General features: G+C 33.5%; 3 protein-coding genes and 1 long non-coding RNA gene across 8 annotated transcripts; 1 reads left to right on the plus strand and 3 right to left on the minus strand.

Annotated features, from left to right (window-relative positions):
* Positions 1–4,823: 4,823 nt before the first annotated feature.
* LOC145114347 (glutathione S-transferase T3-like) lies at positions 4,824–5,144 on the minus strand. Its single transcript, XM_079050340.1, has one exon. The coding sequence runs from the start codon at positions 5,142–5,144 to the stop codon at positions 4,824–4,826; it is 321 nt and encodes a 106-aa protein (XP_078906466.1).
* A 6,157-nt stretch (positions 5,145–11,301) lies between these two features.
* Positions 11,302–15,188, minus strand: LOC145114533 (Protein kinase family protein). 4 transcript variants are annotated; one of them, XM_079050560.1, is made up of 9 exons: positions 15,056–15,173; positions 14,588–14,677; positions 13,745–14,139; positions 13,015–13,266; positions 12,661–12,815; positions 12,395–12,474; positions 12,148–12,283; positions 11,866–12,015; positions 11,302–11,782 (listed from the first exon to the last, which is right to left on the minus strand). In XM_079050560.1, exons 3-9 carry the CDS (start codon positions 14,127–14,129, stop codon positions 11,633–11,635), a joined length of 1,308 nt encoding a protein of 435 aa, XP_078906686.1. In that variant the 5' UTR covers positions 14,130–14,139; positions 14,588–14,677; positions 15,056–15,173; the 3' UTR covers positions 11,302–11,632. The 4 variants fall into 4 exon arrangements, with proteins under 4 accessions (XP_078906686.1, XP_078906685.1, XP_078906688.1 ...); XM_079050559.1 differs by lacking the exon at positions 14,588–14,677 and having other exon boundaries at positions 15,056–15,188; XM_079050562.1 differs by lacking the exons at positions 14,588–14,677; positions 15,056–15,173 and adding an exon at positions 14,235–14,380.
* LOC145114534 (uncharacterized) lies at positions 15,081–21,693 on the plus strand. 2 transcript variants are annotated; one of them, XR_013711068.1, is made up of 3 exons: positions 15,081–15,213; positions 20,628–20,696; positions 21,518–21,693. It is a non-coding gene; the product is annotated as an uncharacterized LOC145114534 (long non-coding RNA). The 2 variants fall into 2 exon arrangements; XR_013711069.1 differs by lacking the exon at positions 20,628–20,696 and having other exon boundaries at positions 15,101–15,213.
* Positions 21,694–26,647: 4,954 nt separating this feature from the next.
* Positions 26,648–28,213, minus strand: LOC145114348 (uncharacterized). Its single transcript, XM_079050341.1, has one exon. The coding sequence runs from the start codon at positions 28,211–28,213 to the stop codon at positions 26,648–26,650; it is 1,566 nt and encodes a 521-aa protein (XP_078906467.1).
* Positions 28,214–72,089: the final 43,876 nt, after the last annotated feature.

Below are 72,089 nucleotides of genomic sequence, written 5' to 3' on the forward strand. Positions count from 1 at the left end.
TATTTGCATGTATAATAGAGAAAACATAGATCCAATGTATTTAGGGTTGGATGTACACCTTAGGAGTGTTAGAATGCTCAAAACCCAACATAAGTGATGAACTCGTGAGATCAGATGCGATAGTGTTTTTGTTTTTAGATTCACCGGAAACAATAGCTGGAGCCACCCTTTTCTTTCCCACACTCTCCATCTCCGTCGTCATCAGAAACCTTTCCCTCTCCGTCACCAGATCTGAAAACCATCATAAGCTTTTCCCTCTCTGTCTCCAGATCTGAAGCCACGTCCGTCTATGGATCTAAAAACCCTTCTCGGATCTGTTCATCTCAAGCCCTCCACACTTTCAGTTCTTGTTCCTCCTTATTTTCTTGGTTTGTTCTTAAACGCACACACTCCAGATTTTTGGATTTGTTCTTCAACACACATATGAACTCCATGAATGAATCCAGATTTCGAATAACATCCCAAAAATGATTTATGATTTCGAGAAAAACCCATATACGAATTTTGATTTCGTATGTGTGTGTGTTTATTCCCATAAACGATTGATTTTTGTTATGGTTTTCTTAATTGATTCTAGTTAGAGAGAGATGTGGACCTTTTTTTATTATTTAATTATTAAAATAGATAAATATATATTGAATTTTAAAAAAATGAAAGAAAATTGAAAAATAAATACATGAAGGGCATTACAGTCATTTTAGTTTACCGGGGGACCAAATAAGCAACAAAACTAGCCTAAAATGACCACCAATCCAAAAAAGTCATGGTTTGGACTAAAACTCCAAAAAAATGCATATCATAGGGACCATTTTTTGCAATTTTGTCTTTAGGGTTTTATACCTTTCATTAGTGAATGTTGTTGCAATATTGAGGTAAACGAGAGTCCAACATAGCACTCCTCCAGTGACGTCGCACCCTAAAGCGTAGATCAACAACACATAATCAGATCCTCTAAGCACCAAGTCAAGATCTCCCAAAACCGTGAATAATCACAATAACTTGCGATCCAAGCTTCCCAAAACCATGGCCTTTGTGTTCGGTTTTTGCAACCCAACATAAAGATAAGAAATGGGAGAGAGGGAGAGCATGATCGAGAGAGAGAGAGAGAGAGTAGGTGGTAGACGTCGACCAAGGTGGTGGCCGAAGAAGAGAGAGAGAGAGAGAGAGAGAGAGAGAGAGAGAGAGAGAGAGACGGTGGTTGAGAGCTATATATATATATATATATATATATATATATATATATAGAGAGAGAGAGAGAGAGAGAGAGAGAGCTAGGTTTTGTGTGTGTCATTTGTTGCAAAAGTTTCACAAGCCCTTTATTTATACTTGAGGTATCCTTATCACATTGATATGTTTATCAATCTAAGATTCCTCCGAGACTTATCATTCAAACAAGTGCTTATACTTATCACTTATCAAGTTTGAATTGATTTCTTTTTAGACCCTTTTAGTTTCTATTTAATTTACATAAAATGAAAAATCAACAAACTAATCCATTTAATTCCACCGTTGACAATTTGTGTTTAATCATACTTTGTGTGTAACCTAAAAGGACCATACTATTTATAAAAGAGTTTCATAATTTTTTAGACACTATATTTTTCTAACAATCTTTCTTGCAAACGTCTCAACAACTATACTGACTCATTGTATAAATTAGTATGGGGTATGTCATCTAAGACTACTATTGTAGCCATAACAAAAAGGTGTGAAACAGACCTTTACGTAAGTGATTAAAATCCATTTGTTATTTGATATCCATATGAGCGTGTGACAAGGAACTTGTCAAACTCGGACGTCAAGATTGTGTTTCTCGAAAAATATTTGTAATGATTACAACGTATTGCACGATTGATTCACTATTAATTCAGTCTTAGCGCAGTTATGTATTTTATGTCGGCACCAAATTATTGAGGACCCACAGATATCCACTACAAATAAAATGACATTTTGTAGCATAGAAAAATGTCAGTTAAACCAAAAACGTGCCACTAAATGTCCATTTGACAATCAACGACACACACAAAAAAAAGTGTCACTAAATTCTGTTGTGGCACTTTTTGGTTGTCATTTTTGAGTTTTAATGACACTTTTCGTTATCTCATTACAATATTTTTTGATTTGAATGACATTTTTTATGTCACTATATATTTGCTAAAATGAAATTTATTTTCCTACTTTTAGCGGCACATGTTTTTTACTACAAAAAAAAATATAATAAAATATTAGGTCTGATTTTTTTTAAAATTTAAATGGAATGTAAAATAATAAAAAGGCAATTAAGATTATAAATTGAAAAAAACAATATCATTATTTAAATAAAAAATTGAACTTGTGCAACAACAATATTCTTAATATTTAAAATACAAATATATTAAAAAATTAATACGTCTAAACGTTGTGCTAGTTAGTAACACTCAAAACACAATATATTATATGATCCATTAAAATCACAATCATTCAATTTTTTCAATAAGAAATATCTCCTATAATTAATGCATTTCAAAATTAATTATGGTAATATTTCCTATAATTAATGTGTCTTATCTGTGCCCTTAAGCACATGTTATAATGTTATATATTACAACATATATTCAGTCGGGATTTATGTCTAATAACGTATTGTTGATGATATGGAGGACTTACTTTCATACATTTGGCTATAGCTGACAATGGGTCAATTTAGGTTAGGTTTGTGTTTAACATATTTATTAATTGGGTCAAATATGTCAACCCAACCCAACCTATTTAATTAAAAATGTTGAAATTTCCAACCCAACCCAACCCATTGGGTTGAAGGGTTGCCTTACTATGGCAGTGGCTAACATCTCACAAGGTGCTAGGATTAAACTTAGGGACCGATAGTTATCGAACCACCATTTCCATTAATATCCAAAACCATTTCTCCAATATCTTTAAAACGACTTGGTTTACAACTTTAAATATGACGTTTTAAATGTCCAGTACCAATTCTAGTTTCAACATTATAAACTTGGCCATACTTTTTACATTTACAATGTAATTCACCATTTTCATCGATATTAAGAAATTCAAATTCTTTGCAAACCTTTGATGTAAGTTTTCTGTGGCGTTCGACATCCACACCATCTCGGGCTTTAGTTGTATGATTGGCTTTGGATTCTTCTCATTGCTCCCTGTTAGAGGTGTAGGAGACTGTTGGACATGGACTTCTTCCGATATTTCAATGATATTCATCATTGGAAAAAAAAACGTGTCAATCTAACACGATAACAAAACAATTTAACTTGGAAACATCCTAATGTAAGAACTTGAATAAAGCATCTTACTTTTTTTCGTTCTTTGATGTCAATTTCCCCATGGAATCGAAGGTAAGCTGCGGCCAAAGAGAGTCAGAGAAGCAATATGATGTGAATTTTGAAGTTGGCTTCTTGCTTATAGCGTATAATCAAGTCGTGCATACTACTAATGGTCGTATAGATTCCCGATGAAGAGAATATCGAGGAGCAGTGAAAACCCAGACGTCAAAAAATTAAGTAAATAGAAGATATTAAGTAATCTAATGCATAATCTTTTACTTAATGTGTAATGTTTTATAAAAATGTAACATAAACTTTAGAGCATTGGCTATGTGTCTAATGTTATAACACCCAAAATTGCTACAACCACATCACGTGCCAACACAACAATAACTAAAAGTGAGGGTGGTGCACATATGTTATAACATGTTGAGAGAGAGAGAGAGAGAAGGATTTGATTGGTTGATGAAGGTGTTGCATTGTGTTGTCATTATAGAGAGAGAGAGAGAGAGAGAGAAGGATTTGATCGGTTGATAAAGGTGTTGCATTGTGTTGTCGTTATAACGAGAAGCACCATAACATGTCTTAACTAGCACCTGGAGTGGTGTTCATGGTGTTATAACACCGTTTCCTTTGCCACCTGAGCCATAACACCCCCCTTAACATGCCCATACTGCATCCTCTTAGACCATCCGTTATACCCACCACATACTAAATATGTGGTGGGTGCCACATCAGCACCATATTCTCCTACCACTAGCATGGGATACCTACCACTAACACACCACTTCACCTCATTTTTTTTATTTAAATTTAATTCAAAAATACATTAAAATCATTTTTTTACTACTAGTTTTCCATTAAATTAAAAGACCAAATTACATTAAATAAAAACTACAATAATTGAAATAAAAAAAAATAAAACTAACAATAAAAATAAAAATTACATTACTTAAAATAAAAAAAATTAAAAAAAACCATTAAAAAAGACTAAAAATTCCAACCATAAATAAAATAAACTACCCCATACGCCTACGCCGGGCTCGAACCGACTCTTTCATCGCTTGGAAAAGTTCCAAGTCTTCTCTATCGAGGTCGTCCGCTTTCATTTTCAAGATTTTCATATCCGTTTTTGTTTGGATCGTCGCTTGTGCCTCTTGAAATGATGTTTGTGCTTCAATCATTTTTTGCTCCATCCTAGTCATCACCTCGGCCTTCGTTTCTTGAAGTTGCACATATCGATCAAATTTATCGTCAAACATATCCATAACACTAGAATTCGAAGATGTTGAAGCCGCTTTTTTTGCTTTATTTCTTCCAACGGGACGACGTAAAGGTTGGTCGTTTTCAAGATCTAGCGGATCGTCGTTGATGTCGATGTGTGTTCGGCCGTCCGATTGTTGGGAGGTTCCATCGGGGTTTCTCGAACGCTTTGAACCGGAAGATTGCGAACTTCCTTCCGTTTGCTCTTTCCATTTTGGAGTGTCTTTCAATTTTAGCCACGGTTTCATATACGGAAAAGCTTTGCGTGTTGGCGTTGTTTTTTCAAAATTGCTCCATGGTCGCCTTGAAAACATCAAAATCGTTCGAGCCGCTTTTGCGTATGTTTAGGAGGTTGTTGTAGATTCCTCCAAACTCGGTGCATTTTAGTCGAATATCTCGCCATTTCGACGTAATTTGATCGGCATTTCGAGTTTCACTTTTCATTAACTCGTAGAAAATGGCTCGGACTTTCTCCCGAAAACTTCTGTAAGGCTGACTATCTCCTACAATTGGATCTTCGGAAGCCGCCACCCATGCCTCCGCTAACTTTTCTTCTTCTTCTTTTGTCCATGGGACCCTTTCTTGGGTGGTAGTTGATAACATTGTCATATGATTATATCAAAGAGAAATCACAAGGGTTCTCAGAGAAAAGCATAAAGACTACAAGGAATAAAGCGGATATAAATACTAGCTAGACAGAAACCCTAATGGGCTAAAGACAAAAAGGGCCCATAAACAAGCGGGCTAATAATATATAGACTAACATCCCCCCTCAAACTCACAATGCCGCAGCAATAAGCATTGAGAGTTTATCACATAAGAGCCGAAACCGAGAAGCCGATAAAGCCTTCGTAAAAATATCCGCAAGCTGCAAGGTTGATGAAACAAATGGAAGCGAAATGGTCCCAAGCTGCAGGTGATGAGTAAAATGACAATCAATCTCAATGTGCTTCGTCCGCTCATGAAAAACAGAATTCTTCGCAATTTGTATCGCACTTTTATTATCACAATGCAAGGGAGTAGGTTAAGAAATATAAACTCCCATATCTGCAAACAACCACCGTAACCAGATAATCTCGCATGTAGTTACAGCCATAGCACGATATTCAGCCTCCGTGGAAGATCTAGAGACAACATCCTGTTTCTTGCTCTTCCATGAAATAAGAGACTCTCCAAGAAATACACAAAATCCAGTGGTAGACTTACGATCATGACGATCACCATCCCAATCAGCATCACTATATGCACGTAACTCAAGAGAAGACGTCGAGGGAAACAAGAGAGTCTGAAACTGAGTGCCACGAAGATATCTCAGAATACGAAGAACAGCTCCCCAATGAACACAGGTAGGTGCAGTAACAAACTGACTGACAATATGAACAGGATGAGCAATATCTGGACGAGTGACTGTGAGATAAACCAAACTTCCCACCACAGTACGATAAAGATTCGGATCAGACAAAGGAACACCATCAGTAGGAGAGTATCGTGCATTGGTTTCAAGAGGGGTATCAACAGTCTGATTGTCAGAAAGTCCCGCCCGTGTAAACAAGTCAGATATATATTTAGTCTGGGAAAGAAGGTACCCTTTCTTAGAGTGAGCGACCTCAATACCCAAGAAATAACGCAGCAAGCCCAAATCCTTCATAGCAAATCGACGAGCTAGATCATGCTTCAAAGACTCAATACCACCATGGTCATCACCTGTAATAATCATGTCATCCACATATAAGGACAGAAGAATCCGTCCTGCACTCGAGCATCTAACAAACAGAGCAGAATCGTTATTACTCTGGACAAATCCAAGAGAGGTAATCACCGTGGAGAATTTCTCAAACCAAGCACGAGGGGCTTGCTTGAGCCCATACAAAGCTTTGCGAAGCCGACAAACCTCGCCCGGTCGGTGCTGAATTCCTGGAGGAGGGGTCATATAAACCTCTTCATGAAGGTCACCATTCAAAAAGGTATTCTTGACATCCATTTGAAAGATCTTCCACTGTCGAACGGATGCAACTGCAATCATAGTACGAACTGTCGTCATCTTTGCAACTGGGGCAAATGTCTCCTCGGAGTCAAAACCATACTGTTGGGAATACCCTTTTGCTACAAGTCTAGCCTTATATCATTCAATAGAGCCATCAACTTTTGTTTTTATCGTGTACACCCAACGACAAAATATCGTATGTTTCCCAGGAGGAAGAGAAACCAAATCCCATGTATGAGTCTGATGAAGAGCAGTGAGTTCTTTAGCCATAACATTCTGCCAAAGAGGATCTGAAACAACTTCTCTATATGATTCAGGTTCAGACAGATGATGGATGCTTGCTATAAATGAAGCAAACGGTCCTGAATATGTAGAGTAAGAAAAATCTGGTAGCTTGGTGGACTTGACAGGACGAGAAGATCTCCTGAGGGGTGGTGGTGGAGGTGGATCCTCAACTTCAATAATCGGAGGATCAGGCTCAGGAACAGGTGGAGTTGAGGCACCCTCTGAAGAAGTGGGTGTGTCATGTGCTGAGGGATCATGTGGCATAGATGAGTCTTGAGCCTCTATATCTTCATTAAAAGGATCAATACGCAGAAGATCAGACTTTGTTACATTGTGGGCTGTAGCAGGAATCGAGTAGAAAGGAATATGTTCCAAAAAAGTAACGTGCCGAGAAAAATATAACTTCTGACTCACAGGATCATATCAACGGTATCCTTTCTGACCAATACCATACCCCAAAAATACACAAATAGCAGATTTCGGCCCCAGCTTGTTCCTTTCAACATGAGGACGAAGAACAAAACAAGTACATCCAAAAAATCGTAAGGAAGAGTAGTCTGGTAGATGACCATATAACTTCTCAAAAGGAGATATTCCTGAATTCATTGAAGTAGGGATACGATTAATCACATACACAACAGTTAGGACTGCTTCTCCCCAAAAGGCACTAGGGACCTGCGCAGACAGGAGCAATGAGCGGGCAGTCTCAACAATATGACGATGTTTTCGTTATGCCACACCGTTTTGCTGAGGTGTGTCAGTACACGAAGACTGGTGTATGGTACCATCAGAAGCAAGTAACTAAGTGAAATCATTAGAGGTATATTCACCCCCTAAGTCACACCTGAAGCACTTAATCACAGCCGAATGTTGAGTTTTAACAAGAGCTCTAAAATTGTTGTAAATATCAAAGAAATCAGATCTGCGTTTCATAAGATAAACCCATGTATATCGAGTATAATCATCTATAAAAGATACATAATAGGTTGACCCACCCTTTGTGGATACTGGTGCAGGACCCCACACATCAGAATGAATAATATCAAAAGGAGCAGTAGAACAAGACATACTTTTATTGAAGGGTAAAGCAGAAAATTTTGCTAGTTTGCAACCACTATAATCAGAAATATCACAAGAGTTTAAATGACCCAAAACATCACTAGATGCTAAGAAATTCAACCGTGATACAGACACATGTCCCAAACGAGAATGCCAAAGATAAAACTCAGACGAAAAAGGACTCAAACGAAAAGAAGATAAATCAATGCTGGAAGCAGCAACAACAGATACTTTGAGGACCTCCAAGACATATAGTTCCCCCACCCTACGGCCGATCCCAATCACCTTCTGGGTGTGTTGATCCTGTATAACACAGACAGAATCAGAAAAGAACACCCAGTTACCAGACTTGTATAATTGACTGACTGAGGCAAGGTTCAAAGTAAGTTTGAGAATGTAATAAACATCAGGAAGAGTGATATGAGAAACAGAGACAGACACAACACCCTCAACTAGCATAGATGTATCACTAGCAGACTTAACAGAAATAGATGACACTTGCGACAAAGAAGTAAATGATGACAAATGAGGAGTCATATGATGGGTTGCACCAGAATCTAAAATCCACAAAGATGAGGGAATACCTGAAGTGCCAGATGAAGAAGGACCAGAATGAGACATAGATGCAGACATGGCAGCGGGATTAGAAGCCAAATACTGTCTAAAGCTCTCAAACACCTTGGGATCCAATGCAGATGGTGACATATGTCCAACAGATTCTGTGTCAACTGGTGGAACAGCAGCAGCAACAAACTGTGGAGGACGAGGGGTCCATGGAGGAGTACCAGAGGAACGCGACTGAAACTTTTGTTGACCAGACCTATTTTGTTGCCCTGACTGAGGTTGACCAGATTTACCCTTGTTGACTAACAATGGACACTGAGCTTTCCAATGATTCTTCTGTTTGCAGAATGCACACTCATCATAAGTGGCTCTTGAAGTTTGTCGAGATTGACTGGAGGAGACAGCAAGCACAGCATGAGCGGGAGTAGGAGTAGAGGTTGCTTTAAACCCTTTATCTGCATGGGACTTGATACGAGTCTCTTCTGCAATTAACTCATGGACAACTGAATCAACTGAAGGAAGAGGAGAGCGATGAAGAATTGTTCCACGAAGACCTTCAAAATCAGAACGCAAGGCCATCAAGAACTGAACCAAGCGTTGTTCTTCCCTCCTAGCAATGTAAGGCTCAAAATCTTTTAACTCTTTATATTCAGTAAGAGCCAATTGATCCCAGAGATCAGACATAGCAGCATAGAAATCTTGAATGCTCTGGTCATTCTGTTGAAGGGCACGAATATCATATTCCAATTGGTATTGTTTAGCAAAATTGGACTGAGTATACAGTCTCTCCAAGTGATTCCAAACTTCCTTTGTTGTGTCATACTTAGCCAACTGCATACCAATGGACTGAGTAACAGAGTTATTGATCCAAGTAATAACCTTGGAGTTATCAGTCTCCCAAGCATCAAGCAACATAGCATAATTCTCAGTTTGAGGCACTGAGGGCTTGGCCTTAGTCCCAGTGACATAGCCCCACATATTCTTCCCATGAAGGAAGTTCTTCATAACGTAACTCCAATACGTATAATTCTTTCCATCCAAACGAGTACTGATTGACTGAAGGGAATCATCCTTTCCAGTCATGTTGATAGTGAATGAATAACCACAATGACAATATAACAATCTGAGAATGAAAGGAGTAACAAACCAGCGGAAGCAATCACTTGAATAACGAATCAACAGCAATTATGAACCAACAGCAGCAACGAACCAACAGTAGCAACGAACCGACAGCAACAACGAATCAACAGTAGCAACGAATCAACACATAAAAAAAAACGAATACCAGTGATAATGAACGAAAACGGCATGCTACAGTTTGATCCGCGCCACAGATGACTGCTACAAAGACTTCTAACAACATATCAAACCTCTACTCTGATACCATGATAACATTGTCATATGATTATATCAAAGAGAAATTACAAGGGTTATCAGAGAAAAACATAAAGACTACAAGGAATAAAGCGGATATAAATACTAGCTAGACAGAAACCCTAATGGGCTAAAGACAAAAAGGGCCCATAAACAAGCGGGCTAATAATATATAGACTAACAGTAGTGGGTCGGGCCGATTTTTTTCCTTTTTTCTTTTTTGGTTGAGGTGGTGGTGAAGGTTGCGTTTCCGCAACAAAATCCGGCGAAAGTGGTGGTTGTGAGCTTGGTGGTTGTGAAATTGGTAGTTGTTGTTGTTGTTGTGACGATTGTTGTTGGAGTTGTTGGAATTGTTGAAATTGTTGGTATTGTTGTGAAATTTGTTGTTGTTGGAAAGACAGAAAATGTTGATATTGTTGTTGGAAAAGTGGTGTTTGTTGGATAGGGGAACTGGTTTGAAGTAGATTGATAAAACTGCTTTGAGGTAACTCCATAGTCGGGAATTGGCGAGGTGTTGTATCTAACGCAAAAGCGTTATCGGGTTTGCGATTTCTGTAGTTTGGAGGGGTATTTTGGTTGGGATCTATGGTTTTTGGTTGTGAAGATGTAGTGTGTAGTTTGTGTATAGAGAAAGAAAAGAATGGTGTAAAAAATAAGGAGTAAAAGTGTTGTATTTATAGGTAAATAAATTGGTTAAATTTTTTTTTAAAACAAACTAGCCGTTCAACGGCTATAGTAACGGTCAAATTGAGGGCTTCGACTTGATTGGGCGTGCGATTCCGTTGTGCCGAACACGAGCCTAAACGACAACGAGCCACTACGAAACAACGGGGTAGTGTGCACGCCCGTTGTTCGTGGCCAGCTCAACCACGAACATGCTCGTGCTTAGTATACCACTCGGCCTTACTCAATTACTCCTTTAGCCGACATTAATTTTAGGTTTGCATTTGTGTATATTGTGTGAAAAGGCTACGTAGGACCAAAGCCCAATATAATTTATTAGCATTATACTTATACTATTTTGAACGGAAATATACTTATACTTAAAGCATAAACTTTTATATAAATATAAATATCAAATAATCAAACAACATACATACAATAATTGAGTAAGTTATATTATAAAATAAAATAAAATATGTATTAAACTTAGACGGATTGAAAACAGATTGATAATTTTTACATAACCGAACTTATTTAAATAAATGAGTTAGACATGTTACCCATTTAACTTAAAGGGTTGAAAATGTTAACCCAACTAGCTAATTTTGGATTGGGTTAACGGATTGGATAGCTATTTGCCTGCTTTAAATTTGGCCTAATTTGCTTTGTACAGTAGTAACGACAATTAACTAGTAACACCGTTGGGAATTGTTCACATATTTTTGGAATATATTGGTTGTGATTTTAACATTCAGCGAATTGTCCTCACTTTTCTAAGAGTGTTGCAGTTGCACCATGTTACGAGTCCAAACTTTTAATTGCCAAACCAACTATCTTTCAACTTCAAAAGCGATAGAATTTCATTTATTTTCCTATATATATAAAAATACATTACAATACAACAAACATCGCTACAATACAAAGTTCCACCACCATATAACTATATAAGCATCCAACAATCTTTTCTTCCATTCCATTCTTCAAACAAAAATAGCCAACAAATGTTCTAAAGAACCTTGATTGCAACTGGCAAGATCACAATTAATACTATACCATATAATTTTACAAAAGTAAAAAGGTAATATGTATATATGTATGTACATATATATAGAAGAAGATTTCTACTTCAAAATTTCACCCATATCGTATCATATCCATGTTGTCAAAGCCTGATTAACCCGTTTGATTCGATCATACCATACTTAACCGAACTAAAAAGATCTTCATATCGTTTTTTCAATGATGAGCCTCTTCTACAGTTTTTCATTGCAAACTCCCATCCACCTTGTTCCCCTTTTAGCAGCTGTAAAACCTGTGCATGCATATACACCATTGTATTGTATTTCTCAAAAATGGTTAGAAAGATTCTTGAATGAGCAAAAAAAAGAAACATACCTGATTCATATCAGGCCTTCGAATGGATGATTGTTGTATACATAAAGATGCAGCCAACACCATTCGATGCAATTCTTGTTTATTGCAATTCTCAGCAATTGCAGGATCAACCAGCTCTCTCACATTGTTCTTCCTCAGCAATGGTTTCGCCTGTTTAAGGAAATCAAACAGCTTTCCTTATTAATATGTTAAAAAATCTATCATATATTATTAGGTCAATTTTTCAAAGTAGAATGTTGTAATATGAATAAATCAATGTTGCTATTTCTGAAGCATACGTACCCATAAAACAAGACTTTGTTGAGAATAATCAAGAGCTCTACGACCACTAATAAGTTCCAATAAAAGTACACCAAATGCGAAAACATCAATCTTTTCATCGACTATCCCATGCATTAAATACTCTGGAGCTAAATATCTACACAAAAAAAAAAATGATAAAAATTTAAGCTATTTATGATTATGAATAAGAACACTAGTATTAGTATATTATTAAGTATTGGGGCTTTAATAATAAAAGCATACAAACCCGAATGTTCCTTCGAATCTTGAAACTGTATGGTGAGTCCAATGTTCCGGAAGCCATTTCGCAAGCCCAAAATCACAAATCTGAGTTGAAAATGGTTTACCTTAAAAAGTTGCATATTTTTCTACTTTAGACTTATATTTTGTGATTTTCTTCCAACAATTCTATACCAATTATATAAATATGATTATTTTGATCTTATATGATCCGTTAAAGTCATAATCATTCAAAACTAATAATTAATTTAAAGAAAATGAATTAGGGCTTACTTGAGGTTCAAAGTCTTGTGTAAGCAAGATATTTGCAGCCTTGATGTCTCTATGAATGATTCTCCTTTGACATCCTTCATGAAGGTAAAGCAAACCTTCAGCTGTCCCTAAAGCAACCTTGTACCTAATACCCCAATCCAATTTCTCCTTCAAAGCTGTAACAAAAAATGTAAAAATCCAAACTTTTTAATAATCCTTTCAATTCAAGAAAACAATAAGACAAGAATTAACAACCTACTTTCAATTAATTGTGCATTATAGTATAAAGAAAATGAAAGTAGAATACAATAACAAAACATTGGTATTTCTGTTGCTCAATTGAATCCAAGACTCGAGAGAAGGAGTAAGACTAACCATGAAGCCATGAAGCTAAGCTGCCATTAGGAGACAACTCAAGAACAAGGTGTAATCCTCCTTCAACACCATAACCAATCAATTTGGCTGTATTTGGATGATTAACATGAGCCATAACTCCAAGTTCTGATAAAAAGCTTGATGTTCTTTCATCAATAGGGCCTCGTGTCAGTTGTTTAACAGCAACAAGCTGCCCATTTTTTAAAACCCCTTTGTACACCTCAGCATATCCTCCCTTCCCAATCATATTTTCTGGAGAAATGATAAAATAAAATCCTAACTAATTATTATACGATTCTCAGATAATTAGTTGTAATAAAAGCGTTTGTGCTTTTGTTGCTTAAAGTTATGATTATCACTTTTGAAGTTAATTTTACATGTGTAAGTGATTATTGCTACTTGAAATATCACATCTATACAATCACCTATACTGTCAGGGGCAGTTAGGTAATTTTACATTTGTCTTGACAATCAATTTTCTTATAGCAACTCCTTAGTCCTTACCTTATCATCTAAAGATGAAATCTTTAAAAAGTAAATAATCAAATAATCATAATCATAATCTCCAATTTACCAAACACTCAGAAAAAAAAATGATTCTTACAGCAACTCCTTACCTAATTACAAAAAAGATGAAAACTTTAGTTCTGAATAATCAAATAATCATAGAAAATTTATGATAAACCCGTTTATGATAATCTTGAAGATTAAGATGAATCAAGAAGCATACCTTTTGAGAAGTTGTTGGTGGCAGATTGCAACTGTGAGAAGGTGAAATTCTTCCAATGAGGCTTGAAGTAATTCATATCTGCCATTGGAGATGGTGGAATCATGGCCACGTGTTCTCTGAAACTGCTACTTAATTTTCTTGATAATTGCAAGCCACTACTGATTGGATGAAATGTGGGCAAACATTTCTTTGATTTGCTTTTCACAAGATGAACAAAATCAATCCATTTTGAGGTTGTTGTTGTTGTTGAGGATTTTGAATCTTTTTGATGATCTTCACTTCCGGATGTGCTTTCTTTTGAAGAAACTGTCTCTGATTCCAAACTTCTTAAATAATCCTCAAGAACACAAGTGGGTGAATAGCTGTTTACCTTCACCTTCTGCATATCTACTAATCTGCAAAATTAATCTTTTTGTATGAAAATACATGAAAACTCACAAACCCATATTACAAATTGCAAAAAAGACGAACTTTTTCCATTTTTTTATACATCAAAAAGGAGAGCTGATAGTTTGAATTGTTGGATCAAGAAGACATGACAAGACAACCCAGGAACCTTAAACATAACTTTTTTACAAAAATAATGAGAATGCTCTTATCTGTATGTCCTTTTAAACCATAACTTTAAGTCATAGTATTTTGCAAAAACTTATTATATTGTCGGGTTGTTTGGGATAGAAAATACGCAAAATGTACAAGAAAATAATTAAAGAAAGGGAAGTTTGGATTTGCTTTTAAATTGATTGTGATTTTAAAATTATCTGGACTTTAAATAATCAGATTTCAAGATGCACACGAACAGTTGTAAAATAACTAATTAATTAAATTAATACAATTGCCTACCTTCTTAGACTTAAAAGTTAGGCACTTGATTATTTTGAAATTTTGATTCTTCAAATGCAATAACCAATTTCCTCAGCACCCTACCACCCTCTAAAATATCAACAAAAAGAAAATAGATTGTGTATCAAATGGAAAAGCAAAAGGGGGTTTATAAATTTCGAAAAAAGGTAAGAGAATTCAACACAGGAATCGAGGGAAACCCATTGAAATGAAAACAGAAAACCCCATAACATACGAAAAAGAAAACAGGGAGGAGACAAGCGAACACATGCACATGCTGGTAACTTGTTTTCATGGGTATCTGTAGTACTTACTCATGAGTCATGATGCATATACATACATAAATGAATATGTACGTACATATACATATACATATAGATTTATATACATCAGCATCAAGGCTCGAATAGTTGAATTGGGGCAAAAAGAAACAGGAATAGGCAGAGGTAGAGGGTTTGACCGACATACCATAAAAGCAAAAGCTGAAGATTCGTTTACGGATGCTTTGATACTGTGAAGATGTCCGAAAACAGAGGAGGGGTGAAACCCCAGAAACTGATGAGAGAGAGAGAGAGAGTGGTGGAAATGGAGTATTGTAGAAGAACACTGATGGTTGCTGGTTGCTGGTATGTGAAGTTTTTTTTTTTTTTGGTAGGTTTGATTACATTTACAAAAAATTACTTGAACACAAATTTCATAAATGTTTTTTCCATTCAGTTATTATTTTAAAATCTGTACCTAAAAATTAATATTTTAATATATATATATATATATATATATATATATATTAACCGTTTACCTGCGCTAAACGACGGGTGCGGATAATGTCTTTCAAATATTAGTTTTTTTGTGACGATTAATTTTTTTTTAACAGTTATAATGATTTTATAGGAAAAACCTGAAAATACAACTCTTTCTTGTATTAAAAAGATATGGAAGTTATTGCTATAATAAAAAAAAATGAGTAAATGATAGTAGGTTCATATAAGAGCATCTGAAACTCACTCTCATTTTTCATTTTCTTCTTAATCTTCTCAAACTCTCTCCCGTTTATTCCCCATTTTGGGGGATATGAATAGTATTACACCAAATATGGTGTTATACTATTCATTTATCTTAAAATGGGATGAACTTTGCGTTGTCGGTTTAGTCCTTCTGTTTATATATTTATACATTTCTAGTTTATTTTTACCTACTAATTATAATTTAAATGTAATATTTAATATTTATAATATTTTGTTATATATTAAATTGTATTAATTAATTATAAATATAAAGTTTGTTTTTTGTTCATCAAATTCATATAAAAAGTTAAATACATATTGAAATTTTAATAAACAATAACGTATTTTACAAAAGCTTATAAATGTGTTATAAATATAATCTTATTTATTTAATGTTATTGTAATGAAAAAAAATATATATTATATATTTGTCAAACCCAAATTAGTAGAAGGGTGTGTTTGACAATTTATGTAAGTTGGAAGAATGGAATATACTTTTTGGGATAAAAAATGGGGTAAAAATGGAATAGGATTGGAAATGAAACATTATTACCCCATTTTTACTCTATTTTTGGAGAAAAAATGGAAGTGAGTTGGAGATGATCTTATAAAAAACATATAAATAAAAAAAGACATTCAAGTGGGAATATATATCGTTAGTCTATTAATCGTACCACCAACGCATCATTAAATTTGACTTGGCCTCATTTGTAATGTAAGCAAAATACATCATGTGATCGAACATTAAAATTAGTAAGTAATTCCCAAAATACCACATACCATACATACCATTGGCCCTAGCCCTCACATTGGGTCTAGCCCGCATATTGGGCCAGTCCACCATAATGGGACTAGCCCTGCCAAACCATTGGGCCTAGCCCGATCATATAAATGCAAAAGTCACAAAGATAGTTAGCACCTACATAACATACAATGGGCCTAGCCTAACATACAAATGGGTCTATCCCGTCATACAATGGGCCTAGCCCAACATACAAATGGGTCTAGCCCAACATACCATGCAAGATTCACAAAGACAACTAGCATAACAAAACCTAGTGGTTCGACATTGGTGCCTTCGACCTACGAGTACAGTGAGGAGACTCCCCTCAATCTGCTGACAATCAAATAACTGCTAGGACCGCTGAATCGGATAACCTCACGCCAACTAACAATAAATACAATCTTAATAAATAATTAACCTGATAACCCAAAATCTGAGGCCCACTCCACAAACTAACTTCCTAAAGGGTAAATGACCATTTTACCCTTTTCTTACTTGTTCCATGACTAAGGTCCAACCCAAATGCAGAAAAAGCCTATAATGGCAACCTAAAGCCCAAATCAAAAGCAACAAAAGCCCATTATATCCCAATAACCCGAGCCCCAAAACGATCATGAGCCTACTTCCAATAAAACCCTAAGCCTGATGATACTCGGTCTGTGGGTCACCACCCCGCATTAGGAAACGATTCGGAACAAGACGTTACAACTCTTCCCCACTTAAATTAGATTTCGTCCTCAAAATCACTCCTTACCACCCTTCTGGAAACCAACGCTCCGATCAAAACCTTCAACTGCTAAACAAAACACTAATCCCATAATTGTCGATCCAACACGATACTGCTAAAATCCTAAAATCCTATCACTTGCCTAACCTCCACACAGGTGGAACCAATCCGAAACATAATCACAAGAGTCTCGACCAAAAGCCCACTCGGTACATAACTCATAACCGGAGATCCAAGGATTCACACTTGCATTTTACCTGAAATTTTCTGATCCACAACATCCATTCACTAAACCGGGATATAAAATCCCCAACCACCACTGAGACTACCAGTTTCACACCTGGTCCAGCCACCAAGTTCCTGAGAGTTCAACCGATAAGGCTACCCTAGCCTATGCCCCACACTATGCCACTCCCTAACCACATAATCATCCTACTAAAGCTATAATATAATTCTTTGATCCAACCAGTCTCTACCAGGTCTCATCTGCATTGCCATAATCATACGTGCATCTCCCATGGGTCTCACCCAGTCTATACCAACGAACGAGCCACGCCCACGGGTCTCACCCCATCGAGAGCTACACAGGCCCAACCTCGCCTCGGACCCCAATGGTCCTCTTCCCATAACAGAGAGAGATTTTCTCCGACCCCACTGTCCGCATTGCCCAAGGCACGAGCTGATCGTCCTTCATACTCACGACCAACCCAACGATGGTCTACCTCAATCTGGTGAACGCTACGATCCCATCGCAAACTTTCAACACTTCAATACTATCTGCCAATCCAGTGAATGTTACGGCCACCCCGCAGTCTTATGACACGTCTATCCCGCCATGGTCTTACCACACCTCTACCATATCAACCACAATCATCCTGAGTCGAACCCGCATCCGACTGAATCCCAATCAAGTGTTTGGGTCATGATTCGAACCCCAAAGCCTTCATCAAACAAGAACAGGCAGCGAGGCTCTAACACAACCCTCAACTTGGATCCATCCACATGCCTGCTATCCATCACAAACAAGACGCCAACCAGCTGTTGGAAGTTTCCTAAACTCCAAACTTACACAATCTTCAATCCAGACAACCACTTGATTCGTCTTCCCTCCCGACTGGTATGTGAAACTCATCCTAGTTTCATACCCGATTCAGCTCTGGAAATCTGAACGATTCTCCCCCACTTAGATTCGTCGAAGCTCTTCAACCCACAGAATTTGATGCATTCCCAACCCATATTATCTCCTTATATCTCGAATCGCCGTCGACTTGCACATACCAATACTAGTGTTCCATTACTAGCCGATCTCGATGATCGCACAACTCTTGAATCCAGAAGAATACTTCCCGAAATCTCAGCAAGCCCGATAACCCCAATTGATTCCCATGATACAACACCAAATCCTTAAGTTCTTTATGCTGGTGAAAAAGATCATAACCCTTGCTCTGAACTGCGAATCTTCACTCCAATTTCCCATCCTCAGTAGGATCTATGAATTCTAACCATCTTCTCGCTACTACTCCTTCCCTAGCAACGGTAGTGATTGAACCCAAAGGTTCTTCCATAGACGACTATCGATCCTACCAAATCAAATGCTAACACAACTGAACTCTGACTTCATTAGAGAACTAACCAGCTAATCCGACCATAGACCTTCCAAACGATACCCCTAAATTGACCCCATCAAGGAACCGGAACAACAACCGACAAACTGAAACCCACTCAGCAAGATACGACCCACTAATGACTCTTGACATGCAAAATGGAATATAACAATTCTTGATGATATAACCCAAGCAAAAACATAGAACTAAACCAAATATAATGCTTACCCATACCGAAACAAGATTCCAAAGCAATATAAATATCGATAACTATCAAGAAGAAAGCAAAAGATTACATACCCGCATGGTGGGTTGCACCTGATCCCACATCGGCTTGGAAGGAGAACAAAGCATTTCCTTATAAGGGGTGTGGATACCTTCCTTTTCACAACACGTTTTAAATCCGTGAGGGCAACAGATCCCATAAGAACTCTGCAGTTAAGCGTGCCCGGGCGAGAACAATTCAGGGATGGGTGACCCCCCTGGGAAGTTTTCGTATCGGGAGCCCAAAGCGGACAATATTGTGATACGTGCCAGATGGGGATGTTACAAATGGTATCAAAGCTGGGGCACGGGTTGATGTGTTCGACAGGGACGTCGAAAACCCTATAATGGGGGTGAAGGTGGGTTGCACCTGATCCCACATCGGCTTGGAAGGAGAACGAAAAATTTCCTTTTAAGGGGTGTGGATACCTTCCTTGACACAACACGTTTTAAAGCCATAAGAACTCTGCAGTTAAGCGTGACCGGGCGAGAACAATTCAGGGATGGGTGTCCCTCTGGGAAGTTTTCGTGCCGTGAGTCCAAAGCGGACAATATTGTGATACGTGCCAGAAAGGGATGTTACACCTAGAAAACCTAAATTGGGGATATTGCAATTGATGATAAAATGGGATTTGATTCTATGACCTAGATGATGTTTGACAACAATAAATCCAATTAGAATGATCAAACTCATCCATGATGATAGAATCATGTATAAGCTTGAATTGAAATAGATTTAGGGACAATATGATGAAAACAATGGAATTCTTAGTATGTGAGCATTTTATGAGTATATGATACTCATAAACATGAGTTGATACTAATAACATGATTTGAATGCAAGAACATGAAGGCTTGAGGGATCTATAGTTGAATTTATGGAATAATTGGCCATAAGGGCATTTTGGAAAATCTAGGGATAAGTACATGTTGATTGACATCTAAGAGGTGAATGATATTCTTGGATATGAATTGACACTTTAGAGATGGAATTGGAACATAAACATGAAAGATCTCTTGAGCTATAGATTGGTTTAGCCTAAAGGGTAATTTGGGAAACACAGAATGGAATTGAGGATTCCATGGTTAGTTTATGTACTTACAATGAGATTAATGAAGGTTTTATGTGCTTGGCAACATTTATTTGAGTGTTCAATAAGTCAGGGACAAGCCTTGTGAGTTTTGGAATGTTCAAGTGAAAAATGGACTAGTTTACCCTTCTTTTAAACACTTGAGGATCATCATGATCTTAAGGTTTTAATGAACACTTAATGGATTAAGTGGAGTGTTTTAAGATGATAAAACACCTCCTAAACATGTGTGAGAACCTAAATAAATGGTACAAAGTGAATGGGAAAAGGGTCTTCAAGAACTATGCAAAGTAGGGTGTTATATTGAGAAAATTCGAGATTTTTGTGTGTGCAGACCTCATTCCACGACCATGGAATGGAAAGGAAAATCATTCCAGGGGCGTGGAATGCCCTAATCAATGACATGTAACTTTTTCATAACTTTTGCATACAGACTCAAGTTTACGCGCGATTTTCACCTACATTCATATTTTTGCATAAGGAATAAGATGAAACAATAAATTTTGGTAATGGAATATATGAGGAGTATTTTGGTCATTTTAATGACTTATGTCCATGTTATATAGGTGTTTTTTGAGAGTGTTTCTCTAAGGAAAGGAACTAGAAGAAGACTAGCTAGCCTATGTGCGATTGAGGTGAGTACGTGTTGGCATTTTTCCCACTTTGGGGTACATGGCAAAATGGTTTTTATTATAATGAAAATGCTTTGATGAATGAAATGTTTTGAAAAGAAAGTGTTAAATGTTTTAGGAAAGTATGTTTTGAAAGAATGCCTTGAAGGCAAGGATGTTTTAAGAGCAAAGAATGTTTTTGAAAGAAATAATGTTTTAAGAGCAAAGAACGTTTCTGAAAGAGAGAATGTTTTGATAATGCGTTTGAAATGTTTGAAGTATAGATGTTTTTACTTTTGAAATGACCATTCTGATGCTAAAGTATGAAATGTGAAAAGCATGGAAAGTAATGATAAGAAATGTAAGTAATGACAAGAATTGGAAAGTAAAGAAAGAATGAAAGTTAACCGGACCATGATGCCTCGTAAGAGGTCTAGAGGAATCTACTGGGGTGGCGCCTCCCCTTCGCGAAGTAGATGTCCTAGTTAGCACGATGCCTTGGTGGATTGATTTGTTCTTTCCACCTTGGTCTAGACTTGGGGGTACCCTAAGTATAAAACTTGGCAACGGTTTAATACCGAAATTAGCCCTTGCTAAAAGAGAAAAAATGTAGAAATATATCCTTTGAAATGAAATGAAAATAAATGAAATGATAAGATAAAAAAATGATATTTATGATGTGCATGAAAAGAGTTTTTCCTTTAAAATGTTTTATGGTCTAAAACTATGTTTTGCAAAGATGAAATTTTTTTGATGAAAATATGATAAATGATTTGGGTCACAAACCCACGTAGCTCACGAGACATTATTTTCTTACGTATCTATTTTAATGTCATGTATCTCAGGTTACAGTTAAGGAGAAATGATGATAGATGAAAGTTAGAAGTCAATAGATAGAGAATGGAGTGGAACTTCTTAAGTTCCTTATATATTGTATTGATGTAATTCTCACTTACTTGCTATAGTTTGTATGATGCTTAATGGTGACACCCAATATTTGTAAATATTTTTTTTTGTGGGACCGATTTTTGTTAAATGTGGGTTAATACCCGAAAAGAATTTCAAAACCATAGCATTTTAAAGTTTGAAAATTTTGGGATGTTATATATATATATATATATATATATATATATATATATATATATATATATATATATATATATATATATCAGTGTTGCAGAAATCGGCCTTGGCGACCGATTAATCGGTGATTAATTGTTTGGCGGCCTTGAACCGATTACAATTACGGTGCTTGGCGGAAATTGGTCAAACTCGGTCAAACTCGAGCTTGGCGGTCCTCGGCGGTCATAGGCGGGAAAATTTTTAAAAATTCAAAAATTTTAATTTTCAAATATTACACCAAAATTTTGAATTTTCAAAATTTTAAGTTTTCAAATATTCAAATATTTTACAAAAATTTTCAAAATTTTAAAATTTTAAATTTTCAAAAACTAAATTTTTTAGGAAATATTATTTTTTTAAATACTTTTATTAATAATTTAGGGTCCCCGATTAATCACTGCCTAGTCCGATTAATCGCTTATCGCCAGTCGACCGCCGAGCTACCGTCGAACGATTTTCACAACCTTGATATATATATATATATATATATATATATATATATATATATATATATATATATATATATATATATATATATATATATATATATATATATATATATATATATATATATATATCATACATACTTATAAAGCTAGCATTTTTTCTTGAATGTCATGCATTTGAAACCCCATTTTTTAACTTCCTCAAACCACATTCATTTGAAACCCCCTTTTTTAACTAATGCAACTCAAAAGTTTTCTTAATTATGATTTAACACTCAAAAGTTTTATAACTTATATTATGTTTAATTAGCATTTAGTGAAAAGTTTACTATAAAAAGGCCAATATTTTGTGTCTTTTGTGTTGTATAAAATCTTACATCTAAGAAGGATTTGAAGATATTGTGATTCAAAAGTTTTCATATAGTTGAAGCATTCACGATCCAAATATGATGATTTGAAGAAATGGGTTATGTCACATCGATGGTAATTGTAATATGATTTTTTCTTTCAACCAAAACAAATGAAGCTTTTATATTCTTTCTTTATATTCAGTTTCTCATTTAATCTTTATATGTGATTTGTGTGTATTACTCAATCTTGAATGTGACTCTCCAAACATCAATGTTTTGCTTGGAATCTCTTTATGATTTTTTTTTTTCAAGAAAAATATTTTGATTGCAGGTTAGTGAAAAATTGTCATCAAGTTTCTATGGTTGAATGGTGTTAAATGAAGAAATATGATTCATAAAATGGATATAGGTTTTTTTTTAGCAAAGTTGACGAATGTTAGTTTTTTCTTTTGATTTAAATGTATGTTTATGTAACATCTTTATTTATATATTCAACCACCCAATGCTCTTATTTATTTGATTGTAGTTTTTCTATTTTGATTATGTTTATTTTATATTATTTTTTTGTTGGGTTATCCTACACAACATATTTAAAAGACAATATTTAAAAGATAACATAATTTTGAACATTTGATATGTAATTATGATAGACTTATCATGATATGTTCTTCATATGAACGTAATTTATCCATATTACTACGACAAGAATTACGTATGACATTTACGAAAATATATATATTATATGTGATTATTTTAACAAGTATATGCACCTATGTATGTTATAAATTTATAATTAAATATCTTTATGTTTAATAATTGAAGGGATTAAAATGATGCATCAAAACCAATTATTTAGACGAATATAATAATAATAATAATAATAATAATAATAAATATACATTTCCAAGTACCGCATTCATTTGAAACTCACACTATAACTCAAGAGTTTTCTAATTTATGTATATTTATTAGTTACAACTCAAGAGTTTTTAACTTATGATTATTAATTAGTAATCACTAATAACTTTTTATTTTCCTTTCTTTTATAAGGTTGTAAAGTTTTGCTCATTAAAAACTTTAATGTATTTGAAGAGATTTGTGATTTAAATATGTAGAGTTAATATAAATGTTATAATAGATGTTTTAGTGTTTTTATGTTATTAAAAGTTATAGTGTTTATTTTTCATATTTTTTATTATTCGTTGTATATATATCTTTTTTAATACAAATGTTATAATAGATGTTTTTCTATTTTTATGTTACCAAAAGTTGCAGTTCATATTTTTGTTTATACGTTTTGTTACCCGTTATATTATCATTCATTTGATATATAATTTACACAATTTTAAACGGTTTATAAAATTATCAAATAATTGTATATATCACAATGACTTAAAAATAAAACTATAATGTTTAATAAAACTAATATGTTAACTATATGTTTGCTTTACTACTAACATTTTGTTTCAAAGTAGAAATATTAAATAATAATTTGGTAAAAGTTATTATTTTAACTATATAATTTTATTCTAGCGCAACGCGCGGGGATTTGCCTAGTATACTTATAAATGAGACATTTTTCCAAGCATCTCATGCATTTGAAACCCCCGCACAAATTTCCAAACACCTTATGCATTTGAAACCCCCACGCCTTTTCACATTCAAAGTAATTAATAACATATCACAAACTTTATATAATTGAAATTTTGAAGCTATGAATGAAACTATGGATGGTGAATTTAGAGCATGACATGAAGGAACAATTGATTTTGCTCCTACGTATTTATAAATATGTTCCCAAATGAAAATTTTGCAAGAATGATGAACAAAACCTGCTTCTGCATGGTAATTAAATCTTTTATGTCATTCATTTCATACCTTCCACTCCTTTAGTTTGCTCGTGTTGCATGGTAATTAAATCTTTTTATACATTCATTTCATAAATTCACTCCTTTCGTTTGTACAATTTCAAATACTATAAACAGATTATGAATATATGGCAGGTGTTATAGGATAATATAGATTGGGGATGAACTAAATAAGACACTATACCCTAAAAATGAATCCAAGTTATCTGATCATCGGTCGGTCAAAGCAATATTTTCTCCAGGAGTTAAAGTCTCAAGATAGAATATCAAAACCTTTGCATATCAGATATGTTTCGAGAACTATATTTGTTCCAATCTTACTAAAGAATGCAAGAACATGAGGTCTACCCACAATTCTTGAAGCATCTGAAACTCCAAGAATGAAAGAAGATTTAAAGCCTTTAAAAATGAATGAAAACTCGAGCATAGAGATTTAATGGCGGAAATTCACAAGTTCTACAAAATATACAATGAAAAAAAATGCAAAATTAGATGTCTTAAATTACCAAACATTACAGGCAATAAGTAAGTTCTCTAACCCTTTTCAATAACATTTAAAAAATATGATTCAACACATGTGGGGTTTACTTAAGAAACTAAACACATACGACCACAAATGAGAACTCATATTTAATCAATTATCAAATAATTACATTAGATATTAATGAGTACATAAACATTACATTTACAATTTTAAACTAACAATAATTTTGCATTATTTCTTAGTATAAATTATTTGTAAATAAAAATTATACATACTATTTAATCGCATACATCTTTTATGTACAACCTATTCAAAATAGATTAAACCATATCAATTATAATGTAATAATTTTGTTAGCATCTTATTTGTTTTAAAATCATAACTTCTCAATTAACAATATGCTTAAAAAGAATGCTAACTATTTATTTTACCATAATATTTATAACCATATTAAACTACATAATTATTTCACTGTGCAACGCGCGGGCATTCGCCTAGTATATATATATATATATATATATATATATATATATATATATATATATATATATATATATGGCTAGGTTATTTTGTTTCTTACATTTATTGTGTGTTAGAATGCACCAATAGGAATTTAATAAATTAAATAATTATTTAATTAAATAAATATAAATATTAAATGATTTCCATAATTATATATATATATATATATATATATATATATATATATATATATATATATTAAATGATATCCATAATTATAATTCTCTTTTTATGGAAACTAATTAAATCCGTCATTAATGTCAGCAATAACATTCTTTCAAAATGAATTCGCATCTAGGTTTTTATATATGAATTCGTATTTTGTTTCAGGACTCACTCACTTAAAATACAATAAAGTTGCATGGAATATGAAGAACGAGAGTGTATTCTACTAGAATACACTTTTATTCTGCTGGAATACACTCTCATTCTTCTAGACATGAATTCATTCTCAAAGAATATTATTGTTGACATTAATGACGAATTTAATTAGTTTCCATAAAAATGAGTTATAAGTATGGATAGCATTTAATATACATATAATTAATACTAAATTTCTATTGGTGCATTCTAGCGCATAATAGATGTGAGAAACATTTGAACCTCTCTCTCTCTCTCTCTCTCTCTCTCTCTCTCTATATATATATATATATATATATATATATATATATATATATATATATACTAGGTGAAAACCCGTGGAACCCACGGGTGTTAATGTTAAATAGAATTTAAAATTTAATTATGTAATAAATAATATACCATTAAGTTAGAAAACTTATATTGTATTTTTTTAATAAGTTTTTGATTTGTAAGCATTTAATTACACAATAAATGGTAAGTATTTAACTACAAATGAATTTTAAAATTAATTAAATAATAAAATAAAATTTCATTAATTTTGACAACTTATGAATTGTAATATTGAATTTTTCAAAAACTTTTTGATTTGTAAGTATTTAGTTACAAACTAAATCATAAGTATTTAATTAGAAATGAAGTTTTTTGAAAACCCTTATTTTTGGTGCATGATTTTTGTTGGACATACGCAGATGATGCATTACCGGTGTGTGTAATGAAATTAACATAAAATAAACAAAACATAATTATAAATAAATAAAGTAATATGATGGATTAAGTGTGATTTGCTAAAAATGAATAAAATATGCTACAAAAAAGTTGGCTACAAATTTTGAAAAACTTCCTTATAAACAACATTGGAAGTTTTATTTGTGACTTTGCCATCTTTATCTAAAATTAATAATTTTAATCCTCCTCTGCTTTGAACTCTAGATAAGGCAACATACAATTGTCCATGTGAAAAAACTGGATCTTTGAGAAACAAACCAACCTTTGATAACGATTGTCCTTGACTTTTATTAATAGTCATTGTAAAACATATGGCCAAAGGAAACTGTCTTCTTGTGAATTTGAAGGGAATCTTTTTTTCTGATGGAGTTAAAGACATTCTTGGAATAAAAGTCCGGTTTCCAATATTAGTTCCAGTTATTATACGTGCCTCAATAACACGTTTGCCCAATGATAACACCTGTAGTCTTGTGCCATTACATACGCCGTTTTTCTGATCAATATTTCTCAGTAACATTACTGGAACACCAATTTTTAAAACTAACTTATGATTTGGTAAAACGGATACTTTGAGACCAGTTAATACATCAGGAGAGTATAAATTTGAATCAAACTGATCATGGACAAATTCGGATTCACATATGTTGTCTGAACTTAAATATTCAACTTCATCTCCTGGAAACTTGTTAAGCAAACGGTCGTTTATTTCCTGAACAACTTCATTTTTTGGAGCAAGTATCGCTCTTTCTTGGAAATAATTTGTGTTACTGAAGTTCTCCAAAATTGACGGATATACAAACTCAATTAAGGAACCTATAGGATCATGTGAATCATTAATGAGAATATCATCAGGAATATCGATAATCGTTTCACTATCATTCGGGCCACCAAGTTTGCCTTCTCCTATATCCAATAGCCAATTTGCAAAATCTCTTATTTTTCGTATATCAGATTGATCCCTTCCAACAGTTAGCCTCATGTTTTTTGTTAATCTATGGACTTTGCAATGTTGCCATAAATATGAAGAACTCAAAGAAGCATTTACAATGTTCTGTCTACTGCCACCCGGAACAACAGGTAGAATCTGTCTAAAATCTCCTCCAAAGACAATAACTTTCCCTCCAAATGGAATATTTGAGATGGTTGAATTTCCACACCTTAATAAATCCTTCAAAGTTCGATCTAAAGCTTCAAATGCATGCTTATGGACCATAGGTGCTTCATCCCAAATTATTAAAGAGGTTTGTCTTATTAAGCTAGCCAACTCACCATCTGGATTTATTTTACAAAAAGAATCCTCTGTAAGTTCAAATGGAATTATAAATCGAGAGTGTGCTGTTCTACCACCGGGCAATAATAAGGAAGCAATACCGCTTGAAGCAACATTTAAGACAATATTACCATCAGATCTAATTGCTGTTGATATTGCATTCCATAAAAAAGTTTTACCTGTTCCACCATAACCGTAAACGAAAAAGACACCTCCTTTATTTTCTTGACTAGCACTCATGATGTTTAGGAAAATGTTACGTTGCTCATTTGTTAATGCAAGAAACATACGATCATAATCATTCTTTAAAACGGGAATGTCGTAATCTAGCTCCTCGGTGATTAGTCGATTGTTTGAAGAAGAAACGGATTCAACATCTGGGTATGGCATATTTTTGAAGTTTTTGAGAGTAGAGTTGTTTCGAAGTAAAATTTATTCTATTTCGAACAAAGTTAAGTTTTTAAGTTCATCTACTCCGAGTGACAATTCTGCACGAAAATATTAAATAATTTAGAAAATATGTGGTCGATATTTAATAATTTTATTACTAATTATACAATGGCTGTTGAATAAAAAAAAGAAATTAAATAAAGTAAAAAATAAGAAAAAAAATGTAATACCTGCAGACTTAAATCTTTGTCGTTGGTTATATAGAATTCCATCTGCCAAATATTCCCATGTATTTTCCCAAACGACCTCTGGTTTAGACATACTATTACACATCAACAATGTAGCAAATAAGAAGCGTAGATAAAAACCAGATCCAGAATGACTTGCTTCTTTAATTGCATCAATGTATTCCTTGTCATCATCTAATAGCCCGAGTGCATAACAAGCATCTCTAAAAGAAGAATGTCTTTGACCATTTACCGTGAGAATTTCATCAAATGATGTCGGACCTTTTACTTTATTTAAAAGAATCCTTAAGAAATATGCTTCACCTAGTTTAGGTGAAACCGAATGAATTCTACCGATGGCTTTTTCTACTTTCCTTCGCTTCCAAAACCGACCATTTAATATCCAAACAAACTTTGTAGGAAATTCAACATATGTAAGTTTCCGTGCTTCACTGTCGATTGCATTACACTCCATCCAAGATGTGAACTTTGAAGCCGCAACAGAAGGTTTGTCAAGAACATCATCAATATCATCGTCTTCGCCATATACAATCTGTTGTTAATTAGGTAGATGAAAAGGTAGTCTGACAACAGAAGGATACCTGCAATGAACATCATATTTAAAAATTCGCCATGATGCTTCACATGCAGATAAATATCTACAATCGTAATATTCAGCTATTTCATCGACCACATCATTATTTTCACATTCATTGTTTGTTGGTACAACAGCAACCGTAGCTCTATCAGGACCCTTGTTTATGTATTTGAACAAATACTTTATAGAAGATCCTTGATTGCACCATTCAACATTAATATGTGCCTGATATCTTTTTAATAGATATTTGTTGTATGGAACAACATTTCTATTATCCAACTTCACACCCGATTTTTCTACAAAATGACCATCGTTTCTTCTCCTATATAACGGAAAACCATTTCCATCAACAGACGAATGATCACATAATTGTTTTGGAAAGTTTTTTGAGCACTTTTTATCCACCATGCATGGACAATTGATATTTTCAGCTCCACATGGACCATGAATCATGAACTCATTGACAAGTGAATACAATTCCGGATCTTCAATTTTGTCTGGTATCTCGGCAGAAATTATCGGATCGATAAATTCAACAGTGGGTAACTTGTTGTCAGAATGCATAAATAAACATATATGACTATGCGGCAAACCTCTCTTTTGAAATTCAATGGTACAAACATCTGCAAAATATTTGGCAAAAAAACAAAATATGACTAGACAATAAAAACATATAAAAAATATACTATAATAAGAGTAATGTTTTATCAATAATGAAAAAATATAATTTTAATTACATGCTTGAACTGTGCCGAAAATTTTATTCTCCCTTAAGTCTTTAATAAATGCATCGAGCTTGATCTTGAACAACCTACATAATATATCTGGCCTGTCTTCTGGTTGAAGTGAAGTATCCTTAAGAAATCTTTTAATCTCTGGCCATTTTGGATTACACGTAAAGGTTATGAAAAAAATGTGGATATCCAAACCATTTACATAGTGACATGGCATCCAAATAGTTTTGCAGCATATATCGTGCGCCACCGGTAAAGGATGAAGGTAATATGACACGTTGTCCGACATTGGAGATATTCGTTGTTCCTTGAGCTTTTTGGTTACGTAAATTTTCATAAGACTCACATCTAAGAACATGTTGTTGCCTACGTATGTAATGCAATCTCTCCGTTTCCATCATAGTACAGGCATCTACCAGAAACTGCTGAAACAACCTTTTTGAATTAAGAATGAGGGAGAACGAATGATCTCTATCTTGAATTCTAAAAGCGAAATATTCTCTCATTGTACATTTCGCCCGCTTGCTGTTGGTTGTAAATGAAACACCTCTATGAAGAATGTCAACACTGTAACCATCATCTCCATATGGAAATAGCAGTGGATATTGAAGAGGAAGGTATGAAGGATGCAATTCACTGATACGTTGTAGAAATCCAGTTTTTGTTTCAACAACAATATCCCTCTTTTCAATTGAATCACAAATCTCTTGCCATCCTATAAGATCTAACCAACACATTATTTGAATCCAACATCACCTTTATATCTTCAATAATATCACTATCAATTGACTTTGATTGATCTTTTACCCCACTAAAATAAATGAAATTATACATAATATTAGTAATATATATATATATATATATATATATATATATATATATATATATATATATATGTGTGTGTGTATAATGAATAATTATAAATAAGAAGGATGAAAAAAATACCCAATGCATCTTTGTCTATTTGAAATTTCGTTCTCAGTATCATAAATGTATAACTGAGAGAATTTTGGTTCCGATCCTTTTGCTGGTAAAAGGCTTCCAATACTATGATAATTTTGACCACCCAGTCTGAAAATGTATGGAGCGTTTCTTCTATTGATTGAAGTATCAATTTTACCACCCATCGACGTAAAAGAAAACATTGAATTGTAACGTCTAATGTTTTTCATGAAGTGTTTGCTTTTAGAATCCCCATTTCGAAACATTCTTTCGTAACTTGGCGGTGCTTTCTTTAAATCTGGAATTTGAACTTTGCCGTAACCACAACATAAAGAATAATTTGTGTTCCCTTTTTCTTTACCTCTAATGGATTCATTTCTCCATAACTTTGCATGACATGTTTGACATACAACATTTTGATCACCATGATCCAAATATTCTGTAAATTAAAAGGCGATGAAAAAAATATCAGTGAAATTTATAAGTATATACAACGTAGTATTTGAAATGTAAAAAAAAATGAAAATGAATATTATTTTTTTATTACCATTTGAGATACCAACTATAACGTTTTCATTTATGACTTGATGTATATTTTCTACATTATCTACATTATCTGTCAAATCAATCAAAGGGATAGGGGATAAATGTGTCGTCTTCCTTTTTAATTTATGACATCCTGGATTCAACTTGATTGAAGATGAAGAAGCAGTTATTGTAGATGCATTTTTCGATGTCATATCATTTGAAAGTACATAGTACTGTCTTTTATCTGGTAAGTTGGAAGTGACATATTTACCGAAACCGATGTTATCTGAACAAAAAAAAATGAAATAAGTATACATATACTTATATCTGGATTATAAAGAAAATTAATAATTGTATATTTTAAAAACAATAAATTATTACCATTTGTAATGTTAGATAACGGAGTTCTAACATTTGTAATGTTAGATAACGGAGTTCTAACATTTGTAAAGGAATGAGAGTATTGTACGGTTGTATTTTGGATTCCTGGTGAATTAAATGAACTGACATTTTGAGTTTGATCAACAATGTTGGTTGATTGATCTGCAAATAACAAAAATTTATGAAAACTAAAGAGATATGTATACAACATAATAATAACCTGCAATCATATAATATTACAAGATAATTAAAAAAATATGAGAAATCATTTATTGTAAATAAATGTAAAATAAGCATAAAACATTGAATAAAAAAATAATAGGATTATAATTAATTATATTTTTTAAGAGATGAGGTATTGATGTACTTGGAACGTTGGATGTTGTATTCATTTTCTTCGATCTTTTATTTTGCAAATATATTTTTCTTTGTATTCTTTTCTCTCTGACTTGCAAGTGGCACATGTTATTGCTGTTTTATGCATAACATTTAATATGACAAGATATGAAATGTATAATTACGTAAATAATATGTTTATAAAATAATGTTGAATAAATAAACGTACCTTTGTAAGCATCGGTTACCAATTTCAAAGAATATTGAGTTGCAGCGGACGAAGATTTTGACAAATTATCTATTTTTTTATGTTAATAAATATTTATGTTATTCAAATAAATATTATGTGAATTAAAAATAATAAATAACAATAATAGAATTTGTATATGAAAAAACTTACCTTTGTAAATCGAAGTTTTAACAGTAGTAGTTGTTGAGGCTAGATTTGTTGATGTAGTACTCAAATTTTTATTTTTTGTATTATCTAAATAGAAACTATTTATCTTTATAGACTGTTTAGAAGAAAGTGAATGCATTGTATGTCTGCAACATTCATAGTTAAGATAAATAAAATTAGTTATAAATTAACATGCTTAACAAATAAGAATTAAGTAGTTCATATAATAATTATCTAGCGAAGAAATGGGTATAAAGCCAATGTTTTGTCATTTTTAAGTATTCTTGGTAAGTAGTTGGAAAAACAATACAATTTAATTGTGTCGTTTTTTTGAAATTGTTTATTAAAATGTACATATAAATTATAAATTAGTTTATTAATGTATTATTTATTTATAAAAAGTATGTCAATTGAATAGGTTGTATTTCAAAACTATAGAGTCGAATAGTAACAGAAGGGCAATTCTGATTTTTCAGTTAGACATTTAAAGATTGTATAGGGTCTAAGCAAATGTCCGGTTCCAATTTTATACTTATTTCTTTATTTATTTATAAAATTTATTTTTTTATTTATTAGTATTAGGATATGGGATTATTTAAGGCCTTATAAATACATATGTTGTGATTCAATTTCTAACATTTTACACATTACTAGATGTCATTGGGAGGCATTTTATTCTGCATTATAGTTAAAATAAAAGTTCATATTCGAACCTAGTAACAACCAAAATGTACCACTTTAAAAGGTTCATAACAATGTTGTTGATTAATTAATTAATTACTTAGGTCAAGAAATGGCAATACTGTCCTCACCAACTCTATCTGACAACATCTTCTTCATTACTACGTTTTCTCAGCATCCTCCCAAGCAGCTGTACGCATCTCAATGGCAGTTTTACTCGATTTTTCAGATTTCAAAGAAGAAGATGCATCTTTATCTTCTACCTTGCTAGCCCAGGCAGCAATATTCGTCTTCTCCAACTGAGTTCCAAGAGCCTTGATCTCTCTTCCAGATTTCATGAAATGGCAATACTTTTTACAACCAACTCTATATTGATGGGTTTTAGGTAAAACAAATAAACTAGAAACAATTCCTAAGTTCACATGCAACCTACTTTGGATCTATGTTTTAACTATTGAACATACAACTTTGAATTGCAAAACAAGAACCCTAGAGGAGAGAGGCTAATTTCAAAATTAACAAACTAGGGTTTAGGGTTTACATACCTTTCAATTGTTATAGCAAACAATTGATATTCCCTTGATCTTGATCTTGATCTTCTTGGAAGCTTTAGCACCACAAGTGTAATGTCTCTAATGGAATCACACCCAATGACTAGCAAGAAGGAAAGTAGAAGAAGAGAGAGGGGAGGGAGTATGCAAAATCTCGGCCTTAGGGTTTCTTCAAAAGAAAGAGTGACCAAAAACATGAACCAGGAGGCTCCTTATATAGCTGAGGGATCTAGGGTTTAAGGGAAACCCTAGTTATCCTTTGCTTAGGGCCTAAGCAAACCCAAGGGCCTTATCCAAGCCCCTATGGACGAAATTATTAGGGTTTCCCCTAAAGATTTCGTCCACCCTCTTCCAAGGGGGTTCTAGAGCCCTCCACTCAACTATTAGATAATTGCAAACTAGTCCCTGCACCTTATAATTAATTCTTTTAACCCCAAAATCAATTCTGATTAATTTCTGGCTAACAATTAATTAAACATAATGATTTCTAATTAATATATTAATCCATTAACATATTAATAAATCATTTATATATATATTAATTTATTAATCTTATAAATTAATATCTCTCCTTTCATAATTTCCTTGTCCAGTTGCTAGGTTGAGGGCAACCCAAAAGGACTGTGCTGCTATCAATTCAGGTACATACCAATTATAGTTATGGGCTTAGACACCTAATCCAACAATCTCCCACTTGGATAAGTCTGTAACTATAATTGCTAGTATGCCTTCTAAATTTGACCAGCAAATTGTAGCTTCCAAAAGCTGCTGCCGAACTCTGACCCAGTCAGTTACGTGTCCTAAGATAAGTGATCATATAACCCTTCGTTCTGCTTGATATCCCCAGACAAAAGACATGGAATGTAATCAATCTGTTTGTCCAGAATCTATGTTTCCCGATTCCTGATTTGTGATGATGTAGGACTTCTAATCGAACACATCAATCTAGTCCTGTCTGGGCCCAGCACATAAGTCAACACCAAATCATCGAGGGGCCCACAGATATCGCTTTTCCTGTTAGGGCAAAAGGAACGAATAAACGTTGACTCATATGCTTGTATCTTTTACTCATCAAATTATGCATGACAATACGTTTTATAACACCAAGTTACTGATGCGTTTTCGTATCACCAATGCACAACCGACTTGTAAATTACAACTCATATATCTTCGTTTCAAGATTATAAGATATTATCGTCTCAGTATTACTCGTGATGAATTCCATGAAGTAATACTCTGAGCGAGGGTTTATCCAATACTCAAATCTCAATTTCTGAGTACTCATGAACGTTGCATCAATTCTATTGCCATGTCTATCCTTAGACAATCTGCAATCCAATTCATGACAGTCTTAATTCACTACTTACTTCCAAGAGTACGAGCGACTGTGGAGTTTGAATAATCTCATTATTTAGGAAGTAAAACATGCAAAATATGAAACACAATAATAAACAATTGACAAAAGGTAGTAGCCAAACTTATAAATAATACTTTATTATTTAATCACCAAAAGTCAATTACATTTACTTTGTTACAAGTTTCAAAAACTAATCTAACTACTAAAACTAATATCATCTTTCAGTCCTATGCTCCGAGCATGCTGAATATGCTTAGCCCTACTCAGACCCTTTGTGAGGGGATCTGCTGGGTTATCTTCAGATGACACCCTCTTTACTATAAGATGGCCTTCTTCAACTCTATGTCTAATGAAATGGTACTTTCTGTCGATATGTCTGGTCTTACCATGATCTCTCGGTTCCTTTGTCAAGGCAACCGCTCCTTCATTATCGCAGAACAGTTCCATAGGCTCCTGGATGGTTGGAACAACTCCGAGATCCCCGATGAAGTTCCTCAACCAAGCTGCTTCTTTCGACGCTTCACTTGCTGCAATGTACTCTGATTCACAAGTAGAATCAGCCACCGTATTTTGCTTGGAACTCTTCCAAGTAACTGCTCCTCCATTCAGTAAAAATACCCAGCCCGACTGAGAACGGAAGTTATCTCTATCCGTCTGAAAGCTGGCATCACTGTAACCATCTACTCTCAAAGTATCACTGCCACCAAGCACAAGAACCCAGTCCTTTGTCCTTCGCAAATACTTGAGTATATTCTTAACTGCTATCCAATGAGTTCTACCTGGGTTTCCCTGATAGCGACTGACCATGCTCAAAGCAAATGCCACATCAGGGCGAGTACATGTCATAGCGTACATGATCGATCCGACAGCGGAAGCATAAGGTACACGACTCATGTCATCTATTTCAACATCTGTACTCGGGCATTGAGTCTTACTCAATTTGGTATTGCTCTGGATAGGTAGCTCTCCCTTCTTGGAATTTTCCATACTAAACCTCTTTAGTACCTTATCCAAGTATGTGCTCTGACTAAGTCCAATTAGTCTCTTCTTTCTATCTCTCAATATTCTAATCCCAAGAATATAGGCAGCTTCTCCAAGGTCTTTCATGGCAAAACACTTTCCAAGCCAAGACTTAACTTCTTTCAAGGTTGGAACGTCGTTACCAATGAGTAATATGTCATCGACATACAACACCAGAAAAGTTACTATACTCCCACTAGCCTTGATATACACACAGAACTCATCTTCACTTCTAGAGAAACCAAACTCTTTGACTTTCTCATGGAAGCAAAGATTCTAACTGCGAGATGCTTGTTTCAATCCATAAATGGATTTCTCAAGCTTGCACACTCTATTGGGGAACTTTGCATCAACAAAACCCTCTGGCTGACACATGTAAACATCTTCAGCCAACTTCCCATTAAGGAAAGCAGTTTTGACATCCATCTGCCAGATTTCATAATCATGAAAGGCAGCTATGGCGAGCAATATCCTAATAGATTTAATCTTAGCTACTGGTGAGAAGGTCTCATCATAGTCAACCCCTGGGGTTTGAGTGAAACCTTTTGCAACCAGTCGAGCCTTGAATGTGTGCACATTTCCATCCATGTCTGTCTTCTTCTTGAAGATCCATTTGCACCCAACTGTCTTACGACCTGGTGCACTATCAACCAAATTCCAAACTTGGTTGTCATACATGGACTTAATCTCGATGTCCATTGCCTCTTTCCACTTGGAAGCCTCTGGGCCTGCCATTGCTTCCTTATAAGTGACTGGTTCATCTAAGTTTACCAGTGTTCTGTCACTTATGAATGTGTCACCATCTGAAGTAATATGAAAACCATACAACTCAGGTGGCACACTCACCCTAGTGGATCTTCTAAGAGGTAATGAGTTATCGATTGGTTCAACAGGAACTGTTTCCTCTGGTTGAGTGCTAGTGTCATCTAAGGTTCCTTCATTGGCTGACTCTTGAATTTCTTCAAGGTCAATAGTGCTCCCACTGTCCTCTTTGAATATGAGCTCTCTTTCAAGAAAGACTCCTCTTCGTGCTACAAAGACCACGTTCTCACTAGGCCTGTAGAACAAATATCCAAAAGACTGCTTTGGGTAACCAATGAAAACACATTTCTCACTTCTAGCTGCTAGCTTGTCGTGAGTCTCTCGTCTTACGAAAGCTTCACAACCCCAGACTTTAATGTGTGCTAACGAGGGAACTTTCCCTGTCCACATTTCGTGAGGTGTTTTGGCAACCTTCTTTGTAGGGACAAGATTGAGGATGTGGGCGGCTGTCTCTAAGGCATACCCCCAGAAGTGAATGGGAAGCGAAGCCCGACTCATCATAGAACGAACCATGTCTAACAAGGTTCGATTACGCCTCTCAGCTACACCATTTAACTGTGGTGTCCTAGGAGGAGTCAATTGTGAGACTATCCCACATTCTTTCAGATAGTCGTTAAACTCGATACTAAGATACTCCCCGCCTCTATCGGATCTAAGTATCTTTATCTTTCTGCCCAATTGATTTTCGACTTCATGCTTAAACTCTTTGAACTTTTCAAAAGTTTCTGACTTATGCTTGATCAAGTAGATATATCCATATCTGCTATATTCGTCAGTGAAAGTCACATAGAATCGATTAGCATCTCTTGTAGTTGATCTGAATGGCCCACACACATCTGTGTGTATGAGATCCAACAGACCTTCACCTCTTTCACAAGACCCTGTGAATGGTGATTTTGTCATCTTTCCCAAAAGACAAGATTCACACATATCATCTGACTTTAGGTCAAATGATTCCAACACTCCATCCTTTTGGAGTTGGGCTATGCGTTTCTTGTTAATGTGTCCAAGACGACAATGCCACAAGCATGCCTTGTCTGCACTATTAGACAAGTCAATATTAAGTACACTATTTCCTAGGCTATCAACACAAGTCACTGTTTTATACACACCATTACAAGGCAAAGCTTCAAACATAAAAACACTATTCTTATAAACAGAAATTGAACCATTCAAATCATTAAAAGAATATGTAAAACCTTGTCTGAACAATGCATGAAATGAAATAATGTTTCTCGTCATCTCAGACGAATAGCAACAATTTATTAAATCTAATCTAACATCATTACTAAGCAGAAGCTGATAAACTCCGATCTTGGTTACTGGTGAAGACTTTCTGTTTCCCATGATCAGGTTTATCCTTCCTCGCTCTATCTCCTCACTTTCCTTTAGACCCTGCAAATCAGAACAGATATGAAAACCACATCCTGTATCAAGGACCCATGAACGAGAAGATAATGAGTTATTAGCAGAAATAGTGTAAATACCCGCCAAATATGGCTTCACTTTGCCATCCTTGATATCTTGCAGATATTGTGGGCAAGATCTCTTCCAATGCCCCTTTTGGTTGCAGTAAAAGCAAACTGCCTCTTTTGGATCAGAAACATGGGGAGTGGAACCATTGGGCTTAGCCTTTGGGCCATTACTAGATGACCCAGCTTGAGCCTTGCTCTTCCAGTTTTGCTTGGGAGGACCTTTCCTCTTTTTCCCCTTTCCCTGTCCAATAGCCAAAACAGGGGCACTTGTAGGTGTGGAGGGTATACTTTTACCCTTCATCCCTGCCTCAGCTGTCTGCAACAAGTTGTGCAATTGGGCCAAGGTCTGCTCAGTATTGTTCAAATGGTAAGTTAGAATAAACTGACCATAACATTCAGGAAGTGAGTTCAATACCATGTCAATGGCCAATTCCTCATCAAAGTGAATATTGAGCTTGACCAAACGCTCTATGTAGCGTTGCATTCTTTGCACATGTGACATAACCGACTCCCCATCTTTCATCTTGCAAGCCATGAGTGACTTGACTACTTCGAACTTTTCTTGACGAGCTCGCTTATGGTACTTTTCCATAAGGTCCTTGTTCATCTCGAAAGGCCAGTAGTCCTCATAGTACCTCTGCAGTTCTGGGGACATAGTTGCCACCATGATGCATGCCACTTTGGTAGCATCATCGTAATGTTTCTTGTAGGCATCAAGATCTTCAGGAGTAGCTTCATTCTCATCAAGCTCTTTGAGCTCCTTTTCAAGAACATATTCTTTGTTCTCGAAACGAAGAGCCATCTTGATGTTGCACATCCAATCGTTATAGTTTGAGCCATCCATAACGACTTTGGAGTAGATATTGAGCAAAGAGAAGTTTTGGTTGGAGGAGGACGAAGCAGAAGTGTTTCCAGGAGTAGACATCTGAAAAAAAAAAGGAAAGTTTTAGTTAGATTTCAAGATACCTTAATAAAATAACCCAAAGATATAATATCAAGGTTAGGATCCAACTATGAAGATTCACAACTCAGAAATGGGATGCCGAGATCCAAGTGCAAATTTCATAAAGGTAGGTGAATGACGATTCACCAATTCCACCATTAGACGAAACAAACGAAGTGAAATTCCTAATTCTTTTGAGATACATTGAAACTATTCAATGGCATGTTTTAATCTCAGATTATGCTCTTTTATTTGTGACTGGGATGCCGAGGATCACAAACAAGATGTGAATAACCATGCAAATGTGCTTGGTAACCTCATTGTCTTTATCATTAACTATTGATGTGCTGGTAAACCACACACGCTCCATCAAAATGACAATTATGAGATACCCATTACTACTCTTTATTAGTGCCTTTTAGTGTGCTGGTTAACCACACACGCTCCACTAACGACCAATAAAGCATCATGTGCAATTTCATGGATTAGCATACTTTTCACATTTTTCCTAAAGTAACTAGAGTTGGGATTTTGAAAATAATGTTCTAGTACTTTCTTTAATATCATTATACTTTTAATGAGAAGTAGTTGTCCTATCAAATCCGTTCTGCTAACGACCCTCCACTAATCAAGGAAGCGGTGGGTGAGAGTGGACACCCATTCAACTACCATTTTATAGGCAGTTTCCTTATACCCCCCTTATAGATTAGCTTCGTGAATGAGGCATACTAGCGATTTGACTGACCATATTCTTATACATATATAATATTAAACTTTTAATCATAATACATATATAGGGTGTGTTTTAAAACATTTTAAAACTTCAAGGGTTTATATAAATTTCGAAATTCAAACTATTAAATTTAAATTTAAATAAACCAATTAACTAGATTTAATATTTATCTTTTAATTAACTATTAATCAAATTATTAAATCTTGTAAGGATTATCTAATTAAATTAATCAATTAATTTAATCCTAATCCTTATCCCTCTAAATTTCGAAAATTAGGGTAAGGATAATTATCCAATTAATCTAATTAAGTAACAATTATCCAAAACAAGAAACCCTAAAACTTATAGCAAATTTCGAAATTTACAAGGGATGAGGCTAGGGTTTTCAAAACCCTAACCCTAATTTCGATTAGGGTTCTTTGGAGGCTAGGGTTTTCGAAAAAACCCTTTGATCCAAAACCCTAGAAATCGAAAATTTGGCCTTTAGGGTTTAATAGCTATAAACCCTAATTTGCAATTCAACAATTGTAGCAATTCAATTTAAAACAACAATGGCTCTGATACCACTGCTGGGTTTTAGGTAAAACAAATAAACTAGAAACAATTCCTAAGTTCACATGCAACCTACTTTGGATCTATGTTTTAACTATTGAACATACAACTTTGAATTGCAAAACAAGAACCCTAGAGGAGAGAGGCTAATTTCGAAATTAACAAACTAGGGTTTAGGGTTTACATACCTTTCAATTGTTATAGCAAACAATTGATATTCCCTTGATCTTGATCTTGATCTTCTTGGAAGCTTTAGCACCACAAGTGTAATGCCTCTAATGGAATCACACCCAATGACTAGCAAGAAGGAAAGTAGAAGAAGAGAGAGGGGAGGGAGTATGCAAAATCTCGGCCTTAGGGTTTCTTCAAAAGAAAGAGTGACCAAAAACATGAACCAGGAGGCTCCTTATATAGCTGAGGGATCTAGGGTTTAAGGGAAACCCTAGTTATCCTTTGCTTAGGGCCTAAGCAAACCCAAGGGCCTTATCCAAGCCCCTATGGACGAAATTATTAGGGTTTCCCCTAAAGATTTCGTCCACCCTCTTCCAAGGGGGTTCTAGAGCCTTCCACTCAACTATTAGATAATTGCAAACTAGTCCCTGCACCTTATAATTAATTCTTTTAACCCCAAAATCAATTCTGATTAATTTCTGGCTAACAATTAATTAAACATAATGATTTCTAATTAATATATTAATCCATTAACATATTAATAAATCATATATATATATATATTAATTTATTAATCTTATAAATTAATATCTCTCCTTTCATAATTTCCTTGTCCAGTTGCTAGGTTGAGGGCAACCCAAAAGGACTGTGCTGCTATCAATTCAGGTACATACCAATTATAGTTATGGGTTTAGACACCTAATCCAACATATATGTCGCCATCTTCTTCATTACTCTGTCTCTCTATCATTCTCTCTCTCTGTGTGTTGCTACCAAAAAAACTAAAACCCACTTCGTCACCGATTAACCATCGGTCACTGTCCTCGATTCCGGCACAATCGATTGGGTTCAACAACGCATCAAACGGAATGGGATGATTTCATCGACGATGACCACTGCTTGTGCGACATAGTCTCCATCAGTTGAGAAAAGAAAATCAATCCTCACACCGAGTCTCCTTCTTCCACTGCCGACATCAATTCCTTGCGAATGGAAATTACCACTCATCATCCTCATTTCAAAATTAGGGCTTCTTCAAGTTCCATTTGTTCTTTCCCCAATCTCACACAATTTTTCATTCGGATGATCCTAGAGGGTAAAACCCTAGTTCTCGATGGAAACCTGATAACATTGTCTCAGTGTGGAATCGATAACAACTACGGGTTGCATTTAGTTTCCGACATGTGAAGGCTGCTTCAAGGCGAAAGAGGAGTTTGCATATAGTCTGTCAAATACTAGATTATCAGGTTTGTCAATCTAAGATTAACCCCCAAAATTCCTTTTTCGTTCCTTGAATAATTGATCAAATAAGATTCAGTTTCAAGTAATCCAGGTTATATATAACTTATAACCCGATGTAGGTTCATGTTTTCCATATTAATGTTTTACAACAGAGGTTTTAAGTTAATTGTTTCATGTTTGAAGCAGCTAAGGTGTATTTGATCGAGAAATTTTATTACAGGAATCAATGTCTGTTGAAATCTAATTGATATTTTGAATAATTTATGGTTTATTTTATTGAGTTTAACAACGGGTAAAACATTTTGGTTGAGGATTTGTATATATTGTTAGAGATGAAGAGATACAAAAACGTTGTAATGTAATTTGAACACACATACATATACCATTTTAATATAATTTCAAAACACTAACCTGATGTGAATAAGAAAATCTTCCAGGAATTAAGAGACTTTTAAATCAAAAGCAGTTTTCGTCTTCTTCAGAATGTGGAATAGAACTTGTATTCCAAATCTTGATGTAAATTTCCCGAAAGAAGAGTCTTAGATGCAATTGAAAGAAAAAGAAGACGAATTAGGAATTTAAAAATTATATGTTAACGTTCTGAGGTATATTTATAGATATAAAATATTTTTTTTAATATTTTTCAAAATATAATCCAGATTTTATGGAATTATTGTTGTTGATATTATATTGGATAATATTGAGTTACCGATTTTATTGGATTTACTACATTAGAAATGAATTTAATTTTAATATAGGATCTGGATTTAATAATTGATTACAAAAAATTAGGAAACAATCAGTGACATAAACGAAAATTATCATATATTGATATCTTTGACTTAGAAATCAATATATGAATATTCCTGATTTATTAATTTTTTAATGCAGAGATTTATTTTAAAATGGAAAATTTCTTTGTCCGTGATTCAAAATCAACCAGTGACTTTAATGGAGGTAATTGCATGCTTTTTGGGATTATGGATTTGATTAATAAACTTATGCAATTGAAAGACATAGAAGTCCATATGATGTAGTAATCCATTATTGTATGTTTGGTTAGGTTTGTATGTATAGCTCAGTTCATGTTAAATCTAAAAGCCACTTTAGTTTGTATGTATATACAATTGGTGACTACTATATCCATAATCCATCCATCAGTATGTTCATGGTCTAACATAAGATTATATGACTATTTAACGAATGTGTTACAGGCTGTTAAATCTTATTTTATCCTGTGAATTTCTCAATATGTTGGTACAATCTGATAATTTTGTTGTATAGGTTCCTTTTATCCTTGTTGATGGAAGAAAATGGCGACAATCTTATGATCTAAGAGTAAAATTGGCTGGGTCAAAGCATCCTTTAGCTCTTACAACTGTATACCACAATCTACAGCCTATAAACTAAAGAGTCTTGGCAAATAGCCCGTTGTTGTCAAAAGTGGTCAATTTATTGTTGAAGTCAAGCCCCAGGTATATATTGTCAAAATATTTTCATTTATTTTAAATGTCTAAATTGTAAGTTAGAGCTTATTAGCTCTTTGATGCATTACAGGTTTGCCCCAAGGAGAATGTACTCAAAAACCATTAATGCGACCCCAAATCATCTACTTTCACACAATTGGTTATATATCCCAAACCATTTAGAGGTACCCTTTTCCCCTCTTATCTATTTAGCTTTAATTGGTTATATATCACAAGTTTTTTAGGGAAATTAATATTTTTAACCGAATGTGCATAATGTTATAATGAATATATGGCTATTTGACCTAAATGAATCATTTTTGTGATAACGAATGACTGAAAAAATGAATGGTGTACCTAATGAAAAAATGACGTACTAAGTTATTAAATATAACATCTAGATAACAAAAATCTTAATATTAAAAGCAGGATATTAATGTAAATCAACCAAAATCCAAAAAATTAAAACGAACCATAGCCTTAAAATTTGTTACCTAAGTTCCTAAATTTCTAACAACCATTGTACCAAATCACCAAACATTATTTAAAACTTAACCAACACGAACCAAATTATTTTGTTTGTTAAACCAAAATAAAATCACTTTTCCACTTTTGGAACTAAAAGTGGATTTCCATCTCCCATTGATTTTCTTTTAGATTTAGTTGAACTGAAATCAATTCCACTATCAACATCATAAATGTCATGGAGGTTGCGCTTCAAATCAGATGATATTTTCATTGGACTTGTTGCCGATGATTTATCAACTGTTGCGGGAGTAAAACTCTCATCTGTTTGTGATATGACATCCTGAATTAAAAATACATAAGTTGACAATTGGAATCATTAAATATAAAAGTCATTACTTTAATATAAAATACCTTTTCAACAGTTTGAACAACATCATCTGATTGCAGTGGTACTTCATTTAAGGAGACTGATTGAACACTCTACAAAATAAAATGTTAATATGTAAAATGTTTTGTTTGTAAAAAAAACAAATATAAATGTTGAACATTTAAACATTATGAACCATAACTTCTAGTTTACTTTCCAAGTCCGAAACAATGGATACATCTTCTGTAAGTTTGACAACGGTGTAGATATTGTTATAGTTGATCACATTGTATGATGTAATATCCACAAGAAAGGCAAACTTCCTGTTTTTTAAAACGTTCATTTGATTTGGAAATAGGTGCAAACTGTCACCGGCCTGTTAGAAGATTGTTGAATATATTAATTCTAATAAAATTTTGTATATGATAAAAAAATATGAAAAAAAATATTATACCGCTTCATGTATTTTTTTCAACTCGAATGCACTTATATCCAACAGCCTTTTTGCTTCTCTATCAAAAAGAGTTAGTCCAATGGTGCCAGTATGATCTTGTACATTGATTGGAATTATATACCTAAAAAAAAATTAGATTAATAGTTATTTTGATGAAAAATTGAAATGATTAATTAATATAAATAGATATGTGTGTACTTGATAACAGTATGAAAATTCGAATCGTTGCAAGCTGCATTTTTACACTTAATAACAACACTATCTTCCATCTTGTCGGGGGCGGTATAGGAAAGATTGGTTTTGGGCACATTGTTTACCCTGCTTCCACAATTGTAACACGCTTCGTAATACCAAGGTAGATTTTGTCTTATATTCACAATTGAACCAACTAATAGAAATTTCATTTCCTATTTCAAAAAACCTCTGTTAAATTAAATAAAAAAATGTTTAAATAAAGTTTAAAGATATAAACTCAATAAAATATACCTTTAGTGGTTCTGTGATTTCACAAACAGTTTTTAAAGGGAAATTCCCTTTGAAATCATCCATATAAGAAGAAGAGTAGCTTGGAAGTGTAGTTATGCTTTTTTCCAACATACCACCATTGTTATCTGCTTTCAACCTGTAATGTTAAAAATTATATTATTAAATATTAGTAAATATAAGAAATTGTATTCATTTAAATAATAATAATAAGATAAATATGTTTAATTGAAAATGAAAAAACTAACTCTTTCTTAAAGTGATTAATTTCCACGATGTCAGAATTAATGAACATCTTCGTTACATCGAAGTGACTTTGAGCTTGACCAATTCCTGTAAAAACAGATAAGTGAATAAAACAAATATCAAAAACAGATTAGGTCACATCTCTACAAACCATTCCAAACGTTAAGTTTGACAAACTACATCACTATAACAACACAAGTAACCGTGGTGTTGCTTTTCAGGTACTGTGACATTTGGTGTGCCTGACTTCCAAATATAGTGACATTGAGGTGTACAGACCTAAATATAAAATTAATTTAATTAGTATGAAAAAACAGGATTCAAAATAATAAATAAATGAAATAAATATCAGCTCACTGTAAGTTGGTAATAGTCATCTTTATGTAATGTCTTGATAGGTTAGGATTGGTTGTCTCAAGAGGCCTAAATGAGACAATTTGCCCAATAACATCTACATAATAATTTTTATAAAAAATAGTATATAAGATTAAGGTAAATAATAACATACTTTAATTTATAATAAATTACACAAGTTATAAAAGTCAATGGAATAAAATAAAACAACTAACCAAAGAATGAGTCTCTTGTGCATTTCTGTTCGATGATAGAGTTAAAATCAGCAAACACCAAACCATTAACTGGACTCGAAAAATCATCACATTTTTTTACAATACTTTTACAATCCAAAGTTATTGTCTGTCTCTGACTGGTACCACTAAAACCATTTTTAACAGCCGCCATGTTTGGTTTTAAAATGATATAACTTTCACCTTCCTTTATAAGGTCACGAAATCTGGAAAAATTTTGGCTGAACACACGTGATTGGTATTTGGTAGCCTGATAAAAGAAATAAAAAAATTATTCATTGAAACATATGAAATATTTAGTGGTTTTAAAAAAATTTAACTAACCTCCTCGTCCATGATGATCATTTCAATTGATAAAACTTGGTTATTTTTTATAAAATTCCAAATCTTTAACACCCGTACTTTGAGATGTGAATCATCAGTGATATGTTCAATGTCTTTTAGGTATATTTTACTGCCGATATTCATTTCCTGCAAATTATTCATAGCATATTTAAGTTAAAAACAATTTAGTATGACCATGGGCAAAACGGTTGAGCAGTGAAGAAAATAAACAATTAAGGAGTGGCTGTTAACAAAGCATACATATTTATATTAATATCAATTTTGTATGAAAACAATTAGGCAGTCACAGTGAAGAAAGCTAACATATTTAAATTAATATCAATTTGTATGAGCATGGGCAAAACGGTCATTTATGTTATTTATGAGGTGATACATATATGAGCAGAGTCATGTCATCTTATGAAAGTAATGTTACTACCGTCCATTTGTTTGTACAATGTACAAAAACTATTGAATTTTAGTTAAAATAATGCAGTCAAAGTAAACAAAGACACATAAATAAAGTTGCTGCAACAGAATAAAACTTGAAGTAATCTAAACAATTATAATTCGGTATATTTGTAAAAATATAGTAGTATATTATTATTTTTTATAAAGTTGGTAGATATATATGAAGGGTAAAATTACAGTTTTACCCTTTGAAAGTGTGATCCTACTTGATTTATAAAACAAAATATATACTATATATCTATGAAAGTAGGATGCTATTCATAAAAGAAAATATATGTATCATGCTATATTTATGAAGTTTTACAAATTATAAGAATGTACTTTGAAATTATAGCAGCATCATTTATAGTTTTTATTTATGTGTATTATTTATAGCAGCAAACTTTCATTTTATATGTTCAGTTTTGACAATTATAGCATCATTTTCTGTACATTTACAAAAGAGGTCCTCAATACACTAACATACAGAAATTGTCCACGTAAATTAAAAAAAAAATCCCTAAGTTATAACTTTTTATCACACAGATGATGCTCCTATTCATTGTTGCTGCTGATGATAGATACAACTTACAGTAAGAGATACACAATGTAAGAGATACAAAAACGGATTGATAACAGTGACAAATAGAATTAGATAGATTAATAGTAATGAAGCAGATACAAAAGTATATATCGATAATAATGAAGCAGATACATGAAGCAGATACATAGATCATACACACACAACGTGACAGATAAACGAACGGGTTGATAACAATGACAAATCGATTGAGAAAGAAGAAGATAGAAGTCGACTTAAAGAAAAAAACAATGAATAATAATAACAACACATCAATTTTAAAAGCATACCTTAAAGCAAAAACAGTAGGCGACTTGAAGATATTCAAGAAATTTTTCTTCTTCTCTGAATTTTGGAATCTCTGTGAATGAAAATAACCGTGAGCATGTATTTAAGATTAATCGATTAGGTAAATTACGGGTTTTTAGGAATTGATAAGCATCATATATTCAAAAGATACGTTTATCTTTTGAAATTAAATATTGATTATTTACTTTCCATTTTTTTTAATGTTGCAGAAAGAAGTCAATTTCACGTCCAGATTTTTAGACATCGATTGGTTACTTGAAGGGCAATATCGAAAATTAACATTATGACAAAGAGTGGGAAAAATCGAATGGGGGGGTGGCTATTTGACTGACATGTGGACAATTTCTACCTATTTATTAGAATAGGGGATATATATATATATATATATATATATATATATATATATATATATATATATATATATATATATATATATATATATATATATATATCTTTTACCTAAAATAGAATTGGGCTTCTTTATTTATGACTTATGACATCGCTCCTTTGAACGTTATTGAGATTTTCTAGCAAAATAAACAATAGTTTTTTAAATATCACAATGACTATTTTTTATATTACATTTTCATCAAATCACTATAAAACTTTCAAGAGATACATGTATAAATGTATTCATGAAAGCGTGACTATATCATCTGGTTATACAAGATTGCAAAATAACTTAAAAGAGTAGTATTGTTTTTTATTTGCATATTTAGTCACTAATTTTTGTTTTTATTTTACAAAATACACTAGTTCACTTGTTGGTTTGTTCACATTATTACATTCTAATGACTTCTTGTAGATTCTGATCAAAAGATAGATTTTCGACGAATTTGGCATCTCCGGCGATATATGACTTTTTCGAGCACATATTTTTCCGACTAATCTCCGCCACAGGGTGGTGTGAACAACTGATGGGTTGTACTCTGACGGTGGAATGGATTTGAGTGGTAGAGGTGGCGCTTTGACAAGGCAGGAAGGTAGTACATCCGTGGTTTAACATAAGAGCGGCGTTGGGGGTTTTGACGGTGAGGATTTGTAGGCGAGGATAGCAACGGAGGAACAATGGAATTTGATGGTGAGGGTTTATAGGCGAGGATTGCAACGGATGTTTTGTAGGCGAGGATAGCAGCGGTGAAGCTCCCCACAGAACACAGTGGAGAAGGATCATCAGTTGGAAGGGGTTTTTTGGTGATGACGACTTGAAAAAAGAAGTTTGTGTACTAGGATTTCAAACCGGAGACTTACCAAAGAAGATGACCGGAAAAATATATGTCGTCGGAGAAGATCAATGGAAGCTCACCGGAGATGCCAAAATCACCGAAAAAACTCATCTTCTGGATTGAAACCTACAACAACATATCATAAGGTCGTAAGACAAAACCAACAAGCTAACTGATATACATTGTAATAAAAAAAAAAAAAAAAAACATTCGTGATTAACCATGTACAAAACGAAACAATATTACAATTTTAAGTTATTTTCCCCATACAAAATAGTAACATAGATTTGGTTAAAAGACCATATAATTTACTACTTTATAATGACTAAACATAAATAATTAATGTATAAAATATTATTATAAATGCTATGTTTTGGACACCGGAACTAGCCGACGAGTTAGGTTTTTTTTATTTTTTATTTTATTTTATTTAATATGTTGTTGTGTTTGGCAAAACAAAATATAACTTATAGGTTAACTTTTCAAAACTAGAATTTCATTATCTTTTTTTAAAATTTTCAAAATACATCATTAATTAATTATAAAAAAACATATTATTTTAAATGTCTTTTTATTTTATTCATATCTTTCGACTAGTTTTTTATATAACAACTAGTTTTTTCTGTCAGCTAGTTTTTCTAAGTAACTAGTAAACAAACATAACAAAAAATTATCATTATATATATATATATATATATATATATATATATATATATATATATATATATATATATATATAGGCTTAGGTTATTATATTCTAACTAATTATTGTGTGAATGTAGGAATGAATATGGGCCAATCATTTAACTTATTTTAAGAAATAATTAATACATATTATTAAATTAAATGTAAAAAATGAAAATTGCAGATTTTAAGGAATAATTAATTCTATACACTTTAAAAATCTGATTTTTTGGATAATAAATATATTAATTCGGATATTCTAACAGAATGTGTTTATGATTATCTTGAAAAAAACATTAAATTTTGAGAGAATATTATAAACATATATTATCAAGATTAATAATTTTTAATGAATACAAATTTTATATGAAAAGAATTTTAATATCTTAAAATCAATTATTACATTCATTCTTAACAAATACGACTATAAACATACATACATGACAAATACTCAGCCCTTGTGGCCATGGAGGTTCGCCTGCAGTGACTCCAGGGCATGAGGCAAAGCCTCATGTTTGCAGCGGGGGATTAGTCGGTGCGCGAAAGCTGGCCCGGAAACCCTCGTTAGGGAAGTTCCGTTTCCAAAAAAATTCTGAAAGAATATATATAATAATGGTTAACAATTAAATTTATTTTTTAAGAATAAAACATTAAAATCTAAGTAAAAAACTAATGCATTCTAATAGAATATATGTTGCTAATCAATCTGTCAGAATAGACTTATCCATCCATAACTTGAGACATGGATCTTGCAATTTCCAATCACTTGATCTTCTTTAAGAATCCTACACATATAACCGTAAATGTTCATGATATTTAATCACATAAACATAGTATAGACGTGTTCTGATACACAAAAAAGTTAAATAAATCAGAATAATAAAGTTTTAAATTACCCATCTGTGAAGATTCCAGAAACCACTTTTTCTATTTGTCACAAATAATAATTCTCCTGCAGTAAAAAGAGATACATAATGCAATTGAATTAGTGTGAACATATATAAAATCAAAGTTATAAAAGGTGTAATTTTCTAATTACCTTCATCAGACCATTTTGGTTCAGTTGGAGATTCTATAATGGCATAATCACCCCCTGCAATGAATATACGTTTGTATAAATGCATACAGACATACGAATTTGCCAATATAATTGTTAAAAACATTATTCTACAAGAAAAGTCAATGAAAAATCATTTAAATGCATGATTTCAAGTAACCACATCCACAAAAGAGTGTTAAATACTTTTACTTTCTGCTTTATTGCTTATTAGGAAATGCATAAAAATCATTTCCACTGACTAACACTTTTTGTTCAACATGTAACCATATGAAACAATCAAAAGATCATTATTTATCACTTTTATCAGTTATCACCATGTCCGAATTGAGAGAAAAGTAAATGAGTAAAAGTACCTTTAACACCATTATCACCGAGTTCTATTGATACAATGCTTGTGATTGCATCCAAGCTACTTCCACGTCGATCTAACCAGAATCCATATGACAAAATCAATGATTGAAGATAAATAGTTGAAGAAAAGTATGTAAAAAGTCACAATTTACCTTCCCTAACAGTGATGTATTGATCTAACAAGAAGCCATATAGACCCACATTCTTGCTTCTGCCCTGAGTTCTTCAACTGTCCCCCCCCCCCTCTGATTCCGGACCAAATTCAAAGGAACCAGAAGTTCGTAATGGCGATGTCGGAACGAAATGTGAAACTTTTGTAACGCCCGTAGATCCGGGCTAGTCAATTTAGAGCCGATAAGCATCAAAAATGACTTTTTGATGGAAGATTACTTACAAGGAGTAATCTTAACTAAGTTGTAGTATATGTTACAAGGATTTCGTATATATAAAGAACGCCGAAATCCGAGTTATAACGAAGAAGTTATGACATGTCGAAGTTTCGCGACAGAACCGGCACGACACAGCGCGACGTAAATAGTGAATTTACGATAGAGCGATATTTAGCCTTAGTGGTCTAAACGAAAGTCGTAGAGCTCGTTAAACCGAGAGCGTGCATGAAAAGAACGTCTAAATCTGACTTCGTATGAGGAAGTTATGATTTTTCTAAGTTTCGACTTAGCGGTATACAACCCAAATCTCGAAATTGAGATCGAGTGATATTTGGCCGAAACAATCTAAACGAGAATCTAAGATCGAGTGATACTTAGCGGTTATAGAGCATAGTCTCACCTACGCGTGAATATAAAGAACGTCGAAAACGGAGCTCGTATGTGAAAGTTATGAATTTTTTAAATTCGAGGCACGCATACTAAAGCTTATCCGAAGAGTACGCCCAACGTAACCGAAGTACGCCCAGCGTACTGCTTGTAGAGGGAGTACGCCCAGCGCACTCTGCAGTTACGCCCAACGAAATCGCAGGGAACAGCCCCTATAAATAAATGTCGTGGGCTGCCGAGTTTTAGTGCTCAAATTCTTCTCTCTCACTTGTTATTGCCTCGTTTTGCGTGCAACTTATACCCCGAAGCCCTGATATCATTCCCGAGACCCAAAGCAAGTCCCGAAGCCCCAAGGATCCCGAGAAATAAAGTTTCCGAGCCGAAACTCTGCCCGCGAGAAGCCCGGTTTTCAAGAAAGCATCCTGGTTTCACCGGAGAATTTCTACTCGAAGAGCCGTAGTGCTGCCCGATCATCGTCTTATCAGGTGAGTGTGTAGTCACTTTCTTCCAACACATAAATATAAAGTATTTGCTATGAAATACGTATTATGTGTTAATAAATTGTTTGTTTATCTGAGATGGGTGTTGAATATGAAGTTTTGGCTATAAAATACGTGATATGTGTTAATAAGTTGTTTGTTTATTTGAGATGAGTGTTGAATGCAATATTTGGTACAGGTTTTAAATAAGTTAAACTGCATATGTATTTTATATCTACGAATATGATGGGGAAAACATGGGTAGATAAATGATGAGGTATGAAAGATGATTAAGAATAATATTGGCATATGCACCAAATAGTGAATGTCATAATCCTGGCAGATGCGCTTAAAGGATAATGTTGGCAGATGCGCCTAATAGTGAATGTCGTAATCCTGGCAGATGCGCTTAAAGGATAATGTTGGCAGATGCGCCTAATAGTGAATGTCGTAATCCTGGCAGAGGTGCTTAAAGGATAAAGTTGGCAGATGTGCCTTATGTAGCAATGGATTTTGTGCCAATTCCTTAGGTCAATCCTTAGGAATGAATGAATGAAGGATAGTTGATTCTTAGGGTAAAACCTTAAGAAATAAACAAGATAATGGGGATGGGTAATTGGGTTGATTGTTTGATGATTGAATATAATAATTGTATTATTGTGGGTTGAAAACCCTATATGCTCACCAGACTCCCAAGCCTGACCCACTCAGTTTTCTTTGTATTACAGGAAGTGGCTCAAGAGCATAAGTTGGTTGACATGACGAGAGATAATGGATTATAAGCCAGTAGTTATAAATAACTGTTGTAAGGTCTATTTTGATCTGTTGATGCTTTTGGTCTGTATCGGAACATGACATCCCGAGATTTTGTTATATAATGAAAATACATTTCTTTAAGAAATGTTTTTGATAAATTCTTATCATATTTCGTTGTGGGAACAAATTCCGCAATAGTTTTCTTTAAACGATTACTCTGATTTGAAAATAAAGCATAAACAAACTGGTCTTTTATGGCCGTGAAATTGGGGATGTCACAGTTGGTATCAGAGCATTAGTTTAAGCGAACTAGGAATTTGTAGGAAATTTCTAGACTTAAACTTAGAATGCTAAGCGATGATTGTGAGATGAGTGTCTGCTATATTTTAGACACGAGCACTAGTTTATTTTAGGTAAGATGCCTAAAATGTTTTATGTGCTAAATGTTTTATGTTATAGCTATAAAGATGCCTTATATGCTATTATTTGTTCGGATCTATGGTCTGTTGCCGACCGGATCTGGAGATTTTATGTGTCCAGATTTCTAAACGTTTGATTACGGTATTAGAACTGGCATATAACTTTTCGGTGTGACAATGAGATTTATACGTCTATCATAAATAAAAGCTTTCCTATCTTAAAATTTTCGCCTAGGTACACCGAGCGTCTGCTTGGGTGTACAAAACGTTATGGTGAAGACTCGTAGAGAATTGAGTAGATGGAGGAAATGAAAAGGCTTATTATAGTGAATGACACCTATCGGAAGATATCGTAAGAGTGGTATCTTGCCTTTAGAATATGTCTGATAAAATAACAGTACGTTTAGAGGAGTACGGTAGAGCTGAAGTACACTTTCGATTGGCAGAATGATGGAACGATTGGTGTAATTCTTGAAGTTGTCCCATCATCTGGTATTTCCATCACCAATCGAGTTGAAGTAGAATTGATGATTGAAGATACGCATGGAAGAAGTCCTAGTAGAGTCTAGGAAAATTTTATGATTAATTGGACACATTCGTATGTGTTAAATTGCTTTGTGATTTTAGGACTTGGTAACTGCGAGACAATACTTGGGACGAGTATGAGTAGGTGTGAATAGTAGTAGAGATCTATACTACTGGAAGCACAGGACTCACGCTTGGATCAGGGAAAGTCACAAGGTTACCAAGAAGCTAGTAATTGATTACGTTTTATTCAAGTATGTCATTACCATTGTTTCGGTAATGACTACTAAGATGGTTGTTATTCCGACCCTAGTGGTCATATCGAATTGAGTCCAACTACAATGAGTTTGTTACGTGGTTCGGAGAACCAAACTCGATGTAACATCTGACTTAAGTCAGAAGGGTGAAATCAATGCGACCAATTGTATCGCGCTCGTTGTTAAAGAAGTTAGTAGCTAAAAATGCTACATGTTAAAATGTGGTTATATCGCATTAGAATATGAAGGAATGTATATTCCATTCTGGAATTTGACTCTAAGAGACTTGAGTCTAAGCGTTGCATCATACGATGAGAGATCAATAGAGCATGACCCATCAGTTTGTTACAATAGATAAAGGAAAGTATTTATCCTAAGAAGAAGAAGGAGTCCACAATAAGGACTTATTGTGTAACTTGAAAGTTATGATTGAAAGTCCAACATAGTACGAAAAGCAGATGCAAGATTGAGTATCGTCTGCAGTCAAGAATCCCTAGAGTTAGATACTCTTTCGAGGAAACATAGAAATTACGGTTATTACTTGGGATGGAAAGATAACGTATGGAATCATTATACAAGTCCTATTTTCGTTGATAATTCCAGGACGTAATCATCCTAAGGGGGAGATAATTGTAACGCCCGTAGATCCGGGCTAGTCAATTTAGAGACGATAAACATCAAAAATGACTTTTTGATGGAAGATTATTTAGAAGGATTAATCTTAACTAAGTTGTAGTATATGTTACAAGGATTTCGTACATATAAAGAACGCCGAAATCCGAGTTATAACGAAGAAGTTATGACATGTCGAAGTTTCGCGACAGACCGGCACGACATAGCTCGACGTAAATAGTGAATTTACGATAGAGCGATATTTAGCCTTAGTGGTCTAAACAAAAGCCGTAGAGTTCGTTAAACCGAGAGCGTGCATGAAAAGAACGTCTACATCTGACTTCGTATGAGGAAGTTATGATTTTTCTAAGTTTCGACTTAGCGGTATACAGCCCAAATCTCGAAATTGAGATCGAGTGATATTTGGCCAAAACAATCTAAACGAGAATCGAAGATCTCGTTGTTAGTAGTCCAACGGTAAAAAGACATACGAAAACGGACGTCGGATGAAGAAGTTATGATTTTATAACGGAGTTTTCCTGTCCCGGCCAACTAAAAATAAAGTCAAAATTAGCCGACGAAGTCTAAATGAAAGTTATAGAGCATAGTCTCACCTACGCGTGGATATAAAGAACGTCGAAAACGAAGCTCGTATGCGAAAGTTATGAATTTTTGAAGTTCGAGACACGCATACCAAAGCTTATCCGAAGAGTACGCCCGGCGTAACCGAAGTACACCCAGCGTACTGCTTGTAGAAGGAGTATGCCCAGCGTAATCGCAGGGATCAGCCCCTATAAATAGATGTCATGGGCTGTCGAGTTTTAGTGCTCAAATTCTTCTCTCTCACTTGTTATTGCCTCGTTTTGCGTGCAACTTATACCCCGAAGCCCCGGTATCATTCCCGAGACCCAAAGCAAGTCCCGAAGCCCCAAGGATCCCGAGAAATAAAGTTTCTGAGCCGAAAATTTGCCCGCGAGAAGCTCGGTTTTCAAGAAAGCATCCCGGTTTCACCGGAGAATTTCTACTCGAAGAGCCGTAGTGATGCCCGATCATCGTCTTATCAGGTGAGTGTGTAGTCACTTTCTTCCAACACATAAATATGAAGTATTTTCTACGAAATACGTACTATGTGTTAATAAATTGTTTGTTTATCTGAGATAGGTGTTGAATATGAAGTTTTGGCTATAAAATACGTGATATGTGTTAATAAGTTGTTTGTTTATTTGAGATGGATGTTGAATGCAATATTTGGTACAGGTTTTAAATAAGTTAAACTGCATATGTATTTTATATCTACGAATATGATGGGGAAAACATGGGTAGATAAATAATGAGGTATGAAAGATGATTAAGAATAATATTGGCATATGCACCAAATAGTGAATGTCATAATCCTGGCAGATGCGCTTAAAGGATAATGTTGGCAGATGCGCCTAATAGTGAATGTCGTAATCCTGGCAGATGCGCTTAAAGGATAATGTTGGCAGATGCGCCTAATAGTGAATGTCGTAATCCTGCCAGAGGCGCTTAAAGGATAAAGTTGGCAGATGTGCCTTATGTAGCAATGGATTTTGTGCCAATTCCTTAGGTCAATCCTTAGGAATGAATGAATGAAGGATAGTTGATTCTTAGGGTAAAACCTTAAGAAATAAACAAGATAATGGGGATGGATAATTGGGTTGATTGTTTGATGATTGAATATAATAATTGTATTATTGTGGGTTTAAAACCCTATATGCTCACCAGGCTCCCAAGCCTGACCCACTCAGTTTTCTTTGTATTACAGGAAATGGCTCAAGAGCATAAGTTGGTTGACATGACGAGAGATAATGGATTATAGGCCAGTAGTTATAAATAACTGTTGTAAGGTCTATTTTGATCTGTTTATGCTTTTGGTCTGTATCGGAACATGACATCCCGAGATTTTGTTATATAATGAAAATACATTTGTTTAAGAAATGTTTTTGATAAATTCTTATCATATTTCGTTTTGGGAACAAATTCTGCAATAGTTTTCTTTAAACGATTACTCTGATTTTAAAATAAAGCATAAACAAACCGGTCTTTTCTGGCCGTGAAATTGGGGATGTCACAACTTTCCCAAAATATTGTCTTTGACTTAAAGTATGCTTTCCTGATCCATAAGGAGAACGAATCGATCTAGGATAATCATAGGCACGATATGAGCCATACTGTATGTTATTTAAAGATCCAACGGAATCCTGTATTTCGATTACACCATTCGTAACTTCACTTAGATTACTATGATGGGAATAACTTTCCCTGCCAAAAGCATAAACGAAAATCAGAAAGATGAAATCCAATTGCAATAGTTTGAAGTGATGGTAGCAAACAACCTGAATAGAGGTTGTAATGGTCCGGTTGAAAACGTTCCCTCCTAGGGTGCGATGTCATCGTCGTCGACGGAGTAGCCGAACTCCGACCCCCTCTCTTCTTCGACGCGATCATCCCAACGATTGGCAAAAGCATATCGTCCGATGGTGGTGGTCAGCAACCAGAAATCGGTGATTGGATGGGCGACGTGCATCAGCTGGATTGAACGACGATGGAATGGAGTTATCGGCTTTGATTGTCCGACGGGGAAGGAAAGAAGAAGACGTAAGAAGATCGAATAGATTAAGATGAGGATCGGTGGTGGATGTGAGGCTTAAGAATAACATTTAGGGTTTTAAATCATTAAACTGTCTTCCCTATATTAAAAGGATTAATTTAATATTTATTTAATTACCAAAATTGATTAATGGGTAAGATTACAATTTTACCCTTATCTATGTTTTAAAAATGATTGGTCTGTATTGAATCCTACATCCATACAATACTTAGTTAGAATACCTCTCTCTCTCTCTCTCTCTCTCTCTCTCTCTTTATATATATATATATATATATATATATATATATATATATATATATATATATAGTTATGTTCAAATGAGAACATTTTTTATATTGAGAACAATTTTAAACCACTCATTTATTTTTTCTATTTTCTTGTCTGCACCTCCCTCCGACTCACTCGTCCCCTCATCAAAAACCACTTTCATCTAGTGTCATCGAGCTCCTTTCCTCCATAATCTCCAAGCTTTTCATCCTCGTATTCTTGTTTCTCCTCTCATAACCATCATTTCTTCTTTGGAAGACGATCCCCTCGCCAAACAAACGATTGATTTGATTTTTGAATTGTGTTGGTCAAGTGATTCTTCAATATACAACGAGTTTTTTGTTGGTGTTTCAGATCTCGATTATCTTTTGGTTCCTTATTTTGGAGCAGGCGTCGAATATATTTGGTAATTGTCCTCTATTCCTTACACATATTTGTTCTTATGAGTTCTGAATGACGTCAAATACATACTTGCTGGATGATTAGTGATTCTTGTTGTTATTGTTGCTTCATTACTCTTTCATTTGGGGTAATTAACTTCTATCTTGTTTCATATAATCTCATAGACATTGTGACAGCTTACAGATTTTTTATGAACATCAAGTGTTCGATGAAATGTCTCAATGAAAAAACCTCCACAAATAAATCAAGAATAAGGTGGTGTATTTATTGTTGCAGTCTGTATGTGCTTGTTGATGGTTTTTTTGTTGAAACAACATCATTTTGATGTCTCTGTTTAATTTGCCTCTGTTTTTTTTACTGAACTTCATTTCCTCAAAGTGACATTTTATTTGAAAATCCTTAACTTTGAACCCTCATTAAGCCAAGCATTAAGGCCCTTAGGTTAAATTGAATTTCACATCTCTATAGCCTAATAAGTAACCAAAAATCATGTTAAAAGTGATAAACTTAAAGCTTAACCATTAATTCCTTAATAGAACACAAAAAATGATTTAGAAGATATTATGATCAGTTTTCCCAAATCTGTCCTCCAACTTCTAAAATCCGTGAAAGTCAATACGAACATCTAAAAATCAAGAGACTTAGTTTTATGGAAATCTTAGTGTGTCTACTTTCTTCGAACTTTGAATCACATTTCGAAATTCCAACTCCTTGGGGGTAAAATTGACAATCTTCTCAGGCTGGTCCATGCTGTCACAGATTTCATGCACTTTATTCAAAAAATCATAATAAATTCATCAGAACTCCAAATGCCAAAATTCCAAAGCCTATAGTTATATATGGATGTATAGTTTCCAACATATAAAGGTACTGATGTAATGCTTAGTTGATTGATACAGTTTATTCCAAGAGTTTTGAGTGGTCCAGAAAGTGACAGCTAAAAGTTACTAACTTGTAAATTTAATATAAAATAAGCCAAAAATCATTAGAATGAAATCTTTATATTTCTGAAAAGATAAAAGGGAGAAATTTACCAATATAATTTTATCAGAATTTTATAATGGGTTGAAAGGTAAGAAAACATATCCCAAACAGTTGGACTACAATCAAAGAGAAAATAAGGAAATATGTACATAAGTTTTATAAGATTAATACGACAAACACAAGCTAAATAATGTTATAATTTTTGTGTAGGTTCTCGAAAAGGAAAGGATCCATCTTGCTCATGCTAGCTAATTTTCAAGATCAAGGAGGTGAGTACTAACTCTCCTATTATGTAGGCATTACTTGCTTTATATTATTGTTCACTGATACCCTAATAACATGTGATTATGTGTATCTAATCACATATGATTTATGTGGCAAAGATTCTTTTTCGCGTTCTCGATTCAATAATTGTTTTTTTTCCACTTAAATCATATGTGATTAAATACATTTAATCAGATGTGATTATATGTTTCTAATCACATATGATTTTATTTGGAAAAAACAAATCTTGTCTATTTAAATCATATGTGATTAGATACATACAATCACATGTAATTATATACACGATAACAAATATTGAACCAATAACGCGAAAACAAATGTTTATCCAAATTAATCATATGTGATTAAATACATATAATCACATGTGATTATATGAATCTAATCACATATGATTTATGTGGACATAATTCATTTTTACTTTGTCGATTCAATAGTTGTTCTCATGTACTTTATCACATGTGATTATATGTATAATCGTATGTGATTAAGTACATGAGCACAACTATTGAATCGAGAAGGGAAAAATGAATCTTTTCCACCTCAAATCATATGTGATTATATACATATAATCACATGTGATTATATGTATCCAATCATATATGATTTATGTGGATGAGATTCATTGTCACATTCTCGATTCAATAATTTTTCTTTGTCCATTGAAATCATATGTGATTAAATACATATAATCATATGTGATTATATGTATATAGTCACATATGATTTATACGGACAAAAAATAATGATGTCTATATAAATCATATGTGATTAGATACATATAATCACATATGATTATATACACAAGAATAACTATTGAATCGAGAACACAAAGATAAATATTGTCCACATATATCATATGTGATTAAATGCATATAATCACATGTGATTATATATATCTAATCACATAGAATTTATGTGGAAAATATTTATTTTCACGTTCTCGATTCAGTTGTTGTTCTTGTGTGCTTAATTACATGAGATTATATGTATCTAATTAGATATGATTTATATGGACAATATTCATTTTCACATTCTTGTTCAATAGTTGTTCTTGTACATTTAGTAACATATGATTTCTGTACACAAGATTCATTTTCGCGTTTTTGATTAAATAGTTTTTTCTTTTTCCACATTAATCATATGTGATTAATACATACAATCACATATGATTAAATACATAAGAAAAAATATTGAATCATGAATATTATCAATATAAATCATATGTGATTTGATACATATAATCACATGTGATTAAGTACATGAGTACAACTATTGAATTGAGAAAGAAATAATGAATATTGTCCACATAAATCATATGTGATTAAATATATATAATCACATGTGATTAAATATATTAGAACAATTATTGAATTGACGCAAAAATAAATATTTTCCATACGAATCATATGTGATTAAATAAATATAATCACATGTGATTAAATACAAACGAACAACTATTGAATCGACACGTGAAAAAAAATATTGTCCACGTAAATCATATGTGATTAAATACATATAATCACATGTGATTTAATACACGATGCCAATTATTAAATCGAAAACACGAAAATAAATACGACCTACGCAAATAATATTTTATTAAATACATATAATCACGTGTAATTATATGTATCTAATCACATATGATTTACGTGGACAATATTCAATTTTGCATTCTCGATCCACTAGTTTTTCACGTGTATTATCACATGTGATTATATGTATTTAATAACATATAAATCATATATGATTCGATACATATAATCACATGTGACTCGATACATATAATCACATGTGATTATATACACGAGAAAACTAATGAATAAAAAACACAATAACAAATCTTTGTAGGTAGGGGTGGGGGTGGTGGCGACGGGTGGTGGTGATGGGTGGTGCTGGTGTGTGGTGATGGGTGGTAGTGGGTGGGTGGGTGGAGTGGTGGTGATAGTGATGGGTGGTGGTTTTGGTGGGTGGTGGGTGGGTGTGGGTGGTGGTGGTGGGTGGTGTTGGTTTGGTGGTGATGATGGTGGGTGGTGATGGTAGTAGCGGGTGGTGGTTTGTGGTGGAGGTGGTTGTGGTGGGTGGTGGTGGTGGTGATGGCGGTGACGGGTGGTGGTGTGTGGTGGGTAGTGATGGGTGGTGGGTGGTGGTGGGTAGTGATGGGTGGTGGTGGTGGGTGGTGGTGGTGGTGGTGGCTGTGGTGGTGGGTGGTGGTTATGGTGGGTGGGTGGTGGCGGGTGGTGGTGGGTGGTGGGTAATGGTGGGTAGTGGTTGGCGATGGTGGGTAGTGATGGGTGGTAGTGACGGGTGGTGGTGATGGGTGGTAGGTAGTGGTTGTTGGTGGTGGTGGCAGGCGGTGGTGATGGATGGTGGAGGAGGGTGGTGGTGGCGGGTGGTGGTGGTTGGGTGGTGATGGTGGTGGGTGGTGGTGGTGGTGGCGGGTGGTGGTGGGTGGTGGGTAGTGATGAGTGGTGGGTGGTGGGTGGTGGTGGTTACTGATGGGTGGTGGTGGCGGGTGTTGGTGGTGGGTGGTGGGTGGTGGTGGTGGGTAGTGATGGGTGGTGGTGGTGGGTGGTGGTGATGGGTGGTAGGTAGTGGTTGTGGGTGGTGGTGGCAGGCGGTGGTGATGGATGGTGGAGGTGGGTGGTGGTGGCAGGTGGTAGTGGTTGGGTGGTGATGGTGGTGGTGGGTGGTGGTTGGTGGTGGTGGGTGGTGGTGGGTAGTGATGGGTGGTGGTTGGTGGTGGTGGTTAGTGATGGGTGGTAGTGGCGGGTGGTGGTGGTGGGTGGTGTTAGTTGGGTGGTGAGTGGTGTTAGTTAGTGGATTTTTTAATTGTTTGTTACTATTTTTTGATTTATATGAATATTATTTTATAATTATTATATATATGTTAAAGTTGTGGAAGAAAGGAATAGTGAAGTTGACATACTTTGTCCAGGTTTGGTCCCTTGATTTACATATCTGGTCCCTGTACTTCTTTAATTAATTTATTCATGTCCTTTTGTTTGTGTTCCATTCAACTTCCCATTTTTTTGGCAGAATTGGTCCCTGTATTATTGTTGGAAGTTAGGAATACTAAATTTGAATGTTTTTTGGCAACTTTGCTCATTATTCTTTACCCATTTTGACACTTTTGGTCCTTGCAATCAATATTTTTACACTTTTTTGGAATCTTTTAATATTTAAAGTTTGGCCACAAAACTTTAACGGTTTGACAACTTTGATCACTTTTCTAAAAAGTTGCTAATTCCTACCCCTTTAATTCTTTAGCCATTTTCACACTTCTGGTCCTTGCAGTCAAAACTTTTACATTTTTTGTCCGGGGCAAAGCCCGGACTTTTCATCCTTGCACTTTCTATGTCTGTCATATTTATCAATTCGGAAACAACATTGAAAGCTTCTGGCCCCCGTGTAGCGGGGGTAACCTTTCTAGTTTTAATTAAAAAAATTGTGTGGTCCAAATTTGTTCTTAAATGTTCTCGCGATAATAAATGTTCTCAATTGAACGCTCCCCTATATATATATATATATATATATATATATATATATATATATATATATATATATATATATATATATATATGGAAAAGTGAATATATACTCTTAAGGGCATGTAAGCTTAGGTACCCAAACCCACAATAATATGTAGTTTTGTTTGATATATTCATTATAATGTTTTTAAATTTCAACCCCTAAATTGATTTACTTTAAAGATTTTTGAAATTTAATTTTGTTTTTGTTTTAAATCATATCTTTTTGTCGAACACCTACTAGGCTATATATATTATAGTTGAAATTGAAAATTATGTAAGAGAAAGATAAGTATGAAATTTATAAAAATCTTGAAAATAAATCAAGTTAGAAGTTGAATTATAAGAATATTAAACAATTACAATGTATATATGATACAAAACGACGTAGAATGGTGAGTTTGGGTACTTAAGCTTATATATATATATATATATATATATATATATATATATATATATATATATATATATATATATATATATATATATATATAGGATGGGTTTTGTATTATTGTGTTATAGCATACAAGATACGATGGCTTTTTGGTAAAGTATTTTTTAATAAAAGTCTTAGTTATTTTCACAATAGGAGAGAATGTTTTTCAATTTGCTTCATACCCTTGTTACATTGTATAAACTGTTTACACTCTTAAGGTATGCTATATAAAATTAGTTACTAGCTAATTTTTTTAGTAAGATGTTTTCAGTCTTGAGTATTTAGCGAGTTAAAACTAAATATAAATTTGATTCATTCATTCATAAAAACTAGTTAGAGTTATGCTTTTTTATGATTTTTTTAAAGAAAAAAGGTATCGTGCTTACTGAATTAATAAGCAATTACAGGTTCCAACAGCAACTTTTTTAATAATTAACTGGAAACATGATGGTTGAGTTATGATTTGTGGAGTGACTCTTACTCTTGAATTATATATATATATATATATATATATATATATATATATATATATATATATATATATATATATATATATATATATATTAGGCGAATACCGGCACGTAGCGCTAAATATAACAATTACGCAGAATACTAAAATATATTGAAATCTTTACAAATATATGTTTTTTAAATATATCAATGACGTTGTTATCTCTTATATAATAAATTTTATAATAAGTTGGTATAAACATTATTTGTTTTGAATTATATGATAATATAGACATCTTTTAAAATTCTATAATCTCAATTATCTCAATGGCTTCTACCTACGGGTTACTCATGAATAAAATTAATTATAATATATGGTTTAATGATATTTATAGTTGTTATAATGATTAATTAATTTTAAAAGGTTTATTTGCATAAATTATAATTTCTATCATTGTAATTATTTAAAACATCAAACATTGTTTTTGTTTTTAAAAGTAACAATATAATTTTTGTATGTAATATTACTTTTATGTATTGTTATTGTAAGTTATTTAACATAACGTATTTGGAAACTCTTAATTATTTTAATTTGATTTTAGAATTTAACTTTTTTAAAATTTATTTGATGAATATTGTTAGTTTCTTTGATTGTAATTATTTAAAACAACAAACATTGTTTTTATTTTTAAAGATAACATTATAATTTTATATATATAATATTATGTTAACTATTCTTATTGTAAGTTATTTATAAGCTACTTATTTGAAAATTTCTTAATGATTATAAAAAATAGTTTCATGTTTTTTTTGTTAATTTAGGATTACAGGACATCAACATTGATAAAAAAAAAAAGAAAAAAAAAAAAAGAAAAACATACATCGATATGTTCGGATTCACACTTTAAATTTGAACTTTCATGTAATTTTATAATATTTTAACGTTTTAATTACTCGTAAATTAGTTTTGAAAAATTAACAATGTATTTATTCACATTGTGAATCCGAACTGTTGAGGTTGAGGGTTCAAGTCTCGTCGTAGACATAAGTGGATTTAAGGTGTAGTTTAGAAGTATGTTAGATTTGTCGTTTCAAAAAAAAAAAAAGAATCTCACTTATTATTATTCATACTGCGAATCTGAGCTGAACATAATTTAGTTTTCAATAGATTTACAATGTGAATCTGAGCTGAAACTTCGAAAAAAAAATCAGTTTTTTTACATCAGTATAAATCTATGTTTAAAGAGCACCTAAAATAATGAATTTTGATATATTTATTATATTTTTTGATAAAAAAAATAGACCTTAACTTCTAAAAAAACAAAGAAAATGAAGTGAGTTTTTTTGAAGAAAAAAATGTTTTCATATATCATGTATCTCTATTTAAAAAAGACGAAAAATAATGAACAATGGTATATTAGTTTTTTTTCGACAAAAAACATGACCTAAAAAAATAAAACTAAAAAGAGGGAGTGAGTTTTTGGTATAATCTAGTGCATTCGCGTCCAATGTACATATATACAACATTTCCTTTGGTCGTCGATCGCTTTAAATTCCGATACTTTAGATTGGTTTTTTGGTTCCTTACTTAATAATGGTTTTCTCTCTCTCTCTCTCTCTCTCTCTCTATATATATATATATATATATATATATATATATATATATATATATATATATATATATATATATAGAGAGAGAGAGAGAGAGAGTGAGTGAGTGAGTGAGTGAGTGAGTGAGTGAGTTTTAAATGAAAATAGTTTTATTGTGTGAAGGTGAGAAGTAATTGGTTCATATGATCAAGGAAATAAATGTAGTTATTAGATTTATAAATAATTAATAGGGTTGTGTTTGACGTGCCACAACCAAGGTTCTAAATAACGTTATACGTGAACTTGATTGTAACATCAAGCCTCAAGCTTTTACTAGCCGTGACGAATTACGTTGTTTGTAACGCGTGACCTAAACTGCAATTTTGTATATAATTCATCATTCTATATATATATATATTTTTTTTTTTGTTATTATTCATTTTTATATACATATATATAATTTAAGGTGACATTTTGTTAAAGTTTAGCGACAAGTACAAGCTTTTGAACAATGACATGTCATGACGAACTTTTTATAACTTTGACCGCAACTAGCTTATTTTTTGAGATTTTTTAAGTTGTCATGTTTGTAAAACCAAAAAATAGCTTATAAGTCAGTTTTCAATAAAACTACTTCCACTAACTTTTCACCAGTTTATATATATATATATATATATATATATATATATATATATATATATATATATATATATATATACCCTTAATTAATTATAAAAATATATTTTTCAAAATATTTTTTTATGTCATTATATATATTTAATGTAATTATTTATCGGTTAACAATTAAATTTTTAGCTGACAACTAATTTTTCAATTAGTATACTAAGAAATTAAGTGATTAAATGATACATAATTGGTCAAACTAAAAACGATAAATACACAATGACTAATTTTTGAGATTTTTCATAATTAGTTTTCTATTTATGGGAAGATTATATTCATGTATATTGGAATATTCTTTGGATAAGAGTTTGGTCAGGTCATAGATCGGCCATCGGCCTAACTTATCACAATTCAGAAAGTCAATATTGTAATCAATTATCTAGTGACAGTTTATGACTGGTGGCTTAACGAGAACAAATGGAGTTATTCATTGTCTTAGCTGAATTTAAGGAACGTACGTGCATTTTCGAATGTCAAAGGAGGTATACCGGATAAACCCGAATTCTATAAAAGATACTAATACTATCATTAAGATATATTTTTATATGTTTTCTATCTTTTAATATATACGAATGAGAAATTAAATATCCTTCTATTTTTTGTTCCTACAAATTATCCAATCCAACTAAATGGTTTTAGTTAGACCTGACAATTCGAGACACAAATACACGAATCTGTGAGAGACACGACACGACACGAATATAACTTAAAAAATTGAGATAAATCTTATTTCTCATCGTGTAATGGTATCGTGTGAAATTCATGGCGGACACGTTTTATGACACGAATACACGAATTGTCAGGTCTAGTTTTAGTTGACATGTGTAATACGAATATATATATATATATATATATATATATATATATTTACTCATACAATAACACAATAATTAGTTTAAACAAATAAACCTAGCTATATATATATATATATATATATATATATATATATATATATATATATATATATATATATATATATATGAACCGTTGAATGAATAAAAAACTAGCAAAAAGCTTGCAACAAAAGACAATTAGTTCATGAGGAGATTTTCATCCACTCATTCCAATTCCTAGGGGCCTTATAATTCCTATTACAAAATCAATTAAACGAAAAGGAAACAATAGAATCAAACATATACATTTTCTTATACTTTACGGAGCCGAAAACTAAATCATTTCGATACGTCCATAGAACCCAAACCAACGAAGCACAAATTGAATCCATTATCACCTTATAAAACCGAGCAGACTAAAGGCCATTAATCCAAAATTACAATTTGTATTCGTACCGTTGTTATTCATTTCATTCCTAGTGATTTACCAATGGAATTAAACACTGATTTTAAACATGGATGAATGAGATGATTGATAATGATGTCTAATATTTGACCTTGAGCTTGAGAGAGAGAGATTTTGTTTTTAATAATTAAAGAAAAAAATAAAAGAAATTATAAAATGACAAAAAAGTCATTTTATGTGGCTTATATAACATTTTTGCAAGTTTTAGAAACTACATCGACAATCGTGCAAGTTTAAAAATCATAAGGATCATTTATATATATAGAAATTTAGCGATTGAAGTTGTAATTTTTGATAAACAAGATTTTGATAAACCACATAGACCATATATTTAATTTTGTCTTATAAAAATGGTCTTTATTAAATTATTTAATGGTCGTATGTTTAAGAAAATTATAGAAATAGTCTCCGTAAAATTATCTAAAAATTTACATAAATACTTATGTAAAATTATATATGATCTAATAGTCTTTATGTTTGAAAGTTTTATAGAAATGGTCCCTTCAAAATCATCTAATGGTCCTTATGTTTGATTAATTACATAAATGGTCGTTGAAAAATTATCTAATAGTCCTTCTGTAAATATATATAATTATATTTTATCCAATGGTCCCTATGTTTAAGAAAATTACAAAAAAAGTTCCCGGTAAATATATCTAATAGTCCCTAGTTTGAGAAAATTACAGAAATGGGCCACGTGTAAAAATTATGTGATCGTCTCTATGTAAGACAATATTACATAAATGACCCATATGTAATAACTAAATTACAAAATGGTCCCTATCTAAAACAATTATAATAAGGATTCATGTGTAACAATGATATTGCAATATGGTCCCTATAATAGCACAATTTCATATATTATCCATATGTAATACAAAAATTATAGAAATTATTCATGTGTAAAACAACACATAAATGATAAAAAAAAGTATAGGATTAACTACAATGCGCGTGACATGCCATTGATTGTTTATTTTATTTCCTTCTTTTTATTAGTTTATTTTAGATTTTTTTTAGATCTTTTTATTGGTATTGCATTGTATATTCTTTATTTTCTTTATCATGGATCGTGTCGGGTACTTTCTATTTTGCATGAGATATTTTGCAGGGTTTTGGAGCTCCTTGTGGTTGCGGTTTGACTGGAGTTGGGCTTGGTGGGCTTTTCGATGCATTATTGGGCTTTACGGATCCATCAAAGGAGATTTGGGCTTAAAAAGTTGAAGACTTGGATGAAGTGGGCTTGTGAAGATGGGTCATGGATTCTTATTTTGGGCATGGACTATCCATATTTTAAAGCTTGAAGATGATTGGCCAAATTTGAATCTTGTGAGGTATGGAGGGGACCAAGGGAATCTTGGGTAGTGGAGTGTGTAGTGGAGAAAAATGAGCCAATAGCATTTCAGCATTATTTGCGAGGGTGGAGTCTCAGTCGCGCAACACTTGTGAAAGGACCCCTTTCATACTTAACATTATTATTCCAAGTTACTCCAAAACATGCTACATGCATATTCATAAACATATTTTATAGATATATGGTCTTATTACAAAAGACTGGATACAAACCGACTATTAAGACTATTACAAAGTATTATATTTATTACATAACTACCCATGATATTATAGTTTTATACATACATGAACACTAATTACAAAAGTAATAGTATTATCTATTCAAAATCTTCTAACAGTATATGTCTATATTGGATCCTTATTACCTGCAATGATTAAGCACTGAGCGGGATAAACGGTGACGCTTAGTGAGTTCAATAATAGATACAATATAACGGTATGCCATATATATACATCAATATAGCAGAAACAAAGAGGAACAAGGAACAACAAAGGCATATGTGAATCATGTGACAAACTTTCCATATCAATCAATGATTTGATTCAAAGATATACAATTAATGAGATACAACAATTTCAACTTGATATACATCAATAAGACTTCAGCCCAAGTGGCACAGATGACATACAATTTATGATTTAAACATTTTGGTAGATTTCAGGCTTTCAACCCTATCTAACCTTCTGCCAATGCCATAGGGGTAGAAGTCATTCTCTTACGAGACATGCTCTACATGGCCAGAGGCTACATACCAATATCACTGTGAATCTAAGTCCTTTCACTGATCACATGGTTAAAGGTACAGCTTTGCTATCAAAATAACATGAAATAATAACACGGGAAAATAACATGGAAAAACACATAGCATATATAACACATAACATACAATTTTTCCTATATATTGAACTCACCGTGAAATAACCGGAGGTTAAAATAGTAATTTGGGCAGCACTTCGTTCAAATAAATAAGTTTCTTCGATGAAAACCGGGAGCTTTATTGAAAACCGGACCTTGCGAGGGTTGCGCTTCAAACCGAATAGATAAATTTCTCGGGGTCTTCGGACACTTCGGGACGTTCTTCGGGTGTTGGGTATGATCCCGGGACTTCGGGGGAAGTTGGAATGGCTTAAAAATGGGTTTAAGAGTGAAAAGTGTGAGAATTTCTAAACTTAGTCGGGAGATCTCGCACCTCCTTTATATAGGTGCGAGCCTCGGATCCGAAGGAAGGAAAAGGGAGCATGTGGCTCGCATGTGGGGGGGGGGGGGACAAATGGCAGCAACGATGCGAGACACGCGGCGGACAGCTGGCTTCGGACGCGAGGAGTCAGCAATACGTGTCGATATCTGATTGGGTCGCGCCTTCGGTGCGAGGAGGGTGCGACACGAGTCGGATCATGTCGCACACGGGGCATCTGCATGCGAGGGTGACGTGGCCGAACCCTGGCCATGCGAAATTCCTCGGATTTTGTGATTTTCTCGAATTTTGTGTCCCGAACTTCAAAAATCCATAACTTTCGCATACGAGCTCCATTTTCAACGTTCTTTATATGCACACGTAGGTGAAATTATGCTCTACAACTTTCATTTAGACTTCGTCGGCAAATTTTGACTTTATTTTTAATATTATTATTTTTAAAAGATGGGGACAGGAAAATCCGTTAAAAATTCATAACTTCTTCATCCGATGTCCGTTTTCGTCTGTCTTTTTACCGTTGTACTACTATTGACGAGACCTTTGATTCTCGTTTAGGTTATGTCGGCTAAAAATCACTCGATCTTTATTTCGAGTTTTTAGCTGTCTACTGCTATACCGAAACTTAGAAAAATCATAACTTCCTCATACGAAGTCAGATTTTGACGTTCTTTTTATGAAAGTTCTCGGTTTAACGAATACTACGACTTTCATTTAGATCACTAAGGCTAAAAAGTATTTTATCGAAAACTCACTTTTTACGCTAAATAGTGTTTGTCGATTTTGTCGCGGATCTTCGATTGGTCATAACTTCTTCGTTATAACTCGGATTTCGATGAGGTTTTCGCCTAAATGTTTCTAACGAGATTCTTTACAACTTTCAATAATAAAATTATACTTATTACAAATTTTATATTTTCATTAAATTTCAATATTTAACTTTTGATCGGAATCTCATAAGACTTCCAAAACATTCTAAATGATTCTAAACATAGTTTTACTTCAATTCAAGTAAAAATTATCTGTTAGAAATCAATACTCAAATTTCATATAATATTTCATAATATTATTCATTACAAAACACGATAACTAAACATGTATGTTACAAATACCTCCTCCTTTTGAGGATTTCGTCCCCGAAATTACAACGATTTAAACAAATGGGGATATTTTGATCTTATCTCATTCTTATTTTCCGAAGTATAATTTGGGCCTCTATGGTGTTTCCACTTGACAAGCACCAACTCCACTTCTTTATTACGTAGATTAGTCGTTCTTTCGTTTACGATCTCTTCAGGATCTTCTACATATGTTAACTTATTATCCAGTTTTACCTAGGATAACGGAACCGCTTCATCATATATGCTTAAACATTTACGCAGATAACTCACATGAAACACATCATGAATACCTGCCAAATCTTCCGGCAATTCCAAGCGGTATGCTTGCTTACCAATTCTCTGAATGATTTTGAAAGGACCAACAAATCTAAGACTTAGTTTTCCTTTCTTCCCAAATCGCATAATGCCTTTCCACGGGGATACCTTCAGCATTACAAAATCACCCACCTGGAATTCTATGGGTCGTCTCCTCCTTTCTGCATAGGACTTTTGTCGATCCTGGGCCGCTTTCATTCTTTCTCGTACAATTTGAATCTTGTCAGTAGTGTCTTGAATCATTTTAGGGCCTCCAAGGATTTTCTGTCCTATATCACGCCAACATAATGGAGTACGACATTTACGACAGTATAGTGCTTCATATGGTGGCATTTTGATTGAAGCGTGGTAATTGTTATTATATGAAAATTCGACAAGAGGTAAGTATTTGTCCCAGTTACCACCGAACTCCAGGACACATGCACGAAGCATATCTTCTACTGTTTGGATCGTTCTCTCCGTCTAATCGTCTGTCTAAGTTGTACTGAGAGCAACTCGAGATCCCAATTCACGTTGCATACTCACCCAAAAATGAGAAGTGAAGCGAGTATCATGACCGGAAATAATATTTAGTGGCACACCATGTCTCGCAACAATTTCATCCAAGTACACTTGTGCGTATTTCTCCATTGGGGCCGTTTCACGCATGGCAAGAAAATGTGTGCTTTTAGTCAATCGGTCGACAACTACCCAAATACTATCATTCTGTCTAGCAGTCTTTGGCAATTTGGTAATAAAATCCATGGACAGCTCTTCCCATTTCCAC

Source organism: Lactuca virosa, chromosome 5, assembly GCF_052849685.1.
Source record: "Lactuca virosa cultivar CGN04683 chromosome 5, Lactuca_virosa_CGN04683_v6, whole genome shotgun sequence".
Taxonomy (NCBI): Eukaryota; Viridiplantae; Streptophyta; class Magnoliopsida; order Asterales; family Asteraceae; genus Lactuca; species Lactuca virosa.

What these genes read in the sequence shown, in the direction of transcription:
- LOC145114347 (XM_079050340.1), bottom strand. Translation starts at nt 5,144, where the DNA reads ATGTTATCAACTACCACCCAAGAAAGGGTCCCATGGACAAAAGAAGAA.
- LOC145114533 (XM_079050559.1), bottom strand. Translation starts at nt 14,129, where the DNA reads ATGCAGAAGGTGAAGGTAAACAGCTATTCACCCACTTGTGTTCTTGAG. An exon ending in CTTAGCTTCATGGCTTCATG is followed by an intron (nt 12,816 to 13,014) that starts GTTAGTCTTACT and finishes TTTTTGTTACAG; the next exon opens with CTTTGAAGGAGAAATTGGAT. An exon ending in AGATTCGAAGGAACATTCGG is followed by an intron (nt 12,284 to 12,394) that starts GTTTGTATGCTT and finishes TTTTTTGTGTAG; the next exon opens with ATATTTAGCTCCAGAGTATT.
- LOC145114348 (XM_079050341.1), bottom strand. Translation starts at nt 28,213, where the DNA reads ATGCCATACCCAGATGTTGAATCCGTTTCTTCTTCAAACAATCGACTA.